We start from the raw sequence: 60,948 nt of genomic DNA, 5'->3' as shown, positions 1-60,948 counted from the left end.
AAAAGCAGCTCGGTAAAGCTGATCGGAAACATCAGGAATTAAAGAATAATATTACTGCGGGTCGATATATTCTATAAGATGGGTTTCAGTTGAGACCAATTGCAGAGAAAGACCTCACAGTGGGTTGTCAACAAAAATTTGCACCTCCATTAAACCAAAAAAGAAAATTACAGATCGTGATGAGGATATTAAAGAGGCAACAAGCACAACCATACAATACGTTGCAACGCTAACGGGAAGAAAAGAATATCTGGGAACAATTCTTATATAGGATATATGAAAGACGCAAATGCAGCTGCAAAGATTAGTATGCCCTTGCTAGCAGCGACTGAAGAAATTGAGAAAGACTTTGATGAAGTTGGAGTAACCCCTGGTGTGCCGACAATTGTTTTCGAGGAAGACGTTAGAGAGGCAGTTGGCTTTACACCAGAGTGCCCCTTTTGACAAATAGTAGATGGAAGTACAGGGTTAAAACTTTAGCAAATAAGCTTGTGGGAAGATATTGAAAAATCATATACATCTCGCTCATCACAGACACAACAACTGGGAAGACCACATGATCAAAATGCCATCGCAGACACTTGACAAGCATATGGTTAAGGAATGGCCCAAAATGATATTTAATAAAACTAAAGTATAAAAAATAATTAATAAAACTAAAGTAAATTTTTTTTAAAAAAATTACAAAATCAAAATAAAAGGATTCCTAGCCGCACCTCACAAGAAAAAACTGACAAACCCACCCAAAATAAAACCCCAAACAAACAATTATTAATTTAAAAAGGATTGATGTTTCTATAAAGGAAAGAACTGAAAGTGAAATTGTATGGACAGAATTTATGAAACATCACGTACTTCAACAGAAAAGCCAAGGAAACGGCAGCGTAGAGACCCCAATCTCGACTTGAATGTGCTGCAGAACAGAAATACAAAGTGAATATGAAAAACAAGGTCAATACTAGGAACAATGTTTATATTAGAAACAAAAAAGATTCTCACCACACTTGCATTCCAAACACTTGTACCCCTAACATCCATACCTGATCAGCCACATTTAGAAGACACACGTCCAATTATACATCGCCTACAAAAACACCAGACTTTCAACAACTTGAAAAAGAGTGCGAACACTATAAAATGAGGATAGAGCAACAACCTGCACCCAATTACACACAATGGAATACTAATCCAAATGGATAAAATAACAACATAAACGAAATGTAACACTCGCACCAACAAAAAAGAAGAAAAAAAGAAGCCGCCATGGTGGACCCTAAAGTCCATACAGATCAAATAAGACACTAGTGGGACCAATTCGTGTGGGCAACAACGCATCATAAGTCATCAATGAGACCAAATTTGTCAGCGATTGCTAACCACTAACATCATGGGCAGAATACAAAAAACATATGGCGCCTTCATTCATGGACTTATTGAATGTATGATTTATATATATTGCGAAATCGATGATGAGTAATAAGTCGAGTAGAAGCGAAATACATTTTGCAATGCAATAGGCTGTTATAAATGTTTCCAAAAATTGGTAAGGCTTAGATATCACAACAATTTACTGTCACTGCGGGCCTCAAAGACGTGCTGCCATTTAAAGCATTGACACTCTGCTCATGGGCACACAGGAGGTCTTGTTTGATGCAATTGGTTCCAGAACATTGTCGATCATTTTGGTTCGGGCAAACCTACTATCACATGATCTTTAATACGTCCTTATGACTGACTGTCAAAAGGTTGTGTATTAGCTAAAATACTGTGTACAGTTTGGACTTAACTATTGAACCATTTTAAGGTTATTTCATGAGGCAATTCTTATATTTAGGTAAGGATCCTTGGCAGATGTGGCACATACGGTTATGCTGTGAACGTCTTGCAAGAGTATGCCATCTATGGACAGCATATATATGTTCTGAAGGATGTGTGCTGGAACAAATAGGCGCTTGATGCATTATTGTATTCATGGAGTATATTATATATAGTTAAATTGACCGATCGAGCTAGGATAGTGTTTTAATTCATGAGCACACCTCAGATCTTGTAGGTTTCTAATGGCACATCATGTGCTGAAGGTGGTTTGCCATAGGAACACATAAAGGTTTGTTTTCCAAAGATAAACAAATGATTCCCACTTGGGGCATTTACTAATTTGTATCCTACCTGAAAGGCGAATGATGATTGAGGATGATGCTAAATGTTATGTTCATCTTTGTACAATTTGGCTTTTTACCCTGGACAAGTACCAGTGCAATCCACCCTCATTGTAAGAGACGTTCCTGATAATTATGGCCAGTATATTGTCATAAATACAACATGTTGCTTTTTTATGGAATTCGTATTGATATTGTTAAAGGTTTCCATCTTTGATGATGTAGTGATTTAATTATTGCACCCAAGTCACGCGCGATAGAGGAAAAAGATGCTGTTTTTGTTAGACATCTTAAAATAATGTATACATATTTAGCTTCTTTTGTTTTGGATCAAAAACATCATCACCGCCTATCACCTTACAATTCTGATATCGCATTTTTATGCCTATTGTATATGGTATTTTCTCTTAAACTGTTTACAACCAGAGTATTGTTACTTTCTGCAACAAGATCACGTTCAATGTCTTGGCAAGAGATGTCACAAACTTACTTATTGTATTGCTTAAATTTGCATTCCTCACGGCACATGTAAAGTCTGGGTTATTTGATAATGGTTTTGCAAAAAACATTAGTCATCAAATGTAGAGAGATTCTGTTTGTATTTAATCGCAGGCGCACACCGGCTCCGTCCAATACATACACATCCTCAAATGTAAACAACCCTTTACTTCAAAGCTGGGACCTTGATTTAATTTACTTTGACTGTCGTTCAATGTAACACTGAGTCTGTATCATCATCTACAATGGACGCGGTGTCCATACATATGGCCAAAATGTCAGGTTGCTATATCCTACAATATCAATATGCATGTTCTTTTCTTCTCTTCCGGACATCTAAAGATTGTTCAGGTACTCTCGATAAGGTTAAGTGGCAATTCGGCAGCTGAACAGTTCGCTACTGACAAAACTATTTACTTGGCTGAATAAAATTGCACGGAATTGTTCACATGATTAGTCATTCCAACGTTTCGAGAGACATATTCATATCAGTTTGTAATTTAGTTTCACATTAGATAAAGGGGTTTTGTAGTCAAAGATGATAAACTATGAAATTCTTCCCACTGGATATTTCCATCGTCTTCGTTGTTGGTGGCATGGGAATCCTATATAGTTTACACGTTGAACATTCTTGATAATATTTGAGCATTTTACGTTCAATGTGGAATCAAAACTTCAAATTATGTGACAACTCGTGCCTTTCTTTTCCTATTTATTTCAGTATGTGTTATTGAGGTTTTGAAGGGGTTGAGAAGCCTCGTTATGACTCGCTTTTGCATATACAGGGTCTGGTGTTGGGTCTCTGTGTGTGCGTGTGTGTCTAATTGGGCTTTTCAACGTAGACGTACCAATTCTAGCACTGTGGCCTCATGCCACAAACATGTAGCATGATGTTCCACCCAGTCACATTATCCTGACACTTTGGTGTTTCAGTTCTAACACTAACCTCTTAGTGCTGAGCGCCAAGCGAGGCAGCCGTTAGTACCATTTTATAAGTCTTTGGTATGACTCGGCCGGTGATCGAACCCACGACCTACCACATACGAGGCGAATGCTCTAATCACTAAGCCACCGGAGCGGGTTTTGGATCTCTAGCAATGAATTAGCCAGAGGTGTGGTGACGTGAATGTCCCAATCAGTTTGAAGCAACACATCATTTGTGCTTTTATGGAAGCTTCTTTTGGACTTTGTTCATCAGTAAGTTCAGTTTGAAGAATTTACGTGCCTGCATCCACGCAGCATCTCTCAAAACATATGACCATCACGCAATCATTGGTTTCAAGATAGGTTATACACCGGAAAATGCTACTTTAACATATCTAGTATGCCATACCCACGTTGTCCAGCTAACTTTTTGATACATTGGTCATATCTGATTTTACAATTTACTGGAAAATAATTTCAGGATAGAGTGATTTACAGAGACGTTTACTTTCCCGAATATACTATTTTCTTAAATATATCCTATTGTATTAATGGTGACGCAGTCACAATACAATTTACTGACATAAAATTAAAGATGTTCGAATTCAGGGAGAAGGAAACACTTATTACCACCGTCCTCACTAATAAAGATGGCCGAATTCATCTTGAAAGGAAGTAGTATATTAAAGGAGCGGCCGTTGTGTCCTTCGTCTAATTCGTAGTGAAGATACTCTCAGAGTCAATCATTATTTTAAACGACATTGATGGGAGCGAACGAATTTATCCACGTGGACCAAAACGATCAACCTGTACCAACATGCATGTACTCTAAATTTGTGTTAGAAAAATGCATTTTAAGAATATGATTTTAGGTGGATTAGATATTTTTCGTGCTCAATCAGTGCACTTTTGCAATGTTTCTCCCGGAATTTATACACGGATCTTGAAAATAAAGCAGTTGTTTCGACCAAATAAGTATTTGTTTGCTGTGAGTATCGATTCCTGCACATGCCAGTTGTGACAACGCTAAAACAAGGTGACCATAACTGTAGATTTTAGACGACATATGGCATACAGGTGTATGATATTAAAAGGATTTCTGAGAACGAAACTTCGTGCAGGGGATCTTTAATTTTTGTATTGACAGACCTAAATGTCATGATCCGCTTCTTGGCAACAATGGTGGAACAAATACGTACGAAACCTTGTTTTAAATCGATGAGACAATAAAAGAGAAAAAGAAAAAAATGAAAGAACGTACATCTGACTAGTGAGTGTAAATAACCTTCACTGAAGGTGTTCCTAACCATACGGTTAATTTGATAATAATTTATGTTTCATTTAACCTATAGCACATGGTAGACATTGAGACATGATGCCAAATGAGTGACGTTGTTGAAATGAACATGGTGTAATAAATACTATTTTTATAACGGCAATGCCATTTTCGTATGACCTGGTGTTTTCACTTCGTCTTCGCCAAAGATGACAACAGTTTTTACCAGTTTTTAATGCATGCTACAAACGAAATTGATTATCACTGACGTTGTTAGAGTAATGTGTACTCAGATTGTACTCTTTGTAACACTTGCATATGTACAATCACTTTGTAACTGTGTTTCATTAGCTTCATTGGTAATGTTCTCTTTGAAAGTATCCATGGGGATAATATCCATTACTTACAAAGGAGTTTATTACTATCACGTAGACCTTTGGCATGATTCAGTAATGCTTACTCTTTGTAATCCTATTCGCACTTTAATATAATACTTAACTTGAACTCTTTGTCCGGATAATTGTACATCCAGCAGTGGCTAAATATTATATAATGGGTAGTCCAGACAAATCAATAGGCCATAATTAAAACGACTTTGGTCAAATTGCAAAGACCAAATAACCGATAAAAACATGCATCCTTATTTCAATTTTAAATCTAGATGAGCTAGTAGTATCCAAAACGAATGCGTGGAGATTGATGCACAAGTGGCACATTTTAGCGAGTAGAACGACACCGTACATGCAGAGCAATGCGTTCGATGGCGGTATAGGAATGACAAAGTAGTGCTTCATCGTTCATATCACGTAGTATATAATCAGTCTGAGTGCAAAGCACTGTGCTAGCGTTCATTATTCAAGTCCTCATTTGATCCCTTAGTAGGCTGCTGTACTGAATTATTCATCCGCTTTCGTCACCGTTTCTTTTTGATTGTCGATCATTTTTGACGATTCTGTTGAAACTAAGCGAAATATGCTTTTCGTTTTTTTCCTCTATATACCGTCAGGGTCGTAACATGGGACATCTGCTAAACTCGGTAGCATAATATATTGATTTTTTTTGGTATTGAAAAAGAGTGGAAAAATGTTTTGACCATTTAAGTAAGTCTAACCGTTTAAGGTATTCCACTTAAAGGCTTTGTTAAATAGCTCACATAATCTTCAAATTGAGCTTGTCCCTCTTTCACGTAGATGAATTTATCTGTGCCTCAATCTGAATACTATTTAAAAAACGAAATTGTTCTCTCTATCCAGATACACTGTGACACATGACTCAAGTATATCCATGACATTCGCAAAAAAACGTCCTCATCTCACCAGGTGTGTCGATAAGGTATAAAATTGGTTCGGGAAAAGGTTGAAGTATAATTATATAGGAACCATTTTTCTCGTCCTTTTGAAATCTTAACAAAATTGGGACAGTGAAAGTATATACTTTCTTGCACACACTTTTAACACGTAAGATGAGCTACTCGGATATTAGTAAAGTGAATGCCAATATGATGTTCACTTTCAAAGTAAAACAGAATGATGTTTACTTCTTTTTTATTGTTCCAGTACAATAAGCAGCAAGGGCAATGAGTGCCTTCAAGAATGCAAGATTTGTGCACTAGGTATGTACGATATCTCTCTTTGCAAAGAATATATGATGATCGCGCGTGGTAAGTCGTTGGACAAGTTGTTTTGTCGCAATATTGTCCGTATCTAAGAAATTCTGAGAAATTGGAAATGCTCTTCTTGATAATATAGCCAAATTTGTTTTCTTTTTGGAACCACATGAAGTGTAATTTTAAGGTACAGGAATTCCACACACGTTCTCATTAGAAATTCTTTTTTGATGTAAATGAAGTTATCCTGCTCTTTGCTGTTAGGATGTGGGAAGTTAGAGACAAGAGTAAATATTCATGCTATCATTGTCAGGAAAATGTCGGACTACAGTCATTCAATCTTCCACGAGAGTAAAGAGAACAAAGCAAATGAGGAGCTTTCTTCAGAAATAGAAACAGAAGCAAAATCCCATTAAGAAATTTAAGATGGCAATTTATCTAGAATATATTGAGCGGAAGAATGCATATCAGTAACAGAATTAACGACAGAGAGTTAATGCAAATAAGAAAGATGAAAATGAAATATTCTGATATTTTTTTGTGTTATAGGTGTTGTCTAATTGTGTAAAGCGCTTAGAGCTTCTAAAGGTTTGGTGCTATACAAAGTCCTCATTATTATTAATATTATTATTATGTTATGAAAACTCGTTGTCATTCGTATACATAACGTCAATACATCTTTGTTGTAACACTTCTTGTCTTCAGGTAAAGGTTTACCTTTCACATGGATAAGAGACTTAAGCAAACTCACACACGCACATAACTCAGTTACGGAAAGGGACTTACGTTTAACTGCAGTAGGAACTCACTGAGTATACTTTTTATTAATACAAGCTATATATGGCCCCGAAATGGAGTATTGGAGGTTTTCCTAGTCCAAAAATAACGTCTGATCCAGACATCAGCAACTTTAAGTGTCTGAATTTTTTCCACAGCTGCTGGAACTGCATATATATCAGTATAAGCGTGGTGGATATTGTCATATAATGTTTAAAACAAAATGTAAGCTTAATTCAGCTTAATTAGTCTGCTACAGTTGTCATGGATACTTTAACTCTAAGAAAATGTCGTGTAACAATTTGACGATATATTTCCCATCCTTCCCTGTGTTCACTCTTTAATGTTTGCATATTCTCTTCTTCTCGAATTAATTTTCGCTCTGCTCGCTTTTGTTGCACGCATACTTCTCATTTTGCTGTCGTCACCAAAACTGCCGATGGAGATTGCTTAAAAGTGTGTTAGTGATAAACAATTTATCTCTCTTTACCTAACAAAAACTGACTTTTCAGGTAAACTAAAGCTCTTCGTTTAAATACGTATAACCTGAACTGTATTTAACAAGAATAAATAATTGATCTGTTGAGTATCTACCTTATTATATGATAGTCCGTATTAATTTCTTAATCTTGCTTATACATATCGGTTCATACATGTTGCATATTGTGCCACAATGTTCCACTTCGATGTTCACCTCTCTTCGCTTTCAATACTGCGAACTCGGCAAAACGAGATGAATCACTAAATGTTCACATTAGGAATATTTCGCAAACAGTTATTGGATTGTCAGACAGAACTTTATTCGCTGCTATATAACATTATCAAATTTAGTACCCACAGCTTATTGTTAATTAATTTTAAATTGCTCTATGGGATATTTCAATTTTTTAAATTTGTTCCCGTTTCTAAATTTTCGTATATTTCGACCGTTTCCTTTCAACCAACCTTTTAACATAACAAGACACTACTTCGCTTTTTCAATCACATTCTTTTGTAAGCTAGATTTTCAGTTCTGGGAATGATACATTTGTATTTAATTGGTACATAATTTGATCTGAGGACTTCTTATCTAATTCTTTTATAAGGGCCTATCCTTAATCTCGCTTACTTCTTGAATTGACACCTGACATCGTGAGAGATTGTAATAGAGGATAATATTTCTATTGCACTACAAGTAGAGATGAAATTAAATAACATAAGAAGAATACTCATACCATACATGCTTATATTACAATTTATTGAAATTCCCAAACTCCTTCATTTTATGAAGATAACCATTAACAGTTTTAATTCCTTAATGTAAGATTAATAAAATGTACATAAATCCGTTGCTTTTAAGAAATGAGTTGAAATTTGTCATATAGTACAGCAATAGATCTAGTCGAAAATAAAATTTGAATGACAATTAATTCGAGAAAGCTTACCTTGGTCATGTTCCGAAAATCTTATACTAAATATAAAGCCAGCTAGGTTGTTGTTGTTTAGTGAATGTCGCATACAAACAACACGATTATATTATTTGTCTATACTTGACAAGTTATGGATACAAATTATTACCGTAACAATATCATAAGGTTTAGAACTAGTTTTGCAATAAACATTATGTCATTCTAAAAATTAGTAATGTACGCGACCTTTCAAAAAAAGATATCAAACAAAATATAGTATTGTCTGAAAAAAAACAGAAGAATATACAATTCCAAGTCAAATGAAATTAAAAAAAAATACCACGATAATCTTCCATTTACAAAGTTTAACAAATGTTATGCCACCATTATTTAGTTATCCTCCTTTCTGTCTCGTATCTATAATTATTATACCGCTCATTCATTGTTGGTGTCACATACCCTTCCAATATCATCATCATCATCATCATCCAATATCATACTTTTGTGATATCAAAGTGTTCATATTTCACATATAGTAGTGTGACGAAAGGTGTCGATAAAAAAACATTAATTGCTTATGCGCACAAGAAAAGCATGATAATGAATCCAAAACGGTACGCTGACTCACATTGCCTGAAAATATGTTCGAAAACCATAATCTTTAACACCAATTAGCCTCACGTTTTGTTTTATTTTACATAAAATGTATTGCAGAATACTTTATTGAAATTAGTGTGTTTACTATATTAACATCTTTTAACATCTTTGTTTCTTCAAAATCTTACAATTTGTATTTGCAATCTACATAGCTGGTATCAACTACATATAATTGTTTTGTACATTAAAGTTTATCATTTAGGCTGACTCTTTCTGTATTCACATACCATTTTATTGTAGCGATATTTCTGCACTGCATGACAAAGCTACAAAAGTCTACTCAGTGTACTGAATCTCCATCATGTTATAATTATCGTATGACGAAAATACACGAAAGATCTTTTCATAGTACTGGATTTTCGTCATGTTCTAATTATTATGTGAGGAAGATGCATGCAATGTCTATTGAAAATTCTTGATCTCTGATATGTTTTATGTATCGTCTTTAATCTAAATTTCTGGCAATACATGATGTTTACTTATAAAAAAATCATTGACTTATATCTGTCTCGTATCAAGACTTTTTGTACCGCTCATTCATTTATGGTGTTTCATAACCTTCCAAGATCATGCTTTTTGTGATATCGACGTTTTCTTATCTCACATCTAGTAATGTGACGAAAGATGTTAATTTTAGGGAATAATTGCATATTCGCACAAGAGATGCATGACAATAAATTCAAAACGGTAAGCTGAACGCACATTGCCTGAAACATGTTAGGAAACCATAGTGTTCAACACAATGCGTGCTTTACATCTTTATACTATAACATAATATCATTATAGGTTTGGTAATTAAATAACGGCATTTGAATATTTTACCTTTTGTACGATAATCACTGGATTTGTTTGCGCTTAATCTATTAAGAACTTTTAAAAATATTTACCGATGGATGTTCTTACTAAAGAGATAAATCTATTTAGGTTCACATTATTTTTTATATACAAAAATGATAATGTATTGTACTAAGTTTAATTTCTATATCAAAACATTCTTTTATAATGTTTGTTTCTTCAAAATGTTATAATTTCTATTTATAAATATGCATGGATGTTATAAATTGTATGGAATTTTTTGTACATCAATGTTTGTCATTTAGGTTGACTCTTTCTTTAATCACATATCATGTTATTGAATATATTAATTTACGATGCATGATGAATCTACACGAAAGGTCTACTCATTGTACTGAATTTTCATCATATTATAAGTATCATACGTATAATGAAATACATGAAGCATATATTCATATTACTGGATTTTTGTCAAGTTTTAATTATCATGTGACGAAGATGCATGAAAGGTCTACTGAAACTATTTGAATTTTGACATATTCTAGTTATTGTCTTTAATCTAGATTTCTGGCAATACATGATGTTTACTTATAACAGGATCATTGACTCCGTAAAATATTAAACTTTTGGGGCAAATCCTTTCATGAATGAAACTGAAGTAAGTGACTTCAATATAACTTATTCCTCTGGGTCCTGTGTGGTTGAAATTTTGGTGAGACCTATAATAGACCAATCACAGTTTCGTTAATCTTCATATTATGATACTTCTCAGCAAGGTCTATCATTATATACAAAAACAACAGCTAGTGGACACTTACAATGTTACCCAATAATATGATTCAATGCTCCCAGTGATTAAACGCTTTGTAAAATTGATATCTGGTGACCTGATCATTTTTTTCTCAAGAAATACATCCGTGCTGGCAAATCTGACTCACAAAATGTCTCATATTTCTGCTCTTACATATACACATGACTCCGTAATGGTTACAATTGTATGCATGAATTGTTCATCTAAATATAATTGTCTTGGAACATGCCCTACATATAATATATTAACATATGAATCATAACGATCGGTTGTTATCAATGGTTGAATCGTTAACAAGATAAGGATTCGTTTAAAAATGATGTTTAGGGTTTCATTTTAACATCATACATTAAAGGAAAGTTCTAAAATGTGGAAGGGTTTTTCAAGAAAATACACACATGTAAATACAAGCCTGATCACATTTCAAAGAAATGACTTGCACCAAAAGGTATGCATAGATTGGCTTAGAAGAGAGGGACAATGTGAATAACCTATAATAACTAATCATTACAAATGGGTGCAAGAATTGATAAAAGGTATTCAAGAAAGAAAAAAAAAAAAAAAAAACAAAAAAAAAAAAAAAAAGAAAAACAAAAAAAAAAAACCAAACAAATGCGAGACTGTCTATAGAGAGGAGTACAAGGCATTTCTGCCTATGCGTTCCATTAGGATTATGGAAGATATCCCAATTTCATTTTGAACAGAAACAACGTCCATCCCTGTCAAGCGAAGCATCATTCTGCAATTATAAAGAGAGGGGGATATTGACTGAATTTGAAGACTAGACAAAGATATCATCGGTCTGAGCTTAAATAGAAATAAGTCTGCCAAAGTCTGAATTATGTTTTTGTAATATTCATATTTGGTAATGACATTTTGATGGATACACGTCGTAAGCAAAATTTGGGCATACAAGCATATTTCCTTGATCAAAAACCTTGTCATAAACTGGAGAATTATAACGCGTTAGCGACAACATACGGACATTACGATTAAAATAAACCTTATCAATGTGCTTGGTGCTATTTAAACAATAGGCAAAAGTCTAAAAAACATATATATTTATATATCAAGGACATACATTGTCAATTAATTATATTAGAGCAAATCTGGATAATGGAAACGCTCCTTGTAAGAATTTGTAAACCATAGTAAAGACGATTTATATTGTAGCTATTTCGCGATATTTGGTATAGTCAATGAAATATACTCTTTCGTGGAAAGTTCCCTGTTATCAAAATTTCTTTCTTTTAAAGTTATTGTTTCTGAAAACGATGTATGTTTTATGCATCCATATTTCTGAGCAAATTATTTGGATACAACCAAGCATATGTTGGGCTGTATTATGGCTAATAAAAGTTAATGTTGGGTTTTAAGGACGTTAATATATGTGCATATGAATAGTAAGAATATAATTTATATCCGATTAATCAAAATTTGTTGCAAAATGTATATGACACTGTTTAGTTGCGCAGGCACCTACATAGAGTTGTGCTTAGTACAGTTTTAGATCAATATCGGTGACAAATTTCTTCCTAAGATATTTTATAAATCTTTCGATTCGTGCTGCCTATGCATGAACTTAAACACTTTTCACCAAATATTCCGTCTTGTCAGATTAGCAGAAAATTGGAACTATTAATCCTTGTGCCAAGACAATTTCCCTCGGAAGAGGTATTAACTGGTTATGTAATGTTTTCAAGTATTGCATGCATTTGCATACACAACACTATATTATGTATTCTGCATGTTTATGTGCATATTACAAAGTCAAGCACACATAACAATGATATGACGGTTTCACAGGCTGTTTTTGCCGAGTTTATCATGGTTAGTGAAAACATTTATACCCATTTAAGAGGTACTGAAGATAAAGTTAAGTTTCACAAGTGTTCCTTAATGAATCAACATTATTAAATTACTTCATAAAACTTCGAGTCAAATGATTTATGTATTTCTACACTAATATAATCGTCTTGGTAATACTGTTCGCTATTTGTACCTGCTGTGTAGCTTTCCTCTCTAGCTTATCATGCTTCTCTTCATCATTACCTTTTCCATACACCAAACTGTAAAATGCAAGGGTAAAAAATATATTACATTACGCAATCATGACCAAAGATGAAAAAAATATCAAATACCAAGCTAGATTTCACTTTGAAGGCTCTAAAACTCATGAAATGTCAAGAATCTACTTCAACAGGCAATAGCCTAAATTTTCAGAAACATGTTCAAAAATTCTTTTTCTGGGTAAATTGTGGAACTAATAGTGGGGCATTTGGATAAACGATATTTGGATATTTGGTGTAAAATAGCAGATATAAACGGAATGAATTTCGATTTATAAGTAAGAATTGACAACAGTATATGACCACTGAAATAATGTTTTTTCTAATATTCTAACGTCGAAAAACAAACTATGCAAACGGTTTAAGGACAGTTCTAATATTATCAAGCACTATTCCGGGCTAGACACATATTACTCTGTCAATTTAATTAATACATGAGCTGGCAGAATCACCACAACCAACGAGATTTTGCTGTTGTTTCAATTGTTTCCTACGAACACTGTACTCTGTATCCAAGATAAATTAAACCATCCAAGACGTCAGAATATGTATGGGAAAATTGTTAATGAATTTTGCACCCCAGAACTGCAATATATATATATATATATATATATATATATATATATATATATATATATATATATATATATATATATATATATATATATATATATATATATATATATATATATTGCAGTTTTGGGGTGCAAAATCAAATAACAATTTTCACACAAAACAAATGAGGTCTTGAATTATTATTATCATTAGTAGTAGTAGTAGAAATAGTAGTAGTAGTTGTTGTTGTAGTAGTAGCAGAAGTAGTTATAGTAGTAGTTGTAGTAGTAGTAGTAGCTTACTTTGTGTTAATATATCTCCTTTGAAATGAATAACCAAATTGTGACTTTCTGCTGTTTCTGTTTTATTTCATTATTTATGTATTTTCCATTGGTTCTAATTATGGTTATATCCAGAAAAACGTTTTAATGTTTCAATACTAATCTCCGAAACGTAATTTCTTTAAAGCTAATACTGTGCTCAACATGCAGCACGAATTGCAGAGTCAACATTCCTTCCATCTTTTATTTACCTTACATCTCTACTGTTTTCTACAGCACTATAATAATTGCACATTCTCTTACGCAACAAATTAAACTACATTGTCCATTGTCGTCATGTTTCCAATTTCCAATTTCAATATATTGGATGGCCTGAACTTAATATTTTCCATACCATTTAGAGATATGAATTATACAAGTTAGACTTAGGTTTAGAACCTGTCCAGGCAAACTATTTGTTTGTGTATTCGTGGTATGGTAATCATTGGTTCCTTAAGTTTACCAACACCGTGAAATATGTATCGTCATAGACCCAACACCACGGATTGTTTGGCTTTACAAATCATTTGTCTCTCTCACTTAATTGTTTTATTTAATGACCTTAAATGTTTATATACCTTGTGCTTGCATATAATCAAGCACAAACTGACTGACTTATATCTGGACAAAACATGGTTTTGACTGCGTCTATACCCATGTTACCTTTGTGAATTTTGTTTTATATACATTATTCTGTTGAAATGCGTGCCGAGCATTTTCTATCTTAAACAGATCTTTTGAATACGTTTGAGCACTTAGAGTACATAAACACGCATTGCACAATCTTATTAAGTCGTATATTTTTTTCAGGGAGTTGTCTTATACTAATTTAGCCTTGGTGTATCATTTGTGGTTCATCAATTCAAATTCCCCGTTGTTTTCGAGGATATGTTTCGTCAAGTTGTCTTCTCTGGTGATTTCTACAATTTGACCTTTACAACTTCCATAATTTAGCAAATATATTATATTTCTGCTAAATGGCGAAGTCTACTTATATGAGAGATGGGAACAAGTTCTTATCATCAGGACTACTATATATGTATGAATAAATTTAGACTGGTTTGAAGCTGCACAATTCATTTAGAAGTTATTCAAATCATGTCGCAACTAAAATTGCATAAATGCAAAACAAGCCTGAAATTATGACGGAAGTATTTTTATAGCTTCAACAATGAAGTATACATGGGCAAGTTTTGAAGAAGAGGGAGGATAAAAGTCATGCATTATTAGGGTGTTGGGTATTTGTTTTTTTTTGTTTTTTGACAAAATGGTTGATAAACATTTTTGTTAATATGGTGTGGAAAGTAGGATGTTGGTTAAAAAAGCAATAAAGAATTGTCATGGGGTTTTGCCGAAGCAGGGGGTAGTTTGCACGTCATTTTCTGTATGACAAACAAGAATTCCCATTGATATACCTTAAGCTGAACTAGGTTGGAATCGTTATCGCATCTCCAATAATAGGGTATCTAAATTTGTAGATTAATGACAAACATATTACAGTTTCAAAGAGTTTTGAGCGTTGACACTGGCGTTTTTTAAAATCTAACATCTTGTCGTAGCAAACAAACTGTTGTACCATTTGTAGCGACCGGTCCGGTGGCCTACGTGGATAAACCTTCCATCTCGAATGCGGGAGTCGTGGAATGGAACTTCGACCAAGCCATACCAAATACTTATAAATATGGTACTAGTAGCTACCTCTCTTGACTCTCAGCATTAAGAGATTAGTGATAGGAATATTTGGCCTGGTGCAGAATAGACAGGGTGAGACATGATGCTACATGTATGCGGCCTGATGCCCCAGTGCTGCGCTAGTCGGCACTACAAACACCACAAATATACATTGCACCGACGTGACTACAATTGTAAAGTTACATTAACAAAGTAAATCACACACACACGCAGCTTGGTAAGATTCAAGACGTACAAATACATAAGTATTTATGAAACCTTCTGTTTATTAATTCGCATGTTAGTATCAGCAGCATACATAAGATAATTTTATATATATCATTGGTTGATACGCATGACTCTCCATTTAACAAAACTGAATGTATGCCAGTTGTGGCCATGAGTATTTTTTGTGCACATATATCGAATCGATCAAATGTCCTGAATGATCCTACTATATCTGACAAGTTTCTTTTCTGTGCATTGTATTTCAATGTCGTGTATAATTTTTGTACGTCACCCGCAAACTTGATTAAGACAGAGTTTAGACCGTTTGAAAATACAGAGCATTATATTCTGAATGATCTTCAGAGTTTACCATAAACATGTTCCCTTGTGAGTAGCTATTATCATAAATATATATTAACATAATATTCGAACTGCCCATCTCTAATGTCCACTGAATGACAAAAAATGTTCTCCGTCCGAAACAGTGACGTTTGCCCACATGTATAAATTATAATTTAACTGTAACCTCAAATATAACTAAACTTGCTACAATTGGAGCCATTATAACAAGTAAAATTGTAGGAACAAATATCAAGGCATCTGACTGTTTGATGATGGTGGATTAAATTTGTTCATATAATTATTTTTAAAACCTGTACTTTACTGTTTTATATTGAAACATTAAATTAAGTAGGGGAGAATAGTTGTTTTATATGCTTTGATACATTTTTTATATTTCTTCATCATCATCATCATCATCATCATCATCATCATCATCATCATCACTACCTTAACCCAAGAGGTCATTGGGGCACCACAGCTGACTTTCCAACCAATTCTCTCATTCTTTCCCTGTTCGTTATTGCCCTTTGGGAATCTTCTAATCCCATGCCTATCCACTCCTTATTGTTGTCTTTCCACCTCTTTTTATGTCTGCCTCTTCTTCTTCACCCGCACACTGTGCCTTGCAAGATTGTTTCTGCCAGTTCAGATGATCTTAAAACATGAGCGTATCACTTCAGATTGCACTTTTCTACAGTGGTCAATACGTCTTCATAGGATACTATGACCTGTTGGATCATGTTGTTGACTTCTTCGTTGGTTACATGGTAATATATGTGATGCCCAAGATCTTGCTATAGCATCTCATTTCGATGGTTTGAATCCTTCTTTGTAGATCTAATGTGAGCGTCCATGCTTCACAAGCATACATAAAAGATGGATATGACAATCAAGCGCATCAACTTATATTGCAAAGGGGGATAATTCTTGACATATTTATCGAATTGGATGAATATTGCCGGTGACATAGTTCTTATGTTTTCACATCATTTGTGCATTTTATGTAGAGGCAAAGTTATTAGAGCTATAGCCAACACCATGGTAATATACCAAATAAACAGTTTGTTAATGAACAAGTTAATGAAGCACATACACTATTATTACAATATTTTTTCACTTTGGGGTGGATTTAATCGACAACCTTTCAAAATATAATATAATTCTGAATGAATACCAGTTGTGTAAAACTGTTTCTCCATGTTTGATTGTTTAATATTAATTTCATACTAATTATTTAATCAAGATTTATGTAACCAAATGGCAAAAATCCCTACTTAGTCTATATTATTCTAAAACAGTGCAAGCTTTTTTTCAAGAATAATTTAAGAGGATTCACCAATTAGTAATCAATATTTCCGACATTTACAGGAAGAAAATTAAATTCAATATAATACGTCCTATAGATTTTCATTGCTGCATTAGTATTATACAATTCAAACTTAAAGGCATGTTGTCTCTTTGAAACTCTTGAATGCACTTTATATTAACGTTTCATCAGCATACCGATATGAGACCACTATGTGTGCAACTAAAATGGTAATATGTTAATGACCTAAACATAAAAGGTATTGCAAAATTAATTATATTGATGAAACAACTTATACATATCACGTTATTCATGGTATAAGCTGGTATCATTAGTGCGTTAGAACAGGATTATTTGCGCCATAGAAATATGCTACCTCTTTGCACTGATTCGGCTCTTCAATCTACGTTTTGTGAGGATTTCATTTATAAAAAAGTGATAGGACTTACCAAGTCGAAGACCATTCGGACTGTCTGAAATAATAACACACCACTTTTCTTGTCAACTTTGTTTATTTTCATCATTTATAAGATAGGTCTGAAATGAATGCTTGATTTAAATGAGATTTTTGTTCGTGAAGGCATTTAATCAATGACTTTTTTTGTGTACAGTATTATGCAGATGATAATTTTCTGTACTTCTGAATTCCCAGTTGCCTTTAAATAAAATTATATAAGCTGTAATAAACCATCAATGTTATCTATGAAACAGAATCCATAATAATCAATAATAGTAATATACTAATAAATCAGTATATAGTTTGTTTAAGTATACTTATACAAATAAGCTTGTAAAAATATTGAATCGTTTTTCCTACATGTTTGAGATGCAAGGTTGACAATTTTGTGATGAATAAGATTGTATGTGGGAAGGTGTACAGTTAAAGGCTGACGTTTGAGTGTGGATTTTTATGTTTAAATGTAATGAAAATATGTTTGAAAAAAAGTGCTTGAGTAATATCGAATTTGAACGAGGCGGAATTGTCAAACTTTTAATTCAGTACACAAAATAGTTTAAAGACATGTAGAATAATGTAGAATATGTACATGGAAAGGTAAAATTAGAGCCATTTAGCATGATGGATACGCACATGAATATGCACGTTTGTTAGCGGAATGTATACGTAAAGATATTTGAAATTACGATGCTCAGGTTATGAAAAAATCTATTTGAAAATTAATGTGTTACATTAAAACAAAAACGTTTCGTTCTAATTCAAAAGCCTTCTAATATATATATATATATATATATATATATATATATATATATATATATATATATATATATATATATATATATATATATATATACATACATACATACATACATACATACATCATTCTGCTCGGTCTTTATTCTGCAGTTAGTTTCAGTTCACACCTTTCATCTACTATATAACCTGTCTGACTGACGACATATTCCTTTTTACATTAAAATTAATCTTCATATGTTTAAACTACCGGGTTGCTGCTTGTTTTTCGTAGTTTACAAAGTTCTTTTTAAAAATGTTTCTGTGCGAAACTATGTGTCACAATAGATTAAAGGATATGCTTGACCAAACAAATCACATGTGTAAAAATAACTTGCATAATATAGATAGGGACATATATTAAACACCTTCAATACGAATTATTATGTTCTATTAACCAGGTTAGATTTCTGTTTCATTTAAGCATGCTTTTATTTAGCCTATCATTGCTCATTTGTCACATATATTTACTGATATTTATATAACGCTAGAGAGAAAATATATTACCAAATTGTATTTGATTAGTAAATGTTATACAGTATCCTGCATAATATATCATCGTTCTTGCTGAGAACAACTGAAACTTCCTTTATTAACCATTTAATGCCTATTAACGTTCCAATAACGTAAACAAATGCGTTTTATATACAGTGGCACCTATAAATTTATTAAGTTTGCCATTTCTTATTTCAATATGCATACAGCCTATGTCCAGATACAATGGGTGGATGTGCATTCTTCTTAACCACTTAACTCCACGCAAAGCAGACTCCACTAAGGGGTAACAAATCTAACTTTGAAATATAACATAATTGCTTAAAATGTATCAACGCATGATTAGTACACAGTTAGTTGAAATAAAATTCCATCAACTCCTATATTGCCTTTTATGAGCAGCATTCATTGTAGCTATTGGATACTAGTCATAGGTACTTACTATATTGCATGCGTTTTCCTAGGATTACATATTTCTGTATAGGTACTTTAGCTATATGACTTGAAGCAATCGCAACATTCACTAATACGTATCATCTTCATGATGACACCACTGACAATATTTTTTGAAACTCTTTCGAGAGACAGTAGCTCAGTTACCAGAGTGATGTATTGAACGCATATCGTTATGGTAATAATGTGATTTCCATCATGGCGAAACGGCAAGTATGGTCCAATTTTGAGAAAAGCTTCTTTTACTTAAATATTAGTTATGTGCCCATTCATTGTTATTGTGCACTGAAACACCATACCCGTATTAAATCTATCGGGTTAAAATAAATATAAGTATGGCATTCAATCACATTCCATGCAGAATATGCACAATTTGATCCTGTGTTAATCAATATGTTTGTTGCAATCATTTCATACGAAGCTACACATCTTTAGAATTCAGTTCATAAACGTAAATGCTTCCTCAGTTCAGACATCAGTGCTTATACTCTAGTAAATTTAAAGAGTCATATAGGTGGAATTTAAACAAAATATCGGGATTTATCAACGAAGTTTGGAAAATCAAAATCCCCTTTTAGCAGAAAATATGATCGAAGCCTTTATATAAACTCTTGACATACATATGCAAAATAAAATAAAAAATCAAATAAGTTTTAAAACAAATGTTCATGAGAAAAAACTTCAGATTGGTATTTCTTTGTAATAAATCACAGCATTTACAATTTATTTATATCATGAAAACATGTTAAATATGAAAGAGACCCCGATACTTTAAATGCTGATTTTACAGAACTTGATACTGCCGAATATAGATAAGGAAGTCATGTCAAACATGTCTGCTTGCTCTCTTATATAAGTTCTCACAGAAAAATCTTTATCTTTGTTTAAGCTCTAACAAAGTCAGCTATATGACGGGTAAGAGGTATCATTCAAAACCGTTGACATTCGCAAACAAATAAATTAGGCTACTTCAAAACACTGTATTAATTAATCGTCTGGAAAAAGCAATATTTCTGCGAATATTTTATAATACTCTGTTTTTAATTACCGAGAATTCACATTCACCTTCACAGACGCGTTACATGTTAAGGGGCACTTCTTATGTTTTCTTATTTGCAAACTTGCAAAATTGCATAAAGCTTACATCATAACATGCGCAAATGCATCTGAAATGTCATCCAGTTACTATTAACTTGGAACGCAGGATTGAATCAATACATGCTTTTTACTTTGTTAAGTGTATAATATCCAACCGATTTTATCGACATTACTCCCACATAAATTCCTTCTAAACTTGTTGTGCAGCTAATCATTTAAAAACATTTATTATTTCGTTTCTTTTCTCTGAAGCAGGTATATTTATTTTAAGGCGTACTTAGTTTTGTTACCATTAATGCCATGTTGTAATCATTTGTGATATACATTGATGATTCCGTACGTATTTTGCCAAGCTGGAAGTCACTTATTTGTGGTCGCACATTCTCTACTGCTATAAATGTGTGAGTAATTGAATCATTATTATGTCAATCTCTCAACCAAATATTTCATCAAAGCCTCTACGATATCGTAATCGAGAATCATGCCAATTTACTGTTATAAATCCGCGTGGAGTTGATTGTGCTTTTGAAAAGATGTTTCTGAACTTAATCACGTCCATATCCCCACTACACCAAGTCAGGTGAATATTTAGCAGAGCATGTGTATCGATTCCATTAAACACGACTCAAATATTACAGTTATCTCTGATAACTTTAGGTATTTGTATATATCGCTGAGTAACATAACTCACATCAGTTTGTATACGTCTGCCTCGAGAATATTCTACCTGGATTTGTTTTATTGTCCGACATTACATCGTCGTATTGCACGTGATTATTAATAAATCCATCGCGGTCATCTACAGATGGGTTCTTCATCAATATCGGAGTTAAAATCAATTATATCATTATCATCTTCGTCCAACAATTGCGCATTTTCATTCAAATCTTTAAGAACATCGTAGAATCTCTGATCATCATCTGCCGGAGTCACTCAATATAGCTTATCCATTTTGAGCCATTTCATATTAAGTAATAATTGCATCTTACAAGACCAAGGTGGACCAATGATAAATGCTCTAATTGAATTTGGTAGCGCTGGATGATGCTTGACTAACTCGAGCTTTTTTGTCGCTGAAAAATCAATTACATCCATGTTATACAAATATGATAAATAATATGGACTTATATTGTGTTCGATGTGGAGTATCCACCCCTACGAGTGGATTAACAACAATAATCACAAAACCTAGAAAGCGTGCACTTACAGGCAAATGTGTGAAATCTGGTACAAATAAATATAAATTTATTTCGTCTCGTAGGAAGACAGGTGGTGATATCACACGTGGTGATATCGCTACTTCATTGGGAAGATTTTCAGGAACTCCAAAAGCTAAATACCCAGGAGCAAAACGTCTTCCAGGATATAAATATTGTGGTCACGGAACTCGACTGGATATCCGATTTGACGAGCGAGATCAACCAAGGCCTGGAGAGTATCGAATAAACGCTATTGATCAAGCATGTCACGTTCATGATGTATCTTATAGAAGTGAAGATTTACAACAACGATATACTGCAGAGGTGAATTTGATTCATTCGTTAAATTCCATAATAAATAAATATTTCAGAGAATCATTAGCTAATTGGTTGATAAGATCCGCGATGAAAAGTAAACTAGTATTAGGACCCGGTGATTAATCAACCGATTAATAAAATAATGGAAACAATTTATGATTGCTCGGGATGATATTGGACGGGAGGAGCAGCGATTAGTAAACTCGCTGCTAAAGCGAATGTTACACGTTCTGTTGAGCAAATTGGTTAGCGAGAAAGGCAATATGGCAAATTTATATATCACCATCTACAACAATTCAGCATGCATATTTTGTTGTCAGCTCTCATAATGAAGTTCATCAAGCCGATATTTTGTTTTTTTCTACACGATACTATTAAAATTGTAGACTTCAATCATATATATACAATTACTCGTTGACTGTAGATGACGTTGCAATTAGATATAAGAAAACTATCAACTAAAACAGCAACTGAAGTTTATTCTGCTTTTGAACGAATTTATCAACGAGGACCATTGCGATGTCCACGCTTACTAAAAGTTGATCCTGCCAAGGAAATTATTGGTGCAGTGTCATCTCTGATTTAAAAACATATTGTCATAATTAGACGAAGACACACTGCAATTCCTCGTTATCAGGCAATTGTTGAACGATTTAATTGAACACTTGTTCAGCGGTTATTTGAATATCAATATGCAAAGGAAATAATTCAGAAATATATGAGATCTCGCGAATGGGTTGCAAGATTACCAGGTGCAATCGCTGCATTAAATAATGTAATTACTAGAGCAATTTCAATGAAATGAAATAATGCAATTACGAAAAACATTTACTAAAACAACGACATGACTTTTCTTAACAGCCAGTACTAGTTAATGTAACTGTAAGATATGTATATGAAAATGTTGAACTTGAAGGTGGTATAAAAAGAGCGACTGATCTTATTTCGAGTGTGAGGACACATACAATTTCCAGCGTGGTATGATCATCTGGTAGACCTGCAATCTACATATTAGATTCAACTGCTCCTCAACGTGGATTTGTACGCGAACAGTTACAAGCAATTACTGAACACTCACAACTACCACCGCATTCGCTTTTGCAAACTAGCACCTCGATGTCGATTACATTTAAGAGAGGTCAGCATCACAATTTCGCATGTATGATCAACATTACTATTCATTCTGTCTATGGTAAATTGTCCTGGATTATTATTTGAATACTGCCACAACATTGCTGTGTTACAGCTGATTATGTTGTTGTTTCAGCGGCATGACAAATTCAGCATCAAGATCAAAGTCGCGCTTATTTTTTGGTCACACTGTTTATAACTAATTTTTTTCTTGCTATATCGTCGTTAGTTTCCTGAATTTGATTATTATTTTCTGTAAAATCTATGACAATTCTCAGCAGCTGATATATTCTTCTGACTCGAGACACTGCAAGATGAAGTAAGATTGACATTTTGACACGATCATCGAACATCCAAACATTTGTATGAGAGTTGGTTAATCCTTGTGATGAATGAATTATCATTGCGTGTCCGAGCATCCATGGAGTTTTGTCCATATTTAACGCGCTCTCAACAACATTGACACGAACTAAAACAATATTATTTAATACAAATTTTTTTTTCTCTGACGATCTTGTTATACTTCAATATTCTGTCGTCGCGTATCTGCTAGGAGATAACACAATTGTACGAGTATATTTTAATTTTTTTCTTTATGTAACAAAAAATAATTGCTGTTAAAGTGAATCACGAACTATCTTTATATTTGCCACTATCAAATCATTGGTCTCCATAAAATTCAAGAAATTGTTTATGGAGTTTCTGAAATTATTTCACACATTATTTCACATTGAATTTTATTCGGTTGTAGTCTGATTGCTTTCTTAAACTCTCTTAATTCTAGATTAAGTGCTCTATGATCATCAGTTATTTTTTCATAATAATGCACTTAAGTTTTCTCACCCATTAATGTTGAGTCAATCCAACAAAAGGTCGTTCTTGACCATGATCGCCATATATTATTACCCACATATTATTACAGCAGTATGTTTTGTCGATAACCATAAAGAAATATTTTTAACATTTCTAATAAAACAGCGCATATTTCATCCAAAACAATAATCTTTGGAATATAGCTCTCGCCCATATATGTATATATATATATATATATATATATATATATATATATATATATATATATATATATATATATATATATATATATATATATATATATATATATATATATATATATATATATATATATATATAGATAGATAGATAGATAGATAGATAGATAGATAGATAGATAGAATTTTAAAGATCTAATTGTCTTAACTATAATGTAGAAGAATTATTATCAGCGATTAAGATTAAACCAGTTAAATAGAGATTTGATCTTGATAGAAAAGCTCCTGAACCACTAAGATGAGCTTTGGTCGATACGACAGAATCACTGATTAAACGTATTCGTAATGCTAAAAAAGAATTTTTCAAGGAGGATGCATCTCATGTGTGGTCAACATATAAAATCATACCCAACACCGAAGTCATCCATTCTGCAATGAACAACCAACGAGCGGCAACGATTATTAATTATCTCGATTATCAAAGTTATTGTTTTCAATTTAAGGTTAATTAAGGAAGATGATACTTGGATTATCAAACACAAACATGACCCTGTCCTTCATAATGAAAAGATCGCAGTATTAAGTAAAACTCCCAAGCCAATAATGTTGACTGTATTGACAAAAAGTATTATGAAAGAGCGTATCCTGTGAGCGCGGTTATTTATGCCATTAATCGGCGGAATGATAGACCCAGCGTTCATGATTTAAAACAGATGATATTTTCGGAAATAAATTGTGTTGCCGAACGAGTAAGGGAACATTCAACAAACGCGATTAGTAAAAAAAAAAACTAACATAATCAGCTACGTGAATAAATAAACAAATGGGCTGAATCAGTCAAGGACAAAGGAGCTACAATACATTATGTTGCTGAATTAGGAAAGAAAATACAATTAACAATATCAGTAAGAACGATAACCGGAGATTTTATATGAATGAAAGTATAAATGGAAAGGAGCTTCGATTGAAATTATTGATCCTAAGGCGCATGCGTGGCCTAATGCAGTAACACTATTTCCATGAAATCGGATTGTTCAATTTTAACAAGCAGATATCACTAATTTTATTAACAAATTAAATAAGAATGATCATGCATCTATGTGGCTGTTTCAAAGTTCAGATAATGTAAACTATGATCAGTTTGTACGGCCTAATGAAGATATTTATCGTACAGAATCTCTCCACGAAGAAATGAAGAATATTGCCTTGAAATATACCCATGACGATGCCAAACAATACTGAGTAATTGTTTAACGATTTCGACAGTTGCTGCTCATTTTGATAGAGACAAAATTTCGTGGAAACCATTAAGATTGGGTTTTCTCAATGATATAGTATCGGGTTGTGTCGAATACGGATACGGCAATTATGGATAACCAGATACGATTACACTGGTCAACAGTGAAATCATTACTGACTTGAAAAGGCCCTAATCTGTAGTATTTTGGTGTGCCGAACACGAATATAACCGTGAAAAATTTGTATTGGCTCTCGTTTTGAAGATATTCATATACCTCATTTTCTATGTTTCACTGTGTAAATTTCTCCAGTAGGACTGCAGCAACATCCGGAATAATGATGTAACATTGCATAATACCATCATGCTCACATCATCCACAGTTGATTGCATCATTTTCTGATGCAATGCAATACTAATGCCATGCGGCTGCTGAAGTAAGTTGACGTCAGCAGTGTACTATACATGTGTAGGCCTATTATACTAATGCCAGGCGGCTGCTGAAGCTGACGTAAGCAGTGTACTATATAAAGCCCAATCAGATAGGTTCAGCATTTAAAATATTTTAGACGTTGTGCGAGACAGTTCAAGCTACTGTTACATAAAACTTATTATTTTATCCATTTACGTACAATAAAGAACAGTAATGCCTCGAAAGTGTGTTAATACCGCGGACAATTTTTGCTATATTTGTGGGGAAGTGACATTTGCCAACCAGAAGAAAAGTATCAATTCTCAAGTGAAGAAGGCATATCATCTTTACTTCGGATGCAAGGTTGGTGACCAAGACAAGCCTTGGGCTCCGCATATATGCTGTGCTACATGTACAACACAGCTTTCACAGTGGTTGAATTGCAAAAGGTCATCAATGCCGTTTGCAGTCCCAATGGTGTGGAGAGAGCCAAGCAACCACCTAAATGACTGTTACTTCTGCTTGGTTCCTCCTCTTTCCGGCGGAATAACGAAGCGAAAGAAGTCGAGAATAGTCTACCCAAACATTCCGTCTGCATTGAGACCAGTTCCACATGGTGAGGGACTTCCTATTCCAGAACCTCCAGCAGAATATTCTCTTGATTCATCTGACGAAGACAAAGGTGAGTCGACCTGTTCTTCTCCTGGTCCATCAGCATGCAGTGATCCAGATTTTCACTGTGGTGCATCATCAACCCCACACAGAATAACACAGGAAGAACTAAATGACCTGATTCGTGATTTGGACTTATCAAAGAACAAGGCAGAATTGCTAGGATCAAGACTCCAACAATGGAATCTTCTAGAAGAAGATGTCACAATTACTGCATATCGAAAGCGCCACCAGCAATTGGAGCCTTTCTTCAGAAAGGAAAGTAATCTGATATTCTGTTCCGATATTGAGGGCCTCATGAATGCTTTAAAAATCACTCATGACCCACAAGAATGGAGACTATTTGTGGACTCTTCGAAACTGAGTCTCAAGGCTGTGCTTTTGCACAATGGAAACATTCTTCCATCTATTCCAGTAGCGTATGCTGTCCACATGAAAGAGACATACGATAACTTAAGGCAGCTACTGAATTCCATTGAGTATAACAAGTACAGCTGGCACCTCTGTGGTGATTTGAAGGTAGTTGCCCTTTTAATGGGACTGCAGCAAGGATATACAAAATACATGTGTTTCTTATGCGAGTGGGATAGCCGAGCAAGGGAAATGCACTACATGAGGAAGGAATGGACTCACAGGCAGAATGTAGCCATTGGAGAGAAGAATATCCAACACCCAGCTCTGGTTGAGGCTCAGAAATCTTGCTACCACCCCTTCACATCAAACTAGGTTTGATGAAGAACTTCGTGAAAGCCATTGACCGGACTTTGCCAGCATTCCGATACCTGCATGAAAAATTGCCTCGACTCAGCGAAGCAAAGATTAAAGAGGGAGTTTTTGTGGGTCCTCAGATTCGAGAGCTTTTCAAAGATGACCGGTTCAACAACTTGCTGGAAGGTGACGCGAAACAAGCATGGAATGCTTTTCGCCTAGTTTCTACAAACTTCCTCGGAAATGTTAGGGCAGAAAACTATAAGGAACTAGTAGAAGACATGTTGATGAAGTATAAGAAACTTGGCTGCAATATGTCTCTAAAGATTCACTTCCTTCATTCCCATTTGGATTTCTTTCCTAGCAACTGTGGTATTGTTAGTGATGAACACGGCGAACGTTTTCATCAAGATATCGCAACAATGGAACAAAGATACCAGGGAAAATGGTCCACTACAATGCTGGCTGACTACTGCTGGACACTCCTCAGAGATGCTCCCGAACAGCTGTACAAGAGACAGGCGAAGAAATCTAAGATGTAGTCAATGACTTGATTTTTATAGGTAGGCTATTACAGTTGACCTTTTACTATTGGAATGCATTTCGTTATGTAAACATTAATTTCTTGCAGATTACAAAAAAACTAGAGCCAATTTTGCAATTTGACTGTCATATTCGTATTCAGCACATAAAAATTGATAAGAATTGACTAATTTTATTTCAGTAACATGACTTTTGTAAAAATTTGTTGTCCAGTGTTATAAGAATGTTAATTCGGTTGATAAGGTTGCATATTATCCCGGACGTTTCTTGGTATGGCGAGTGTTGTAAGTACTTTGAGCGATTTGGACATCCATCACACGAGATGACCAGAGTGTCGATAAAGGACTATTACCAGATTTTGACCAGACTGGATTTACTTGTATAGAGTCATTCAAGTTTGCCGAAGATCATCCGATTTGTTGTCTTGTTTGGCAAACATTTTTCAGATATATTTTAAATGTAAAAATACTGATATCGTTGATTGTAAGTGAAGCAAGCATAGCATGTAGTTCGCAGAAACTTCGTCACGACAACAAAAGAAACATTATGATAATGAAAATCCTGATATCACTGATTTTTAGAATAAAATCGCGAAAGATCTTGGTCTAATAATACTTGGTAAATTCACCGAAGGAGGATCATATGATTATAAACAACACTGTACAAAATTAATAATATATGATGATGAAATCAGTTTTATAATTTCACAACGAGTGGAAACAAAGTTATAAATCGAAGAAATGTTAATTTATCAGACGAAATTATAAAATTGTGAGTTGTATTGATAGTGAGTCTTCAATACTCGCGTACGTTTCGATAAAGATATTACCAGTGATGAATAGAGTTTCTGGGTTTGCTGCCAGAGTCGCTACGGATTCATTTGATATCAATAAAAAATACATAATTGCTAGAACAACTACATATCGGCACTTACCCATCAAGGGTGAATGGAGAATAAAACAAGAAAATATACTTAATTATTCTGAATCATACGACGTTGAAATTAATGATATTTAATACCATTTCAATCAAATATCAAAAGTGTCATCCGCACCATCTTTATTTGATCCTGTAGTTAGAGATGAAACAGTTTATCTCAATTGGCCTAGAGGTTGTGGTAAATCATCTCGTGTGATTGAATTATTTCGGAATTTTTATATAACACTTCCTGCTATTAAACTTGACGTTATTTTTTTTCTTTCTCTGACTGGGGTACATTAAGCCAAGTCTGCTAATTTTAAATTCGCAGCTTTATTTATTATTTTACTGAAATTTGCACGCATAATTTCAGTACTGGGTAATTGTAATGGATGTGGTTTCCTTCGTAATAATCGAGCTAATCTTTCTTTGATTGCTGAAATGGTTTACCGGCTACATTACAAACAGCACCGATACCTTTATTTCGAATCGTGTCATTATATTTCATTCCTATTTTTTGCAGTTGGTATTGCTTTTGGAGCTATTCTCTCAAATAAACTTTGTACACCACCGATTCCATCTCCGTATATTGTTTTGTGATGTTGGTAATTGCGTATTTACTATTCTAGCTTTTACAGGTCAACGTTGAGCATTGTGTATTATCACTTTTTAAATTACAAGCTGATTAATTACTTGTGTTCATCCATGGAATGATCATCAACTATTTCATTAATGAAAGAATGATACACATTACGATCTATAACAACGCCTGTTAATAATCTTCGAAAAATATTAGATATTTCATTAGCAATTTCTAGAGAATTATTTCCTGCGCGTTTTCCTCCGATCAGAATTTCTAGTCGGTCAATACGATCTTGACAAATTCCTAAACCACTTCCGATTTTTGGTTCAAGTCTTCCAAGCAGTTGAGTATAAAAAGCTACCGTCTTCTTCTTGTTGTTATCCTTTTTTCTCGTTTTCTTACATTATTAACAAATGAAAGCCGATGAAAGATACAGCTCTAATCAAATCATCGTTTTTCAAAAAGCTATATTCAGGTTTTAAATAATTTAATATTTTACAGCAATATATAATATTTCACGATAACTCGCAGCTCTGACAGTTTGTAAAACTTCAGATGTAAATGTAAATTAGCTTCAATTTCAGTACTAGAGGGTTGTGTTTTAGCTTTACGAGATTGTAATTGTTGCTGTCGTAAATTGTTGTCGTGGTCGAGGACGCTGTGGTTGTCATGGTATAATTTGTAGTTATTTAGTTTGTTCTCTTTTTCTTACTTCTTCTTTAAATGTTTGAAACTCATGACGATCAAGAAACTCAGGACCGTCGGCTTTGAGAGAATCTTATTTATTAGAAATGAGACACACACACACACACACACACACACACACATATATATATATATATATATATATATATATATATATATATATATATATATATATATATATGTATAACCCAAACATCCTTTGTATAAGAATCAGAATGTTTCGTTCTTAAATATTTACCCGCACTTACATATTTATAAACTTCTTCTGATTCTGTATTCGCGATAGGAAGAAAACCTCTTCTCGTCATTTTTTCATGAAGAGTAACTTCAGGTTTAAGCGTTTTAAATCGTTGTCCTATCATTAAATATTTATTTATTTCACTATTATCTTCAACATAGTCAAATTTGCCTGTCCTAGCTTGCTTTCTACCTTCTTTTTTTCGAAATATTCTATTGTACCAGGTGTCTCTTGAAACCGGCTTATTAGCATATTCGGGTTTCAGAAATCTTTCTCTATAACTATAACTCGTAGCAGCAAATGCAGCTAAACTTGATGGTGTTTGATGTTATCTTATTTTCGTAATATATTCTTTAGTAAATTTATCATGCATTTCAACTTTTTCTCTTTTTGGTTTTTGTTTTTCTTCTTCTTAAAAAACTGTCCTTTTTCTTCTGCACATTCAACTTTTGCTTCCTGACGTTCTTGCAGTTTTTGTTTGATAGCATCACAGACAGGAAGATATCTGCTGATTGCTTCTACTAGTGTAGGATTCCAGAAAATGATATAATAATGATTTAATTACTCATACATTTATAGCAGCAGTGATGGTATGACCACAAATAAGTGTCCTGACAGGTAAACACACATTTTAAAACAACAAACGACAAAGATAAAGTAAGAAAAAGCTAATCCAATTAGAGAAACTCTCGGTACGTTAGATGTTTCGGTTTGACGATGTAGACCTTTTACTTTATTTTTTTTCGTAAGAGGTTTCATGCTGGCAAATGTATTTTAAAACAAGTGGCCCGTTAACAATCTCTGCTTCTCGAATCTTCTGTTCTATGGTTTACTGGTCCTTACAGTCACCAATCCGTGTGTTCATAACGTTTAAATGTTTTGACAAAATTGGTATCTTCCCACTCGAGAAATCTTCTAAAGTTATAAAATAAATTAAAAGAGACAGTAATAGTGTATTTTTAAACGTTCGAAGTTCCTTTGTTAATTTAACATTAACACTGGAATTTTATTGTGGACGTTTATGGACATTAATGCATACATTTTTGATAATTATACTTTCTCACGCAAATATATACAATAAGGCAATGCAAGTATTACACTTTCGATATTAATATATATATATATATATATATATATATATATATATATATATATATATATATATATATATATAAAATTTACAAACCCATGTTTCACGCTATTCATAAAAGAGAATATATTAGCTTCGTTGACGTTATGTGTCCTAGTTTCAGAAGGCGGAAATATTCGATGAATTATATGAATACAATTAATATTTCATGATTAGGTATAGACTGATCTACATCCATCAAATGAAAACGAGCTCTGAGTGTAATTTGTTTAAATACGCCTTCACTACATTAGAAAGTTAGTTTATGATGTCGTTTTCCATTCCTAATGTTTACCAGTTTCCTTTGTCGCCATTTAAGTCTGGCTTAGTCCAGGATTGGAGAATATAAAAGAGATAGAACTTACCTCGATGAAAGTTTCTGCCACGTTCTGTAATAGTATGAAACGGACAATTACATATGCGACAGAACAGGAGTTCAAAGTCATGCTGCGTAAAATACTGTGAGATATAACGGTAAACAATAAAAGCCTCTATTTTAATAATTATGTAGTATTCGTCTTTGCTGGTAAGTAGAGTAACATTCTTCGTTTAGTGTTTATATACCCTTTCGTTTCTTAAGGAAACAAATTATGTTTTCCTGGCTGTAATACCCAGATATCCCCGGTTCATTATATGTGCTCTGCGTTTCCCTGCTGTTCTCCGTTTCCATCAGAACATTCCATGCTAATTAAGATGTCATCGATAGGCACGTAGTACATTTTACTAATCGTTATGAAGCTGTGAATAAAAAAGTATTCGTGAATGCAGTTTTCTTAGTGCTTCTGTAGACACCACCTACTTTCGATATAGCCACGACAATAATTAGTACTTTTACACCTATGACTGAATTATGATTCCCGCTATAACTAGACTAACACTCACTGCCGCGACAAGTGGAACAAAATTGTTTTGAATGTCTGCATCACAAGTCAGTCGGTTCAAACTTCCTTGGAAATTTCTTCATCATCGTAACATCTTTTGGAGTTCCTTACTTATATGTAAATATAATTCGAATAGTACTTATACTGTTTTACTTATATATCAATCCAAATGTTTGATTGGCAGTAGAAAAATTAGGACAATGAACATGTAGCTTTAAATTTGAGTAACAAACAATTTGAATTTACTTTATACCATACTATCCATTTATATGAGCAGAAAGTGTGGTGCTAATATGTGATGTTTATGGATTTTTAAAAAGCAATAAAAGCAACAGGTTTGGCAAAACAATCAATCCAAAGAGAAATAAATCGCACAAACATTAACATCAGCAGCAAAATGGGATAACCAGTTAAGGCATTCACAATGCTTTAATGTAAAGGATTTGTCTTATTTTGTTAATGTTATCCTAAATATATATTACTTGACTAAATGCAAATGTCTTACGTCAATGGCTTGAATTTACTTTGAAATATATTTCCGCAAAAGCAATATTATATGTATCATCAGTCAGTCGATAATAGCTTTCACAATAGGTTTGTAATTTCTTTCCTCACAATTCATTGTGCATAAACACTGTAATACAAACACAATATATTCGCAAGCTATGGTTTGTAGATATATGGTATTACATAATTTCATTTCTTAGCATATTGTATGGGTTTAATGTGTTTGTTGCAAAATAACACCTTTTTCAACTAAACCCATCCATCTCCCATGTAATACATTCAACGAGGGTTAGTCGAAACTCTTGGACACAATTAGGAACATAAACTGTCATTACCCTATATAGCTGTATAGTTTCCATTCCTTTTGTAGGTTGCTTTACTCATTGATTGATCGGTTGTTTCTTAAAACAAGTTGCTCTTGTTTGCTCCTCTTTCGGTGTTTAAAATGTGTGATCTTTAACTTATTTCAATGAATATTTGAGAAATTCCTCTCACTTTTGTTATAGAGGTAAGAAGTTTCTGAATCTGTATCCTTAGTGCTATTGTTACGTGTTTAGGCTCTAATCAACAGTAAAATAAAATGAGTGAAAACAACAAGCTTCCTAGAATTTAATAAGTTAATTATTGCCCTGAGAAAACAATGTAAACAATTTATAAAAAAAATGTCTTAACGGTTTAGAGAATGAAATCCTAAAATAATTAAAGAATAATAAACGAATCAAATTTTAGAAGTCCTATCAATGAAATGTTTCAGTAAATTCAAGTTTGAGTCCCGACGAAAATCCAAGATGGAAAGCGAAGACGTATGGAATAATCTGTAAAGTGCTGTTGTATACAGTTCTTTGTTGAAACACAAGAAATAACACTCCGGTGTTTGAATTCCGAAAATAATTTTTAAGAAATGGCTGTCCAATAATTATGTCAGCACTCAAATATTTTCAGAGATAAGAATTAATCTTTAAAAATAAAAAAATCTGAAGAAAAAGTAACATATAAATCAAAAACTGGCTAAAACAAAAGAAAACAACTTGACATCACAGTTCCTAGCACAAACTGAGATTATTTCTCTAACACAATGGTTATACAGCAATTTGAGACGCAAAATAGAGACCCTTATGAAGGTCACGTGATCATGTTTACATACGTATTCCCAACATGAACCTGACAAAAATTAATCATTTTGCTCCAAGAATAATTTACAAAAGTTGTTTATTTCACTAAAACTATTTACAAGTCTAGGTTCACGTATCCATTACAGCCTGGTTCTCACTCTTATTATTCCTACAATACAAAGAAATAAAAAGAATGTGTTCACGTGGCTGTCATAAATTTTGAATTAATGCAAGGAACTATATCAGCCTCATGTCAAACCGATCTTCTGAAAAAAATTATAAGCCACGTAGCCAAGATTATATTATATTAGCATGTAATATAATAAAAATTAATAAACCTGGCAAACAAAAAATACAATTACAGAAATATAAACCAAATCAGATATATCTAACACTATCATATGACACAATAACTGCTTTCCTAAAGTTTTCGTTTTGTGTTTGAAATAAAATTAGGTCCGTGTTTGATATATTAGTCAATATACATATATATATATATATATATATATATATATATATATATATATATATATATATATATATATATATATATTGTTGAGGAAGTTTAGCTTTGTAGCTTATGACTAAATTTGTTCTTACGTTCGCACGCACCAAACACATAACCACTAATTACTTCAGTAAATTCCAAATGAAGGTGAGAAGACCTGCCTTAAAAAGCTTGTTAGTTCTCATTCGTAACTAACACTAATATCACACAATTACCTGTCATACTTTATTCACATGGAATCATTATTGACTGTAAAAGGAAACAAACTAATTACATTTCTCTATGACCTTCTAAGGTCCAATGTGCAGTTGGTAGAGGGAAGGTAATGAAAATTAAATAAATTAAATTTATGTTAATTCCATTTTAAGGAAGTCAGAACCATACAAATAATATTTGGTTCCGTTGTTGTTACGACCAGCACATTGAAAAAGTGATGGTATATTCCTTGTGTCGGATCTCATTTTTTTAATATTCCTGCTGATTGTGGAAACTGAGCAGGTTGTCTTAAAAGCACTATCGGAGCTTGTCCTATGATATATGTGTGTATAATCAATCTCGCCTGCACTGGACAGTCCTCTTGATGTTGCTGAATCCGTCTTGGATAATGTAGTGCTGTCCTGTTTTTAAACAGGCCTTCTGTGGCAAATGTTTATCATTCAGAAGTCGCTGTACGGTAGTATTGTTCTTCGCAAACTGATGTTGATATTATTTTGTGGTGGAACCGATTTTGGATATAACTGGCTAACAGAGTCTGGTAGGGGAGGGCATAATGTCATGACTTGCACATAAATTGAGTGTAAGTTAGGGACAATTGCGAAATGTCTCCATCTGCATCATGACCATACCTACCGCAGCAGACATGCATGTCTGCTCGGCCGAGTCATCCACCAGAAGCGACATTCCAGATAGAGTCAGCAGTAAATCTATATACGCTTTGTCAACATGCACAATTAATACCATGTACTGTCAGTTACTGCAGCAGGTGTAACTAACTGTACCACACATGTGTTTGAAATATTCATTCAATAACGAAAACAAACGTATTGTACATTTCTTTATGTGAAGTAAGTTGTGTCTAGCACCAGCTCATGCAAGCTGAAAATAAAAGTATTGTACATTTCTTTATGTGAAGTCATATGTGTCTAGCAAGCTTGACATAGTGATCAGTTTCGCGTAACGCTTGTGTCTTTATTGATCTATGTAATAGATAACAATTATCCGTAAGGGTGTTTTTTCAGTTGAGTACTTTTTTATCTTCCCGGGTTAAGATTTAGAAAAATACTCAAGATCAATTTCAAGATGTAGTGAATAGCCCACTTTTGCATTCCTTGAATAATGATTAAATTATTTGAATGGACATGCACATATCTGAATGAATTAATTAATGCACTTGAAATATGCACTGTTTACTCTGTGTTCTGTGTCTTTTGGTTTTACTTTCATTCATTAGGTTTCCAACATTGTTGAACTTGATGAGTAATTGATTCTATTTCATAGCAATGAATGAATATGTTGGAAATGTATTGTCAGTTCAGTGTTCGCGCTCTGTACATAGTGGAATAAGACCACAATATTGAATTGATCTTAAGAATATTTCACCATTTTTAAAAGGTTGAGGTAGAGGATAGTCAACACAATCACCCGAGTTTCGCTGATATCATTTTTAGCTAAAACGGTCCAGATAGCGACGACAATGGGTAATTTAAAGTTGTTAGCTAAAGTTGTGCATATCAGAATTGGTATGGTGAATGTATTTTAATGTAAGGAATAATACATGTATAGAGGCATAACAAACTAATTTGGATCATCTACTAAATTTACATAAAAGCTAATTTCAATAATGTTGTCGCTTGCTATGGGTGAGGTATAACTTTGCTAAGATTCTGAACTTATAAAAATACACAAAATAATCTTTATATTCTAGAACTTGATTTTATGTTTAGTCTTATATTAGTTCGGTCTATACTAAATGCTGTTTGCAATCGTCAAAGAAAGATATCTCATATTGCCACTATTTTAGGGTTAAATAGTTTGAAAACAACTATCAGTTTCTCTATGCTAATTAGCTTGATAGATATATCATTATATACACATTCTTGCCTATATTACTCAGCTGGATATATGATGAAGTACACGTGCGATGGATTGGTTTGATCATCAGCTGTCAAGGTCAATGCGATGTCAGTTTCTACATTATATCTTATATCAGTTCTTTTTACATATTTATCTGCACTAAGTACGTATTGGGCAAACTGGCATATTGATTTGCAAGCCAATAAGTGAGAAAAATGTTGTTTGCATAATTACATTAGTTTTAAGCCATTTATATTGTTCAAGCTGTGAGGGTTAGTTTGGCCCAGAATACAATTTACTCCATTGGAACTTCGCTTACCAAATGTTATGGCTTGAAATTTGAAAATAAGTTAGCCTAGTTATTTCTGGTCTAATAGTAGGAAGGTATGCAGGAGGTTAGAATAGCCAACAAAATAAAGACCTCATGCTTAGTCTAAAGGCCAATGGTAATTAGAGCGTTTGGCCAGAAAGTATAAGTCTCGGGAGTCAACAATACTTTACTAGTTTGTACGGAGAGAACAATTAAATGCAGGTGGTCATAAAATGTACATAAAATGGACTCTTGTACAATTTATTCAAACGTTTTGAACGTTTTGGTCTTCATTTGTACAGGTCTTATATGAAGTACGATCTAATAAAGATGAACGTATATATTTAAAATTCCAAATGGGATCAAGCGAACCGAGAGGATAAACACATATGCTAGAGATGAGTAAATTTTGCAAAATGCATGCAAACAATTTGCATCTTATTTCAGAGGATCGGAGTGTAGTTTATGTTTTATCTTTGTTCTCAGATCAACGAAATAATCGTGTTTACATGTTTAATAATTAGAAAAGTATTGCATAACATTAATTTCAATCGTCTCTCTCTTACATTTTTTGCATAATGTAATTTTCATAATTGTAAATCTCATCAGTATTTAATTGCAAAACGCTCAGTTTGATGAACAACTTTCACACACTTTCAGTGAATAACAAACTCATTTAGAAAACCAGTAGTCTTTTTGATTTGTAAAGTGAAGTCGTCGCATGCACATTTTCCGCTTGTTATTAAAATCATTAATCTTGTAATTCCAAGTTTGTTTTGGGCCCTGAATAACGTTTAATCCTTGAATTGGCAATTTAGGTAGTTTTGACACTCTACAATGTAAACGTTGCACTTCACTGATTTGAAACTATGGGAGTATTGATAATCATGTTTCGCAGTTCTCAAATTGGTGTTCATATCTGATAGTTTAAACATAGTCCTCACTAATACATCCTTGAACAGTTAGTAAAGGTCAATAGGTTGTGATATAGGCGATGAAGATGTGTATCTCCTTGTCTATAGTTGTATGTAGATAAATCAGTCCAAAAGCTTGTAGATCAAAGTTGTGACATCTCATTCGATATTATGAACAAGAATATAAGATAACTATATCGGAGTTTCTCAGGTTGATGACATCATCATAATGGTAGCAAAATAAAAGTAGTGCACATGATGTTTACATAGCCACAGAAGAAAAGGTCTAAACACGTGTATTTGGAACTGCATTTAAGTACATTTTGAATTTCCTTTCCTGGTCCCATCAAGTATATTACTATGTGTGTGTGTGTGTTTATCTGTACCATGCAAAGTCAAACCTGCATCCGAAATACCTCTATTTCGATTGACAAAATCAACATAGCTTACCTAAGGAGAAACTCACATTTATGGAGTTGGACGAGGGGTGGGCAATTATGCAAGCATGACTTTGATATCCTAGTTTTTACCTTGAATGAGCCATGGTAAATTGTATAGTTCAGTAACTTCAATTTTATTCATGGAATGTTTACAATCCAAATCATATTTGACATCAAACGAATGGTATACATATATTTGACTATTTTAATAATTTTCATTCTCAAGGAAATCTTTCTTTTATTTAAAAAACTTAAAACTAAGTATCAAGTTAATATTACAATGGCATCATAATTATTCTCTTTCCTAGTCTATTTTCCTCTGTTGATATTATAATATATTGGCAATATTTCATCTATTTTATAGAGCACACCTTTATATCACGTTACCTTGACATACCATTGTCTCATTTTATATACGTGTAGAAAAAGTCTGCATAAACGATTATAGTCAAAGATTTATTATATACTGAAAATGGCTGTTTCTACTTATTACTTGTTCCTTATTTCGTTATTATATATCAGGAAAAAGAAGAGAGACTTACCGAGGAAAAGAACAGTTTACCTATCTGAAAAAAGAAACGAATATCATGTTTACAGTATTTCTCAATCTTCATTTAACTTGTATATGCCTATGCGGTTCTTATTCAGATCGCAACATCGGGAGATCAAATGAACATATGAAAGTGCGTATAAAAGTGCTAAATGATCTTTAAAATATATTCATAACATTATCATTATGTCAGTTATCGAATCTGACTTAGCCAAAATATTGTATGCATATGTAATATAAAACCTTAACCTTCGTTCTTAGTCCTAAGCGAACGATAAACAATTTATTTTTTTAACATAAAAACATACAATACATTTGTTACAATACATTTATTAAGAACACAATCAGTATTTCCAGGAGGCACATACATCCTTGAGTTATATAAAAACTATCTGGACACTTAAAGACCAGTTCAAAACAGAAATTGAGCTATGGACTTCTAAATATCACTCACAGTCCGAGTAATGTAATGCAATCATGTAATGTATCGTAGCTTTGCAATGGAAGTAAAATGCGTTAGCACAGGTGATACGAGCAAGACAATTGATGTATTGCGGGCTTGTAAATTATTATATTTGGAACCGATCTAATTATTTCTTATTAATTTTGGAGAGATTTCATTTTCTCCTTCTGTCAAGACAAAATAAATATGGTGCATTCCGTTTGAATATCCTGATAAATCACTTTTATATATTCTTTTTGACGATTTGGGAAACGACTTGCAGCCAAGTTGGCGTACGAGATTCCTTAGTCTGATGCCGATTTGTCATTCGACGACCGTGACATTATGAAACATAAAATTACATTGTAATAACAGCTATAAACCGCACTAAAATTAAGATGGAAATATTGTATTAATTTAAATGCGGCAAAACTATTCCCGCATTGCATATCTGCCGTTTTGATGCTTGAGGATTTTTGGGTGAATCATATGTACCTTCCAAACGAATAGCATGTAATTATGTTATAATCTAAGATATGCATTAAAGATGGGAATCCATTATATTTATGTTATTAGAATCTCCATTTGACTCAAACACACTTGGTTTTTTATTGGCATGACAAGTATTAAAATATTACACAAATGTCTCAAAATTATGTTTGTTAAAATAAATTGCACAAATTAAGAAAATGACAAAAATGAAGGAAACGATATAATCGACTAATTAAAATGTTAGACAAATACCGTAATATTGCGGAAGGTCATACCTATTCAGTTTGAATGCAGCATAAAGGAGCTTGGCGCATGTTCTTCAGGATTTTGTCTTTCACAGGAAACCTTATGTATCATCAAAGCTATAGTGTTGAAATCATAACTGAACATTAACTGGAAGGTTTGAATTTTTCTAACGTTTCAGGCTTTCACCATTTTAGCACTTAAAGAATGTGGTGCCTAGGCTATGTGATTTAGACTGTTTTTATGTGTTTCGCTGTTTGATTCAGTTTGCAAATGGAAACTAAACACGATTGTGACGCACAGAAATGCAAATAGACTTGGCCAGGCAAACAGTCCCTGTTAAGGTACATTGCTGAAACCCTGCTAACTGAATAATCCTCTATGCTTGCATATACTTTTGAAACAAGTTCAACTGAAGATACGATATCTCCCTTTCTTTCGCAATTGCTTTGTGAATCTTGTGCAAATGACATACGTCTATAAATTGTGTGCTGTGTGAGAGTTACCAGGATCATTTCCAATTCCTGCTAGACTGTAGCTTTGGGGTACAAACAATTAAGTATACCTCGTGTTCTATTTTAGCGTAATGTGATTGTGACTGGGATCAGTTTGGACAACATTTAAGGGTGGAACATATGGAAAGTAAACATTTGGAAGTTTTTCTGAGGATCCATATATTGGAGTCACTTGAAGATGTCATACTGCTTAAGGCGTTGTGTCCTTTCTTCAGTAGGCACCATGATTAACAATAATGCAATATACAGGGTGATTATTTACTGAAAGTATGTTTATTGCTAAGTGCTATTTTGCATTGCTTTTTACATAAACATGTCATCACTTTTTTGAATAAAGATTTCATGATGTTTATTGTTTGTTTATGTAATAGATAATATCTCTAACATCGAATGCATTTGAATTAGAACGAAGTCTGTCGATTATTTGCCTTGCAATATGTCACTTGCAAACTATATAGTGCTGACTGAATGGATATTTGGATCGAATAAAGCATTCGTCATTTTGTTGATTGGATGAATATTTATGAAATGTGATGATGCCGTTGGCTTCAGTGTGCATTTCGCATACACAATATAGAAAGGCGTTGATTTAGATTGAGGGATGGGTGTTTCTTGAAACTTCAAAAATGAAAGTCATTTCAAAATCGCAGGTGTGTGCATGGTCTTCAATGGCTGCTTGGTACCACACCAGTTAGTTGATACTTCAATTAGTTATTTTGTATACCTTGTTATCTTTGATGCTTTTACAAGGACCGAGTCAAACATAGAAGTCCTGAAAACATGCTTTTATGATACGTTGTTTGACTTATTGGGTTTTGTAGTTCATTTTAGTGTTGTCTTCATGTACCTTTTACATTTTTCATAATGTACTGGACTTTGTGATTAATGTTTTATTATTTCCAACATTATTAATGCTAATAAAATCAAGCTATAAATCTTTACTTTCGAAGGCTGATTTTCCTACTTGTAGGAGAGAGATTGGTCAAAATAGACACGCAATTATTGGTGCTCTGCTGTCTATGTTGGATGATTTTATTAGCAGTGTTTTGATTGGGCGAATGAGCTGTCTATAGACGGCAAACAAGACAATTTGTTCAAGGCTGACAAAATGTGAACACATTGAAAACAATTTGTGCTTGTAAACGCGAAATTATAGAACCATTGCCTGTTAATGACTAGATGTCAGAAGGACATATTATTCATTATTCGTATGTAAAAGGAACCAGCAACATAAATGGAAGAAACACCATGCTGCGATCGTTGTAAACTAAGCACCACAGGAATCATATTAGCCAGATAATTTAATGATATGTCCTAATTCTTCGAGGTCTAACTGCTACAGCATTGGATGAAACGAGAAAATTAGAAAATGCTATCTAGATATAAAATGTCAATTGACAAACGCAGCTCTTCATATGGAACCAATGCTATTGTAATTGATTGGAAACTCCTTCGACACAAACTATGCCCGGCATATGAGATGGAGATGACAATCACATTATTTCGCATTATAACGAGAAAAAAATAATAATTTAGGCAGATCACCAGCATGTTCCAATAATCATTAAAAAGGGGTTTAGACAGATTTACATCGGAAACAAGAGATAGTGATTAAAAACTTTATTTCTTTCTATAATAAGAAGAAACATATATGTGTAAAATATTCAATACGATCATTAGGGACTTAGAACATGAGAATGTCCAATTACATTGAATTCAGCCAATCCATTGATTAGTGAGTAAAATGAAAAATGGTGATAGATACGCATTATATACCAGACTTAACATGTACTCATATATGTACTTTAGCAGTGACAAATTGGGAAATAAACCAAAATATTGTTGTGTACAGAATAGTGATTACTAGTTTAAAAGTAGAAATGGAGATAGGCTGTCTTTATTGACGATTTTTGGAAATACAAAATGAATTGAATCACGTTTTACTATCACAATACATAAAGAAAGGTTGCAGCTAGATTTTAATATGATCCTCATTATTTAGTACACAATTTGGTTTTATCTTATCACTCGAATTGAACGATAATCCAGTCACATTTACTATGTATGAATTGTGTTTTCTTTATTGTTTAGAACTATCTCGCCTCTAAGAACGTATATGCAACATTAGCATATCTAAATCATTCTCCATTTAATTGTATCTATGTCTTGAATGAAAAATGTATATCTAAGTTTTTCACAGAGATCTAGCATTACAGAATTATAAGGTTTTCACTATCACCTACATAGGTATCCGCACTGCCCTCTACTGAATATAAATTTTACTCTTCTGTTCGCCTTCTGGTATCTATAATATTTGTGTAACTTTGTGACAGACACAAATTAATTTGTTCCATCTTATCTACTTATGAGACAATATATCCAATGATAACATTTATTTCCAGAATCTACTATAACATCATTGTGCTCGTTGAAAGGATATGTTTTTTTTTAGATTATATTACATATAAATGTAGTAATGACACTATACCATTTTTCGTATGTTTTGTTTCACCAAAATCTTGTGAAAACTGAAAAATGCTATTACGAGGTCCTTAGAAGCATATCATATAATTAATGAGTCATACCACATTTATCTTCTCTGACTTTAGCTTATTCAAAACGAATGATAACAAATTTACATTGGGATATGAACAGCTATATGCCAGGTTTGATGCTTTTATCCGTCAAATAACAAATTTCTGCCACGTTATCCCGTTGCTCCGTTAGATATCCTGTGATTATCTATAGTTTTAGTTATGTGCCTAAAATCTAATAATCACAAATTTTATCCTAAATGTAAAAGCAATTTTCTAACGTACACTTTTTCAAGTCAATTTCATTGTCAAATAGCCTTCATTCAACATTCTCTTTAAAACAAGATTCAAGCACCTATGCAAACACTGCTTGAAGCCCATAGTTTCCAATAAAATTAAATAAATACAAGAACTTTTGTGAATGGAAGAGTTTTCAAACAATACGAATACGTATTATTTCTTCAGTTTAGGACAAGATAAAATGAAGCTATGACTGCAGATTTGTAATGGTTTTTCTTGTTTCAAATGTTTTGTACTCCTCAGTAAGTCTCCAGAAACATAATAGTAGTAACTTCACGCCACTTCGCGCGACCTAACCACCTAATACTAAGACTTTTGCTGGGCTAACATTAATAAACATGTAGAATTTAAAGAGAATTCATATGTAAGCAAATTAATTTTGCGACAAGTTTACCATGACAAAATTTTCTCCAAATACTGTTTATAGTCTGGTTATTAACTCGTTTAAAGAAAGGTCGTCCCAATATAGAAATCCCAAAATACAAGTACAGTCTATAATAATTATAGCCGAACACGTACATATAAATAGCACTTGTCCTATGTTAATACTTTATCAATATCTCGTAAAGAACTCCTAATATAACGATGAGAAACGTCATATTTTTGTCCATGAACGATAATTGGAAAACTCTCAAATCACCTACGAACTTGATTCAAGATTCCCAAACACGAAGAGACGACTTGTTCAAACGTTCAAAATGAATTTATATGACGCCCTCGATTGCCCACCCTCCATAAAGTTTTAAAAATCATTAGCACATATCGCCATCAATGGATAATTCAATTGCTAGAAAAATCTATATATAAAGACGCGCTTTTCATTGTACAAACAAGGCTAACGGAACACATGGATTGACTGTATAATCACCGATCGGATCTGATCGGATCGGGTTGGATAGTCCCTCGGCAAAGGTACGAGACAATCCTTAGGAAAGTTTTAAATGCGTTGGTGTTGATACAACATTCTAAATAGGCGTATTGGCTGTCACAGTAGAAGTTGTTGAATCCATCTATGAAATTATTATTAGAATATTACCAATGCTGGCACCGAAATGTTTCGACGTACAGGTAAGAAATGCTTTTCATCATACGAGTCTCTAACATGTCCAGATCCACGCTCCCCTTCGTACCACAATGTAACCTCGCTTAGAGAGCTTGCGAATTCTTCATGACAATGCTTCCCTATTAACACAAGACAGAGAACAGTACCTCGGTTCCCGCTAGTAACGGTGCAAAACATAGCGCCTGGACCAGAACATACTCGCTGGAAGCACGTTGACATATCGTAAATAGCGCAACGGCCACAAGAAATGTTTCGAATAGTTACTAAACCATCACAATTTACAACCTCATAAACCAATTATAATCTAGATATATCTTAGAGCAAGCATAAATCAAACCTCCCCTAACAAATGCTCCAGGAAGTTAAAAGAGGACATACTACAAAGTTTATTTTTAAGCAACACAGGTGCCTTCCCAATCAAATGAGTAGCAAAACTATAAAAGGAACATCACAGAAGCGCACGAAACTAGCAGCTTTGGGTGCTCGAACTATATAGGAACTGTTCCTAACTTCTTGTTAAGGAGATACGCAAAGTGTAAGTAGAGGGTACTTAACGTTAGAAAATTCGAAGTTCTCAAGAAAACACAAGAAACTATAATGTTGGGATAATCAAGCACCACGAGACACAACGCAGACTTCTAATACGAAATATATTTCCTATTTCAAATTATTCAACAGTCCAAACGTTTGATAGGACTAATCTATCTTGTAGGATAGTTCAATGATACGAAGCTTATCTAGGCCTTTTCGACATCTTCACAGGTGATTTATTACAAATGACATGCAGGGTGGTTCAAATGCGTGTATGTCATCTTTTCTTCTCCATTTAAAAATCATTATCGTGAATCTGGTATGAACAACACTTGTATCGGTCACATTCTGCAAATCGTAAAAGACGAGCTCATATGGTTGGTTAGCAATGCTCTAATATTCAATTTAACAAGTGTGCTATTTAACAAATGGGTAGCATCAATACTAGTTAGATAATAAGCATATATACTTACTCCTTTTTCTATAGCTTCCAGGCCAGCATTGAGCAATGATCAATTCACATTAAAAAATATGCTCATTTTATTGTACAACCAATTTATATTGGCCTAATTCGCATCCCTAATTGTGTAGGCGCTAATGGCGAAAATTGTTGTAAATATGCACTTAATATAATACTTACTAACTGTAATCAATCCGTTACATTCATGAAATCAGTTCGCTTTAATGGTGTTACGGGTATTAGTTTTGACCAGAAATTACAAGATAGGATCGGAATGTACTTGATATTCAGTATTGAGGCCTTGGGGTGTATTTGGGAAAATTATATTAATGAGTGCCATATTCAGACTATGGACAAATCTTTCTCTCTTTCTCTCTCTCTGTATACGTATGTATATATATATATATATATATATATATATATATATATATATATATATATATATATAAATAGAACCATATAAATATATCATATAAATGGGAAGCAAGAAGAGGACAGAATAAAATTAAAATTAGATTGCACATGACTCAATTAAAAATATTAAAAAGTCTCATGTCAGACTTTATTCAAAGCACACACACACGCAAATATATGTATATGTATATATATATATATATATATTATATATATATATATATATATATATATATATGTATATATATATATATATATTTGCGTGTGTGTGTGCTTTGAATAAAGTCTGACATGAGACTTTTTAATATTTTTAATTGAGTCATGTGCAATCTAATTTTAATTTTATTCTGTCCTCTTCTTGCTTCCCATTTATATGATATATTTATATGGTTCTATTTTACATGCAAGAAAGATAAACCTTGACAGTGCTAATATAAGGGCTACTTGTACATGAAATAATGTATTGAAATAGAGCACTGTATTTGTAACGTCACGGGGTTCAGCTCATATTACTTAATTTACCATAATATTAAGTGTAATACACTTATAATGAAAGCAACTTTCTCTTGGTAGGTATAAATTTCCACCTCAGTTTGTGCACTTGGTAATTACTCAGGTTAATATATAATATGTCAATATTATAACGTACCGGATATATGTATCCCCGCACGCACTAAAATAGAAAGGAAGAAAGTATACACAATTTTCAAACCTGTTCTTTTACAACCGTTTAATACAAATAATTACAAATGTACAAATGGTAAACACTTGGGCTAAATTAGTACATATTTGAGGTCAAACCGGTTGATCGATTACCACTGTATTTTTTGTTCTATATTTTGCGCATGCATTGTATTGAGTAATAACTTATTTAAAAAACTACACATTATTTTAGATTTGTTTCAAGCAAAGTGGTTTGTGATTATAACCAAGTTTGTGTTTGTGTGTTTGCGATTTGGTTTTTTATCTTAGCTTTTAACAATTTTTCAGTCATATCGCTACGTTGTCTGCAGTGTGGCAGTTTTTAGAGATGTCTTGCACTGGGGCATCATGCCGCAGACATGTGGCATCATGTCCCACCCAGTCACATTATCCTGACACCGGGCCGACCAGTACTAACACTAACGTCTTAATGCTGAACGCCAAGCGAGGCAGCTGTTAGTACCATTTTTGTAAGTCTTTGGTATGACTCGGCCGGGGATCGAACCCACGACCCGCATCCGAGGCGGACGCTCTAACCACTAGGCCACCGGAGAGATCTATAACCAAGTTGACAAGTTTAAAATGGTCCTTTTATAAATCATGAGGTAAAGCATTGATATAATATGTTAAAACGTCGAAACTTGAAATAATGTAGATCGATGAAAACTTATTCCCTTGGCAATATATTACTTAGCAAAATATCTATCTATCTATCTAACTATACATACATACATACACACACATATATATATATATATATATATATATATATATATATATATATATATAAGGTAAGAAGTGAACGATTATTGTTATACATATTCCTTTTATTAATCGTATTTATTTATTTATTTTGTTTTGAGTCATCAAATAGCTTTAATGTTGTGTTTAGCTTCCCATTTATTTAAAATATTTATTGAAATCACAAACTGCTTATATGTCTCTCTGAAATAAGTTTTTTTTCTCTGTTGAATAAAGGTGTTTTGGACAATGCCCTTGTGATTCATCAAAACTATTGGCATTTCAGTACATGCAATTGTATTGACATATGAGGATATATTTGTGGTCTCAGGTTGACATTGCCGTGGTGGAAGTGGGAGACAAGCGTCCTACTCCTCCAGAAATGTCCCATAAGGCTTGCGTCCCTGACTGCCTCTGTCAACTAAAATCCAGCTCCTGGCCTTCGCGAGTTGCTTCGATTTGAAGTCCGGCAGACCACGTTTTCCACTAACAGGAGAAGGGTGAAGTCGGGCCACTGGCGCCTTAATACCAGTTGTTTCGGGTAGATGAATGACAGCTCATCTAGGAGAAGGAAAACTCCGATTCCAAACTTCTGGTGTCTTGCGTCTATTCCCACTCATGGGAAAGGGTAAGGGAGTAAACCCCGACAGAAAATCAGGAGACGGAGTTCCTAAGGCGGTCTGACATTGACTTCAACGTCATTCCGCTAACTCCTGCGACGCAGTTGGTACCAAGGCTGTATCGGCATTCGTCGTTCCCTTGGGCCCAGCAGCTGCGTGGAGAGGGGAATCTGCTACATGGACAACAGCTAATTCTCCATACCACGCTGGCTAGGCCTGGTAGCTCCACTGGAGAGGACACTACAGCGTCGTCGTACGGCGTCGGCACAACACGAAAAGTAGCAGTTTATCGGTTATAAGTCAAAGCTCTAGTGGCGTAGAGCTTGGCGCCGCGGTTACTTCTGACGGTGCGTGAGATCACCAGGTCTCACTGGACAGCTACCGCCCGCCTCAAGCTGGACAGCCCCCAGTCAGTAAGGTGCTGTCCGCCATGGCCTGCCTGCTTCACTGGGTGCCTGGAGCTTAGAAAACCATCTCTACAAGTGGGCCACAAAACTCCGCACCAGGAAAGACTCAAAGAAGAAATTCAAAGACTCCAACTCTTCATTTTGCAACCTGGAACAACAGGACCATGTGTCCTGGATTGACCTCTGACCTACAGCAGATCAACGATGCGCGAAAGACTGCCGTCATTGACAAAGAACTCTCCCGACTGAACATCGACATTGCCTGACTCCAGGAGACCCGACTGGCTGACAGTGGCACCATTAGGGAAGCCAATTACACGCTCTTTTGGCAGGGGAAGCCCTCGGATGAACCTAGGCAGCACGGTGTAGGTTTTGCTGTAAAGAACACGCTAGTCTGCTTCATTGAATCTGCGTCATCAGGTACTGAGAGAATCCTTGCCCTCCGGCTGTCAACGTCCTTAGACCCGGTCAACATCATCAGCGTGTCTTCCATAACCCTCTGCTCCACCAATGATGTTCTGGATCCGGTAATATCCAGTATCCCCAACAACGAAGGCCTTTACTTACTAGGAGAATTCAATGCAAGTGTGAGAGCTGACCATGAGGCCTGGTCCACCTGTCTCGGCTTTTACGGAAGGGGAAAGATCAACGAGAATGGTCAGAGACTGCTGCAGATGTGTTGTTCCCACAGCCTATGTGTGACCAACACTTTCTTCAAATGCAAGGAGATCCACCAGGTGTCATGGAGACACCCATGTTTACGCCACTTGCACCAGCTAGACCTAGTCATCATCAGGCGTGCGGTACTGGTCAGTGTCATCCTCACCTGCAGATACCACAATGCCGATTGCGACACGGACCATTCGCTCGTGGCCAGCAAGGTCCGAATATTACCCAAGAAGTTGCACCACGCCAAGAAGAAGGGTCACCCACGCATCAACACCTGCTGTTAAAGCAACCGAGAGAAAACACAGCAGTTCATCAGCAAACTCCAGGAAGCTCTCACCAAAGTGACACCTGATGACACAATTGACTCCAAGTGGTCACATCTCCGTGACTCTGTGTACAATTCAGCCATCACAGCTTGCTGGAAGAGTGAGCGAAAAAAATGTGGACTGGTATGATGCAAACTTGGAGGAGATAGAGCCCGTGACTGAGGCAAAGAGGAAAGACCTGGATTACAATGGTGCACCTAGCCCCAGAACACTACAAACCCTCAGGACTGCAAGGAACAAGGCCGAGAAGACCGTCCGCAGCTGTGGCAACAACTACTGGCTGAACCTTTGCAACATAATACAGATACCTGACGATACCCGGGATACAAGAGGAATGTATGAGAATATTAAGAACGTGACTGGCCCCCCACCTCCAAGACCGCCCCCCCCCCCCCTTTAAGTCCAAGGCGGGCGAAGTCATCACAGACCAGGGGAAACAATTGCAGCGATGGGTTGAGCACTATCTCGAGCTATATGCAACCCAAAACAACGTCACTGACACTGTCCTTGACGCCATTCCAAACCTGCCTGTCATGGAGGAGCTAGACATACAGCCCACCCTGGAAGAGCTCAGAAAAGCCATCGATCGCCTTGCCTGTGGGAAGACTCCTGGAAGCGACGGCATTCCGCCTGAAGTCCTCAAGAGCGGAACACTAACACTGCTCCAGCCCCTACAGACACTCCTCTGCCTCTGCTGGGAACGGGGATACATCCCACAGGATATGTGTGATGCCAGCATCGTCACTGTGTACAAGAACAAAGGAGACCGTAGCGACTGCAACAACTACCGGGGCATCTCCCTCCTCAGCATCATCGGAAAGGCTTTCGCCCGTGTTGCCTTGGCGCGCTTGCAGATCCTAGCCTCCTGCGTCTAGCCAGAGTTTCAGTGTGGATTTCGAACCGGCATGTCAACCGTAAACATGATCTTCTCACTACGCCAGCTGCAGGAGAAGTGTCGCGAGCAACAGATGCCCCTTTACATTGCCTTCATAGACCTGACGAAGGCGTTTGACCTAGTCAGTCGGAGTGGACTCTTCAGACTCGTTTAGAAGATTGGCTGCCCCCCACGTCTACATGCTGTCCTCATGTCGTTCCATGAGAACATGCACAGCACAGTGTGCTTCAATGGCGCAACATCGAAGGCCTTCCCAGTAATCAGCGGAGTCAAACAAGGCTGTGTGCTTGCGTCGACGCTGTTCGCCATATTCTTCTCCATGCTTCTCCAGTACGCATTCAAGGACTGCAGCGAGGGAGTGTACATCCATACCAGGGCTGACTGCAAGCTGTTCAACATCGCCCGTCTCCGTGTTAAGAGTAAAGTCACACAGGTACTCATCCGTGAATTGCTCTTCTCCGACGATGCAGCCTTGACATCACACACGGACGATGTACTACTGGTATACCGCCTCTCTCCCACGCGTGCAAGGAATTTGGACTGACAGTCAGTTTGAAGAAAACGAACGTCATGACACAGGACGCAGACTCCCCTCCATCTGTCAGCATCGATGGGTAGAACTTGGAACTTGTCGAAAACATCACATACCTTGGGTCCAACATCTCCAGCTCACTCTCCATTGATTCTGAGGTGAACGGCAGGATTGCCAAGGCAGCAGCAGTGATGGCAAGACGTAACTAAAATGTCTGGAACAACCTCAATCTCACCGAGAAGACCAAACTACGTGTCTACCACGCCTGCGTGCCCAGATCACTCCTCTACAGCAGCGAAACATGGACCACCTATGCAAGACACGAAAGGAAACTCAGCAGCTTCCACCAGAGGTGTCTGCGGCGCATTCTGCACATCCAGTGGCAGGACAAATTACCCAACACAGAAGTTCTAGAACGCACCAACATGAACAGCATGTTCTCCATTCTCAGTGAGAGGCGCCTTCCCTGGCTCGGCCATGTCAGGACAATGGACCCAGGCCGCATCCCAAGGGCCTGCTATATGGGAAGTTAGCAGAAGGTGAACGACCGACTGGACGACCACGTCTGCGCTACAAAGATGTTTGCACGAAGGACATGAAGACGGCCAACATCACTGTCAACAACTGGGAAAGCTGTGATAACAACCCTTCCACCTGGAGTCTAGCTGTCAGGCAGGGAGTTCAAAAAGCAGAGGAAGACAGGAAAGAAAACAAGCTGAAAAGAGAGCAAGAAAGAAGGATAAACAAAAGCTTACTCTGGAGCTACACCATCGTCTCCCGTAGACGGACAGATGCCAAGAACAAGAGAAAGAGGATATTCAAGACCAGGAATTCGTTCGAAACATTAATCATTATGATTTGTGGAATAACGTTTCTAATTTATTTTTGTTGATTTAATGCATACGATTTTAATTTGCTCTTAAATGTTTATTTTATAAATTTGAGAAATAAATATTTTGTTTAGTTTAATAAAACTTGCGGATTTCTCTTCTTTCTTTTACTTAGAATCGTAGGAAAGTATAATTATAATATCTGCATTAATTTAAGATTAATGGAAAGATCAGATATAGCTTCTGTAAGTTATGTTTTACTTGTGCACGTCACGACATTCGAATGCAATATCACACATTGCTTAGCTGTTTGTTTCATAATCCTTGTATTAGGAAAATCAATAGGCGATCAGATTTATTTAATATTCAAAACGATCATTATACCATATATTTTCCGATGCAAAGTAAATTAAGAAGCTGATCATATTTGGAAAGCAGATATTAGCCTTGATGTCGTAATGTTACAAATAAACTGTCTTCATTATAAAAATGCAAACAAAATGTTATGAGGTATCTGAGAGACATAGATTGTTTTTTTTTGACACGTGACAAAGTAAACACAAATGCATGATGTTTATTACTATTACATTTATAATGATGGCTATCACTTGTTAAGAAACACAGAGAGGGTATTCATTTGGCTTCAGAACTGATGAGATACATACCTTTATTTTCCATGAATGAAACCATGGAAATATGTCAAGGGTTATTAGTAATTATAGACGTGATATGTAATCGCCTATGTTAATTTTGTATAATTTAACTTGTGTCATGTTTACACTTCACACAGTTGTCATTGCTTTGGGCATCTAATGTTTCTTTAGAATGCGCCACAAATGTCTTGGAAAGAGTATTTAACAGAGTTAATGATCCATCGTAATATCATCATTGCTAGAAACATTGTCTTACATTTGAAACATGAAAAGTATGGTCATGATGCAAAGTATATAATCAATTGTTTTCACATAATTTATATAACACATACAATACAATCGACTTACCAAGTCTTCCATCTGAAACAAATGAAATGCAAATTTTTAATATCTTTGAAAAATGTGTATGATTTTCTTTAATAGCTGAAACGTTTGACTTTAGTTTTGATTGCTTTCTTTTGTTTTCTTCTGCAAGACACATTTGATATGCTCATTTGGAGAAGCTGTACTGATTCAATAGAATTTAATGAAATGTTATGTGGTAAAATCATCAATCATCATATGAGTTGCTTAAAATAAGTCGCATGTCTTAGTACTGTACATATCTATGTTTAACACGTTTAGCAGTGTTAACACAATTACTTGTGCTATTTACAGTTCTTGCTTCATATGCTTTGTTAGCTTCAGATGTGAGAAATATTGCCATCTTTGAATGATATGTAATTATCCCTTGTCATTGACGATATTCTTGATTGAAACATAAATGACATATGATGATTACGTACCATTCAGTAAGATTAAATGTAACACTAACACAATTATAACAATAACGGAATTTAGAGTTTTCTCAATTAAAAGTATAACACCATTGTTAGATACTCAACTACTCGCTGAGCGTGTAAATAATTTTAGAACTAATGTTGCCCGACGTGGTTATACAGAGACCGAAAGAATAAGGTTCGATATGTTGTTTTACAGTTTCGTGTATTTAAAATATATGTTTATTGTATTTTATTTGATATTCCGTATTGCTGGTGAAATATTAACATACATTACTACGGCACTTGAATGACGACCATTCTTAGAAAGAAAACAATTAATATCAACGTGTCTTTCTACCAATTTTTTAATATAGCAGTTACCCATTAACACAATTTATCTTTCTGTTGTATTATTATTATTATTATCATTATTATTATTATTATTATTATTATTATTGTCCGTTTTGTTTAGTCGTTTTTTATTATTTTTTCATTACTATTTACCTTCTTATCTTTCGCTTGAAAGTTTACAAGGTGACCCCCAGCTGGGATAAAACATGAATGTTATGATAGAAGAAGAACGAGATGAAATTCATAGTTCTGATTCATGGGGTCTGGTATATTATGCACGATTTTCCCATCATATGACTCTCTTGTCTAATGTCTTTGATAGATGTGTAGATAACACTGTGGCCTTGGGATAAAAACTATATGAATGTAAAATAATTTAAAATATCTTTATATTTCGAACCCAACTGGTACATATTTAAACAAATTCAAAGTAGATTTTAATTTTCTGATATATATTGATCAAAACCTTGACAAGTTAAATGAAGCCTGATGTGTTATATAAATATCGATAATGAGATTAATAACACATATGGACAAGGTTATGTCATTAATGACAATAAGATACTGGTGATAAAATTTCACTTTTCGTGAACATTTTTTGCAATGGTACCAAGAGGCAAACTAGCTGCTTTTGTACTTAAATACATATAAAGCTTAATAGCCATTTTTAAGAAAGCCAAACGTTCCACAGAATGTTAACTATTTTTATTTTGTCAAACAGTGAAAACCTTACACAGCGGACGTCAGTCAAAATGTTCCACCAGTAACAAAGACTACTATTTTACATATCAAATAAATTTTTTTTAATAAGTAATCAGTAGATATATAATCAGTCTGTGAAGGCCTTGTACAAGCATTGCTTTTCTCGTTGAGTATATCAATATCAATACCTTTGGTGGTCCACAAGGACTTATTTAAAGGATTTTAATATTGTTCGTTTCAGCTCCATTTAGTCTCAAGGAGATAGATAACATTTGTTTAAATACATTCTTCATTAGCATAGCATTGCATGAATTTTTGTGGATTTTGTTTCCTCATCTTCACTCTTTTCAGTATTTATATTCGTTAGTCCCTTAGTTACTCTTTGCACTTGTCACAATGAGCAATGTCTTGACAAACTAATCAGAACAATCTTTAGAACTCTCATAATAATTTTGCCAAATAAGTTTCGTTTTCTTTCTGAGCAGTATTGATATAGAATAATATAATCCGATGTCTCAGTATTGAAGGCATGAAGCAGATTATTCTGGCAAAATGTGCTTAATCATTCATAGCGTGTCAGTCCGAAGTTATCCCCATCAACTTACTTTGTCGCTGACCTGAAACAAAATAAAGGAAAAAGAGAAATGTCCAAATCGATACTATATTGACAATCTGGATAGAAAGATCGTTATGACGTGGTTCATATTTTGGACATAACTATTCGTATCAAACAATGTTGAATTACATCCCCTGTTACTACTAATGAGCCACTGTCAATACATATTTTAGTCCATAAAATCAGGCAGTGCTTGTTGTGCTGCATATGTTGTCAAGGATAGCATATTTGGCTCATATGCAAGGTAGATAATGGGTCATTTTAATATTGCAGGATCTAATGTAAGTGAATTCGTTTTGTGACAATTAATACAAAATATTTCATTAGCATATATTTGCATTATAATTACACTTGCTGTTGTTTTTGATTGCTCATTTTGGCTGAGTTCCGTAGTTATTTACTTCCTATCCTGGGCTATGTTTTACACTTGTAAGAGGGGACAATCTCTTCGGTATCTAACAATGTTACGTTAGAAATTGATATTACTGAGGGAAAAAAATCACTACATAAAATCATTAATGCTAGAATCAAAAGTGTTATGCCTAAAGCATTTAAACACAATTTATATAATTCTTCTTCGACCCGTCGATAGGTTTATTCGCCAATATCCACACCCACCCAAACACAGGCAGACCAACTGACCCACACTCGCACGATCGCACGCATATATATATATATATATATATATATATATATATATATATATATATATATATATATATATATATATATATATATATATATATATATATATATATATATAGAGAGAGAGAGAGAGAGAGAGAGAGAGAGAGAGAGAGAGAGAGAGAGAGAGAGAAATTGAGAGAGAGAGAGAGAGAGAGAGAGAGAGACTTACCAAGTCATGAAACTGAAAATTATGAAAAAGAACATTAATTCGCTTATCTAGATGACTTGATTGTCTTTAAAATCATATTTTCCTGCATTCATGTTGATCGTTCTTTTATTGTTGTAGAACAATTCACATATATTTATATGCCGACTAACTATAATAGTTTTAAAATTGCTTCAAGAACAATTATGCGGCAACATGAGTTATCATATGAAAGTTATATAAATTGAATTGCAGGTCACATTTGCTAGTTCAGTTCAATTTTGTATATGAATATTAATGTCATGAACGAAACTAATGTATTTTTATGAAGCTTGTATTGTTTCATGCTTAATCAACAGTGCAATCGTTGACTGATACGTAATGATCTGAGTAATATATGATGCTTAATGGGAACATCAAAAGATATGTGGACATTATATAATACACTATTAGAAAATATACGGCAACACATACGTTTTACTTTTGTCATTTGAATACCATTTATCTTTTTATAAGTGTACGATTTTAAAAAATAATATGATCTTACCCCTTCGACAGGATTGTCCCATATCTGAAAGAGCAAAATATGAGAAATTACTTTGTCTTTAATAGTACATGCATTTTAATTACATGTGTATTTTCATTTGTTCCAAAGCATTTCTTTTTGTTGGTAAAATATTGCCAACACAAAATAAAATAGTATGTCGCTTATGCGTGTTTATTAGTATTGACACATTTAGTGAACATTTCAAACGGGATAGCTTTTTAAAATGCCCTTTAATCTATGTGTGGTGAGAGAAACTGAAAATGAATTAATATTTCTCTAGTTATTGCATGCATATTTATTATTGTGATTCATATTATTATTATTATTATTATTATTATTATTATTATTATCAGTAATAATAGCAGTATAGTCGCATAAAAATGATAACAATATCAGGCTGACAACGGAGTATTGAATTATTTTCATTAAGAATTTCCAATTTGTTACCTTTTGGTCGCGATGTTTCAAGTAAAATGATTGAGTATTTTAAGAATATTAAGGAAGAACAATGAGCAAATTTACTCACGTAAACTCAGTCGGAACATATAATGTGTTGAGCGATTTATTCCATTTTTATGACAATTAATGAATGCAACTCTAACTTAATAATTCGACATACCATTTCATCAAAAATTATCTTCGAAGCTGGTTACAAATACATTTATAAATCCATTGATATAAAGTTTATTCAGATGTCCCATAAAACTACAGAGGCACAACTTTAACCGTTAAATTAATACATATTTCTTTCATTTAGTTCATTTAAAAATATTGACGACAGGAGAGAAAAAAAGAAATTTGATCACTTACATTGATGATTTAAGAATTCATTGCAGAAAGTCAATGCTACATATTAAAATAATACAGACTAAGTTACAAAATGGAATATTTAATGATCATTTAGAACAAGACGGTTTCTTCCATTTAAAATATATAGTCACATTGACCATTTTGTCCTGTCAGACGCATTATGGGATAATTGATTGACAAAGGAAACTCAAATGGTAGCATTACACGGTTCTTTCTGAAGTAAATTCAAAGTTGCTGGAATAGCAAAGCTGCACACATTATGTGCTCTCAAAATACACAAGGAATACTTGTTTGGAGTAGATAATAGAGTACAGCGTGCAGAGTTTATCTTGGAGGAGTTCGTTACTCCTAGAATACTTGTTGTGTAACTTATTAGCTAATTACATATATTTGATGTTGTTCTAAGTGTTGCAACATCAAGAATCCAAGTAGATTTTCTGTATGAATCTCACTCCAAGGTTCTTAGCCTTGTGCTAGTTTTAGATTAAATACTTTCTTCTACAAATTGTTGCATGATGCTGGGTTAAAATTTATGATATATATTTGTCTTGCTCTTCTCCATGCGTTGCAGATGCGTTTGATCGGACTGTATAGCATATTCTGAAATTTGTCTCTTTGTGAAAAAAAGCCAAATGATATTGACAACGTATATTTAGATTTTGAAATGTGTTATCTTTCCCTAAATTATTTTATATAACTTTGTGGATTGCTTATTTGTAGTTCCATCTTTAAAATATATATTCGATAATAATCTCTTACCATTCTGCTAATTTATCTTGAAAATTTAGTAAACGTGTGAGGTTATCTGCAAGAAGAAATCTATACTTCGAAGTTCAACTTATCTCATACTACAAGGAAAAGCAACAGCCTGCTATGTATATATAATTAATGCATTTATTTGTTAGTTTTAGTTTTTTTTCTTTCATTACATGCTATTGTAATGTAACATTGTTTACTGAACTTTACCTTGTCCATAATTGAGTTAATTTACCTTTTTTAATTTTGTTATTTCATTTATGTAAACTACTAAATAAAGCTTCATTAGATGATATGTGTATGAAAACAGAACGAATTATAATTCAAGCACACACATTTTTAAATTGTTTTATCTGTCTCAGAGTAAGGTTGGTCAAGGTCAAATAACTTTTACAATAATTTTGTATCAGTCTCAGATTAAAAATCATGAAATTGACTCAAGGTCATACATTGATGACATGATATTTATCATGTTCGATTTAGTAAAAAAACTGCTATTTAAAAAAAAATCTTGACCCCCATATGGTAATCTATTATGCTTCAGATTCATTTAGAAGTTTCCATTGATAGGACTTATGTTCATTTTTTTGGAATGACTTTGGATTTAATTTGCAATGCTGTAAGTTCTTTTTTTCCTCATTTGTTCTCTTTGCATTCGAATGAAATAAAGTATTTGTGAAATTTTACAAAGCTTGTTTTCTTCACTCTTGTTTGTCACTTACTTTAAGAGCATAGAGTTATAACAGAAAATTGGGGTGCCCGTCCATGGTATACGAAATGTGCTAATATATTTCAGACAACTGTGTTTTTGAAATTTAAATTCCCCTAGTTTCGGAAATTTAAATCCCAAGTATTATTTCAAATTCTATAACGTTTTGGTGCAATGAACAAGCTTTTGTACAATGTCTTAAAACGTGAATATCTTTATTTCAAACCCTACCCAGGGAAAAAAGATGAATTGCTTCAGCCTGCCTGAAAATATGATTATTCTGAGTCAAAACTCCATTAGAGAAGCAAGAAATAAAATAAAGTTTGGTCCAACATTTGGTGGAAAATAATGTTTTGAAAAAAAGCTATGGGTTTGATTAGTATGTCTATATCAGATTCTAACATAAAATTAAAGGAATTAAAAGTAAAATACAAGACGAAGCTAGAGTTAAGAAAGAATGAAATTAGATCAAGAGGAAATATGGAGGAATATATTATTGGAGAAAAAAGAGAAAGAGAGAAACAAATGCAAATGCAACTGGACAAAAAGGTGACACAAATGCAGTTACATAAAGAAGAAAAACAAATATAATTAGACAAAGTGGAAAAAGATAGGCTAATGCAAATGCAAATGCAAAGAGGAAAGGAAGAAAGGTAATATCAATTTAGATTAACAAAATTAGATCTGACAAATGACAGGCACATCCATTTTACATAAAAAATCTGGTTTTGATGTTATTAAGAATGCTATGATCATGATCTTTTAGAGAAAAAGAAGTAGACAACTATTTAGCCCAATTTGACAAAATCGCTGAAAAGTCGAAATGGCCAAGGCATCATTTGACTTTATTATTACAGAGTGCATTTTTGGCAAATCCTTATATATATACATTTATTTGTTAGGTGGTGCTTAGCCAAGAAAGTTGATCAAGATTACGAGGATCTAAGACTACTCTTATTACTTGAAGAGATCAAGAATTGTATCCATAGTGACACAATACTCTTCTTGATGAGCATAAAGTCGAAACCTTGGAAAATGTTGCTTGTACTGCTGATCAGTGTTCCTTAGCTTATACAAGTTTGTTTGTAAGTAAGCCTTCCACTCAGCAGTCTTCTGTAAAAAGAGTTTTTCAACCCAATACGAGCCCTTTATAATTTCAATCTGATACAACTTTAGCTACCCAGTTTCTTATAAGATTATTTAGAAATTCTTATCTCTTCCTACATGTAACTATTGCAAGAAGAAATGACATGTTACTTATGATTTCCGGATATTGAAAAAAATTTTAAAAAATCATCAGGATCAAAATAAACTTATTACATTTGCTCTTATCTCTATGAGGTCAAGGTCACGGTCATGTATTGAAACAAACTTGATTTGTTCGATGTAATAAAACCCAGTCTGATTTTGTTATGGAGAATTTTAAAATATTCATGTTGACGGGTTTTATATCACTCTTATATGATTCAGTCAATCCAATATATATTACAATGTTAAGGGACGCATGGCCTTTTTAGACTCTTTTTTAATCAGGTATCTTGCCTTTTTTCTGAGAAGTGTTCTTCTAATTAAAGTGTTCTTATTCAGGGAGTGGTGTGCGGTTGTCTTAAAGTTCATCTCCATTGTATTAATTTGTCATCAGACTTAGGCTCAGGACCTGTGATTTACGGAGCAGTGTTTTCTTTACCCATTGAGTGCATTCATTTATAAATAGGCGATAACCTAGCTGTATATAAGGTTGTTGTTAATATACTTGAAATTGACAAGCCACATTTGGATCAGATTACCCATGATATTAGAAAAGGTGTCCCTTATTTGTAAGCATAGTATGCAGTGAATAGAGCTCTTTTGAAGAAAATTCTTGGGAATGAAGTTGATCAAGAAATTATTCCTTTAGCAGACATGTGTATTGGTCAGGCTTTTGATGAAGTCCCTTTTACTCCTTGTTTGGACCAAACAAAGAGTATTTATCATATTGATCTTCTTTTAACTACACATCCTCTTTATGCTTATCATGGTGACAAACAACAATCACTTGTCGTGGAAACAGGAAAAAAATCCTGAGACCTTTTGCTTATTTGAAAAGGCTGTTAATAAAACTGAAGTCACATCAGTACACGTTTGTTATTTCATTAAAATAGTATTTTTATGAGACAATGGCGACATCCCCAGTTACTTGCTGATGATGAGTGGTCAGTGAACTATCAAATTGTAGTTCCATAGTTTTGCCTGGTCATTTTGGGATTTATAAGATTGATCACAACATCTGGAATCACTTCTATTGGTCTAAAGTTAAAAGTGATGTTTGTAAATACTCCATACATTGACACACTTTTCTTATGGTATCACGACCCAATCAAAAGATTCCTGAGGCTCATCTGCAAACTCTGTCTGCTTTTGACAAACAATTCAACAGAATAATGGTAGTTTGTGTTGGTCCCTTACCACGCCAGGTAAACAATACTTGTTAACCTTAATATGTCTTCAACAAGATTCCCAGAGTCAATTCCTCTGAGGAATATTAAAACTGCAGCAATACTAAAAGCTTTGATATAGCTTTTCATTAATTTGGATTTCTCACATCTGTCCAATCTGATGAAGGGTCTAATTTTAGGTCTGGAAGTTTAGAGCTAATCTTATTTAAAGTTGGCATCCAGCATTTCAAGTCAAAAGTGAGATTATTATTCGACATAACTAAAATAGGGTGAATATTTCAGCCT

The 60,948-nt window shown here is 34.1% G+C and overlaps 1 long non-coding RNA gene across 1 annotated transcript; it reads right to left on the bottom strand.

Annotated features, from left to right (window-relative positions):
• Window positions 1-8,458: 8,458 nt before the first annotated feature.
• On the bottom strand, window positions 8,459-46,443 carry LOC149788798 (uncharacterized). Its single transcript, XR_016424433.1, has 6 exons — window positions 46,419-46,443; window positions 38,768-38,791; window positions 31,846-31,869; window positions 17,832-17,855; window positions 12,894-12,960; window positions 8,459-11,630 (listed from the first exon to the last, which is right to left on the bottom strand). It is a non-coding gene; the product is annotated as an uncharacterized LOC149788798 (long non-coding RNA).
• Window positions 46,444-60,948: the final 14,505 nt, after the last annotated feature.

This window comes from Sinohyriopsis cumingii, chromosome 11 (assembly GCF_028554795.1).
Source record: "Sinohyriopsis cumingii isolate HCF-2022 chromosome 11, ASM2855479v2, whole genome shotgun sequence".
Taxonomy (NCBI): domain Eukaryota; kingdom Metazoa; phylum Mollusca; class Bivalvia; order Unionida; family Unionidae; genus Sinohyriopsis; species Sinohyriopsis cumingii.
Note: the sequence above shows the minus strand (reverse complement) of the source record. Positions and strands in the feature narration are given on the sequence as shown.